The sequence below is a fragment of the Dendrobium catenatum genome, unplaced genomic scaffold (assembly GCF_001605985.2).
Source record: "Dendrobium catenatum unplaced genomic scaffold, ASM160598v2 fragScaff_scaffold_246, whole genome shotgun sequence".
NCBI classification, from domain to species: Eukaryota; Viridiplantae; Streptophyta; class Magnoliopsida; order Asparagales; family Orchidaceae; genus Dendrobium; species Dendrobium catenatum.
The window spans coordinates 79106-149485 of NW_021318708.1; the positions used below are offsets into that span (position 1 = coordinate 79106).

A 70380-nucleotide genomic window follows, 5' to 3' on the forward strand; every position below is an offset into this window, starting at 1 on the left:
TTTTCTTGACTATTTTTGCTTACTGAAGAAAATTAGTTCTTATTTGAAATTGACCATACAACTATCTGAAAAATGTTTGATCCATGGGTGCAGGACAAGTCTTTGATAGAGCACAGAATTGTTTTGGGAGAAAAAGGAATGTTGATCTTGCTATTGTAATTATAAGGTTACTAATATTTGACATCATAATCAATAAAATCATGCTCTATTTGATGGATATATCACCAAGAATGAGAAGATCATAATGATAACATAATTTGTATTGTATATTTTTAAATAAATTTATATATTAAACTGTATATTTAATATATAAATTAATTTAAATATATATAAGATATATTATGTCATCGTTGTGGTCTTCTCATTCTTAATGATATGTACACCCAATAGAACACATTTTTTAGTGATTTGACTTGATTTTTGCAATTCTATAAGAATTCGAGGGTGTCCATCTAAGCTTTCATTTGGGACGACGTTTTAACAGTTTTATAAAACAGCTTTTTAGTACCAAAAAATTTTATATTAAAAAGCTGTTTTAGAAAGCAATAAAAAAACGGTTCCAAACGATGACTAAATTTGATGGTGTCTGCTTCTATTTTTTTCCTTTTTATTTAACTTTTACCATTCATGGTCGTATGTTGTGTAAGTATCCAAGCAATGCTTTAAAGTGGTTTATGCGAGTTAATCATAGCGATTTATGCACCAACCAAAATAAGATATATCGTTTCTTTTATTAATTATAAGATGCGCATTATAGAACCGGATTGTCATAGCCTTTGGTGTTCTTTACAATCCTTAAGGATATGGCTGATAACTTTATCATTTATTCAACAAGAAATTGGTTTTTGATATCTGAGTTTAAGTCCAAACTAGTTAGCTCTAATTTAAAATGGGACACTTTAAAATTTGATTTTGGCTTCGTTTGGGACGGCTTCCTTACTACTTCTTAAAGAAAATTTTTAATACAAAAATTTTACTTTTTAATTAGATAGTTGTTTCAAAAAGCAGTAAGAAAGCCGTTACAAATTAACGAAGCTTTGGTTAAAATTCAAAATTTTCAATCACAAAAAAGCAATCGTTAACACTTGCGCAAGAGTTTTAATACCGAAAGAATGCTTGCAAACCTAGTCTAATAAACGAGTGGGACTCCAAAGTTGTAGGATGTTAGATGTGATCATTTGATAGCTTCTTTTGTGTAAAAATAATTAAATTCTGCCCTTCATGCATTTAGAAAAATTATGTCGATGAAGGAAGGATTTACAAGGATAAGTTGTAGCACCTAATTGGGGGTTCATCCAAAATCCTATGAGCAATCACTGTAGGAGAAAGTGTAGAAACCGAATCCTTGTTCGGTGCAGAGAAGAACAGGAAATAGAACACAGAGAGACAAACTATGTAATTTGTTTATTGAATACATTAACTAAGGTACAGCAGATATGTATATATAGATACAGGTGTAGAGCTAATACAAAGGTCTAGAAACGTCTGTAGGTGTGCTGACGTGGATAATAAACTGTTTATTCTAATACACCCTCGCAAACTGACGGATCTGAAAGAACAGTCAGTTTGTTTCTTAGAGAGCGAAATCTCTTTGTGGATAGAGATTTGGTAAAGATGTCAGCAATCTGATCGATAGAGCTAATAGGAAGCAGTCTTATGTTGTTCTTCTGAATGTGGTCTCTAACCAATCTTTGGTCGATTTCAATATGCTTTGTGCGAGCATGAAAGATGGGATTGGTAGCGATTGCAATTGCTGACATGTTGTCGCAATGTAGTTCAGCTGGTTGGTCTTGAGAGATGCCGAAGTCTGATAGAATTTGTCTGAGCCATATGACATCCGCGGTGAGAGCTGCAAGAGCCCTGTACTCTGCTTCGGTGGAGGATCGTGCTACTGTGTGTTGTTGTTGAACCGTTCAGGAGATAATTGTATTGCCGAGGAACGAACAGTAACCAGAGGTCGATTTTCTGGATACGGGATCCCCTGCCCAGTCGGCATCGGAGAAGGAGCGAATAGACAGATTCGTTCTGGTAATAGGGATCCCAAAATGTAACGTGCTGTTGATATACCTGAGAAGTATCTTTAGGAGGTATGTATGAGATGGTGAGGGATCATGCATGCGATGTACGAGAGAATTAACCGAATATGCAATATCAGGTCTCGTGAGGGTAAGATATTGGAGAGAACCTAGTATCTTCCGAAACAGATAAGGATCTGAGAGGTTTGGAACGGGTTCAGTGTGCTGAGGAAGTTTTGTACAGCTGGGATTGGCAATGGGTTTGCACTGATCAAGATTTGCAAGGTTGACGATGGATTTGGCATAGTGAGATTGAGATAGGAAGTAATGTGTAGGTGCGGACTGAATTTTTATGCCAAGAAACGAGTGAACCCGTCCCAGGTGCTTGAGGGCATATGATTGATTCAGTTTTTGAATGAGATCAGAAATGGCTTGAGGGTTATTACCGGTGATGAGGATGTCGTCGACGTAGATGAGAATGTAGACTTTGAGGCCTTTTTGATTGAAACAGAGGAGGGAAGGATCGGATTTGCTATGAACAAATCCGAGGGACGTAAGCGAGGCAGTAAACATGTTGTACCACTGGCGATGGGCTTGCTTAAGACCATAGATAGACTTGTGAAGGTGGCAGGCGTGATTGGATTTGATCGATCTTCGAATCCTTTGGGTTGAGCCATATAGATTGTCTCGTGTAATTGTCCATGCAAGAATGCATTCTCAACATCTAATTGTTCAACAAACCACTTATGATAAAGAGCAATAGTGAGGAGGATCCGGATAGTGGGATGTTTTGCAACGGGACTAAAAGTTTCAGTGTAGTTGATACCGTATTCTTGGTGATTCCCCTGAGCGACTAGTTTGGCTTTGAGACGAGCTATGGAACCGTCGGCATGATACTTAGTCCTATATGTCCACTTACAACCGAGAATCGAGGCATTGGGAGGAGGTGGGACAAGGCTCCACGTGCCTTGTTTTTGTAGTGCAAGAAATTCATGAGACATGGCATTTCTCCATTCAGGTTTCTGAAAAGCTTTAAGGAAAGAGGATGGATCAGATAATTCTTGCACTGTTTCTTGATTGTGAATAAGATTTAGCCTGTGAATGGGCTTTAGCGACCCGGTCATAGTTCTAGTGGTCATATGATGACGGGGTGGATGACTTTGGCTGGTGTGATTTAAGTTGTCATGAGGAGTGGAAGTAGGAGAGAAATCGTTGAGAGAGTTGCTGGAATTGTCCACAACATTGGAGTTGTAAGGACTATGAGACGTGTTGTTGGAAACCTGGGATGAATTTTGAGGAGGATTAGTTATAGGCATAGATGTAGGCAACAGAAGTGATGCAGGAACGTTTGCAGGTGTATTAGATTGGTTAAAGGGAATGTTAAGAAAGGGGAAAGAATTTTCATCAAACGTTACGTGCCTAGATATCTGAATCTTATTTGTCGTGGGGTCAAGACATTTGAAGCCTTTGTAGGAGTCAGAATAACCAAGGAAGATGCAAAGATTGGTGGTGGGTTGAAGCTTGTGTCTAAGATGAGACGGGATTAGCAGAAAGCAGGCACACCCGAAAGTCCTAAGGTGATTGTAAGTGGGAGGTTTGTGAAAGAGAAGTTGATACGGGGAAAGATTCTGTGTATTTGTGGACGGCATGCGATTAATGAGATAGACTGCAGTAAGCATAGCTTCCGGCCAGTGATTGTGAGGTACAGATGCAGTGTGAAGAAGGGTGCGGGTATTGGTGATTATATGACGGTGTTTGCGTTCTGCTAACCCGTTCTGTTCAGGTGTGTACGGGCATGAGAGCTGATGATGTATACCGTTGTTTTTAAGAAAGGTAGACATAGTGTTGTTTAAAAATTCATTCCCACCGTCGGTACGCAGGCAAAGGATTGGACGAGAGAGTTGTTTTTCTATAAACATTTTAAAAGAGATAAAGATAGTGGCCACTTCAGATTTTTGTTGCATGGGAAAAATCCAAGTGAAACGAGAATGGTCGTCAACAAAAATGACATAATAGTGAAATCCTTGAACGGACGTAACCGAGGATGGACCCCAAACATCGGCATGAATAAGATCGAGATGATTTCTTTTATTATGATAATGTTTTTCAAACATGAGTTTGGTGCCTTTAGAGGCTTTACACGTGTTGCAAACAGAATTAAAAGAAGAAATGTGAAGATCTGGATTAGCTTTAGAGATCATGGAAAGAACTTTATTCTGAGGGTGTCCGAGCCTCTTGTGCCAAGTATTAGACGTAAGATGAGCAGCAGCCAGTAGATGATGTGTTAGGATTAGCAGGTGTTGCGGTGTGAGCTGAGAGAGCGATGGTAGGCTTGGGAGAGTGAGGAATTGAGTACAACCCGTCACGGCAGGGTCCAGCAAGAAGAGTTTGATGAGTCTTGAGGTCCTTGAATATGTAGCCGGAAGGATGAAAGACAACATAGATATTATTATCTTTAGTCAATTGTGAAATAGAGATAAGATTATAACGAATGTTAGGAAGAAGTAAAAGTTTGGAGACGTGCAGCTTACGATCCGGTGTCGGAAGAATACCGTCGCCGGTGTGAGAAATTGGAATTCCTCTGCCATCACCGATCGTAATGGAATCGGATCCTTGATAAGCTGTGGAGGTAGACATTTTATCAGCAGAATTTGTAATGTGGGAAGAAGCGCCGGAGTCAAGATACCAATCTTGAAGATGATTGGGGGCCGTGGTAGCAAGAGCCGTGTTGGTGTTGATCGCTGGTATGGTCGGAGTGTACTGAAGGTTTGGACGGTGCCAGCAGGCCGAGGCAGAATGGCCTTTCTTATTACAAATTTAATAGATTATGGCCGGTTGCGAGCGAGGAGGATTTGTATTGTTGGGTTTGTAAGAGGAGCGTCCGCGACCCCTTCGTCCGCGACCCCTGGATGAATAGAGTGCCAAGTTGGGATCGGTGACAGGAGAAATGCGAGCAGCGTCCATGGCGATGTTGATTTCTTCACTGGAGCAGCGCATACAGGTTGTCAAGACTGATCGGGTTGAGCATGGTTAGTATTGAGGTCTTGAAGGATTGGTATGGGGAAGGAAGACCATTCAAGATGTATAGTATAACATCTTCAGTATCCAGAGGGGCGCCGGCGGCGGATATTTGATCAACGAGGGATTTGATTTGGGTGAGATACTGAGACATTGTAGAAGATTTCATGGAAATGTGGTGTAATTCATTTTTTTAACTGGATAACTTTGGAGCGGTTCGTGGATTGGAACCGGAGCTCGAGCGAACTCCAGTTTGCCGCCGTGGAATCAAGAAGTAAGACATAAGGTAGAACAGTAGCTGTGATGGTAGAGCATAACGCAGCAGAAAAGTTTTGATCTTGAAGGAGCCAAGATGGAAGCGCAGGATTAGGGATGAGGTCTCCGGTGGAAGATTTGACAAGATCCGGAGGAGAGGAGATATTCGGATCAAGAAAATGAGAGAAGCCATTTGCACGGACGAGTTTGAGGATTTGAGAGCGCCAAAGTGGGTAGTTATCGGTGGAGAGTTGTGTGGGAACGAGATTTTTTATGTTGAATATAAGAAATTTGAGAGAGGAGGGGATACTTGGAGTGTCGGATCCGGCGGAGGAGTCTTGCTTGACGGCCGGAGAGAGATCGGAGGAAGCCATGAAAGCAAGATAACGGAATCTTGAGGCCTGATACCATGTAGAAACCGAATCCTTGTTCGGCGCAGAGAAGAACAAGAAATAGAACACAGAGAGACAAACTATGTAATTTTTTTATTGAATACATTAACTAAGGTACAACAGATATGTATATATAGATACAGGTGTAGAGCTAATACAAAGGTCTAGAAACGTCTGTAGGTGTGCTGACGTGGATAATAAATTGTTTATTCTAATAGAAAGCCATGAGATTTGTTGAAGGATCCAAATTAAAAGCTAAAATGGCAGTTGTGGCACCATCATGAGATAAAGGAGGTGAATGTGCACAATATCGAAAGCCTGAGGGAGAGTAAAAATCCACAATATGTGAGAAATAATTTGAAGGATGTGACATGATGGCCCTATGTGTGAGAGGAGTTAAGAGTAAAAGCCCCAAATGGGCTACAAAAAGCCTTGAAAGACTAGCAATGGCATTATTCATTTGTAAAAGTCTATCAATAACAACAACAACAACAACAACATCAAGCCTTTATCCCACTACGTGGGGTCGGCTACATGAATCCTTTTTCTCCATTGTGTCCTATTAAAAGTCAAATTCTCGTTTAAATCTAATAAAGAAAGGTCATTCCTAATATTTTCTAACCAAGTCTTTTTAGGTCTACCCCTACCTTTCTTAACATAAGTCAAATCTAATACCTCTACTCTCCTAACCGGGTCATCGCAAGGCCGCCGTTTTATGTGACCAAACCATCTAAGGCGACTTTCTCTAATCTTATCTTTTACTGGAGCTACTCCAACCTTTTCACGTATATGCTCATTTCGTATCCTATCTCTAAGGGTAAAGCCACTCATCCACCTGAGCATCCTCATCTCTGCCACACTTAACTTAGTATTATGCTTCTCTTTTAAAGGCCAACATTCGGCACCATAAAGCATTGCAGGTCTCACTACCATCTTATAGAATTTTCCCTTAAGTTTGAGGGGTACATTTCTATCACATAACAAGCCCGATGCATTCCTCCACTTCAACCATCCAACTTGAATTCTGCTGATAATATCCCCATCTATTTCACCATCACTCTGAGCAATAGATCCAAGATATCTAAAACGTGTACTCTTATTAATGACTTGATCACCCAAAGTCACAATCCCCTCACTAGGTCTATTACTACTAAAATTACACTCCATATATTCTGTTTTAGATCTACTCAAGCGAAAACCTTTAGACTCTCTATATTTCTCCATCAAACCTCTTAATAAATGTATGGCTTCCATAGTCGACCTACCCGGCATGAATCCAAATTGATTTTGAGAAACATTAGTATCACGCCGCAACCTATGCTCCATAACTCGCTCCCATAGTTTTAAAGTATGACACATTAACTTAATACCTCTATAATTCGCACAATCTTGTGCATCACCTTTATTCTTAAAAATAGGAATTAATACACTCATTCTCCACTCATCTGGCATCTTTTTAGTCTTCAAAATAGTATTAAAAAGTTTAGTAAGCCATGAAATTCCTTCATCTCCTAAGCATTTCCACACCTCTATTGGAATATCATCAGGTCCAACAGCTTTTCCACCCTTCATTTTCTTTAAAGCCTCTCTAATTTCAGTTTTACTAATACGCCGATAAAAACATAAATCTTTATTTTCATCTAGGGTGCTAAGGTCACTATAGTCAATCTTATTTTCACACTCTTCATTAAAAAGTTTAGCAAAATATCTCATCCATCTTTGTTGAATATCATCTTCTAAGAAAAGTATTTTTTGATCTTCATCTTTAATACACTTCACTTGAACTAAATCCTTACTACTCCTATCTCTTTGTTTGGCTAACTTATACATATATCTTTCTCCCTCTTTAGTATCTAATCTATTATATAAATCACTAAAAGCTAATGCCTTTGCATCGCATATTGCTTTCTTAGCATCCTTACGAGCCACTTTATATATTTCCCAATTATCAGAATTTTTAAAATTAAACCAGTTTTTATAACAAAGCTTCTTATTTTTAATTTTTTCTTGCACATTAGGATTCCACCACCAACTATTTTTACTATTGGGAGCTTTTCCCTTTGATACTCCAAGGACATCTTTTGCAATATTCTTAATATCACTAGCCACTTTTTCCCACATAATATTAGCATCCTCATGCACAGACAAAATCTTAAGATCTAAAATCTTATTTCCAAAAATATTTTTGTTAATATTCTTTAAATGCCCCCATTTAATTCTAGAAAATTGTTTTACTTTATTTTTTATTTTATGCCCTTTTATCTTAAAGTCCAAAACTAATAATCGATGTTGGGTACATAAATTTTCACTCGGAATAACTTTACAATCTTTGCAATCTAAACGATTTGATTTTCTAATAAGAAAATAGTCAATCTGGGTTGTATTATATCCATTTTTATAAGTGATGAGATGCTCATTCCTTTTCTTAAATAAGGTATTAGCAATTAAAAAATTATAAGCTAAACAAAAATCCAATATGGTCTTGCCACCTTCATTCGTCGTTCCAAATCCATGGCCACCATGAATGCTTTTAAAATCATCTACCTCTCTACCAACATGTCCATTTAAATCTCCTCCAATAAAAACTCTTTCTCTAAGAGGTATATTTTGTATTAATTCTTCTAAGTCATTCCAAAAATTTAATTTAGAACTCATATCCAAACCTACTTGAGGAGCATAAGCACTTATAATATTAACAATCTTATCATCAACAACAATCTTTAAAGCTATAATTCTATCTCCAATCCTATTAATTTTTATAACATTATCCTTTAAACTCTTATCTATAATAACACCTACACCATTTCTAGTACGACTCCTACCCGAATACCAAAGTTTAAATCCTAAACTATCAATTTCCTTAGCCTTATCTCCAACCCATTTAGTTTTCTGAATGCACAAAATATTTAACTTCCTATGAATCATAATATCTATTAATTCCATTAATTTTCCTGTAAGGGAACCTATATTCCAAGTTCCTATCCTAATTTTAGTTTCATGGACTAGCTTCTTTGCCCACATACGTCCTTGATGTGGGAACCCTTGCCTATTTAACACTGCACCCGGGCGCCGGTGCAGCGGCCCTTGCACACTTGTCACTGTATTCAGGCCATACAGCGCGTCGCTTCCAGGGGACGCCCTAGCATTAACACAATTTCTTAAAGGATTCATGTCATTATTGTTCGACAAGTTTTACGCTGGCTGTCGACTACCTAACGCAACCCTCCACTTTTCCCATCTAGGACTTGGGACCTGGCAACGGCAGTGTTAAAGTCTATCAATACAAAGTAAATTTATTGAAATAATGTAAGTGAAGTCTAAGAGAATGATTTCCACAGTGGAATGATCGGCGATCCTTAAAATAGTTCAAATGGAGTAAAAAATTTAGCACACGCATTGGGAAACCATTAATATAGTAAGACAATTGAAAGAAAAGCATATTTAGCATGACTACTTTTGAAGATGATCTAATAATAACATGGCAAGAGTTTAAGCGGAACAAAATGATCTCCAACTAACTGTAAACCATACATAATTTTATGAATAATCTCTAGGTTTGACTGGATTTGAGATCTTCTTTTCAGTGAAGATGAGAGTAAATTGCACCTAATATGTGGGTGGATGTTAATATGGTACTGAATCTTAATAAAAATTAGTGGGAAATTATTATTTTTATTAGTGGAAATTGTTAAACGGGTCAAAATCAGAACAAAGATTTTTTGGGCTGGATTTGGTTGGTTTCCTGTCGGGTCAATAATTGACACCCCTACTTACTACCTTCTCTCTCTTCCCAAAGTAGATTATGCATGCATTATAGATTATAAATGCTTAATACAAGTTAATTTATGCTTGCTTATTCATGCCAATTCATTCAGGTGATGTTTAGAAATAAGGAAATCAAAATATAGAGCTTAACATTTTTGTTTGGATGAACTTCTTAGCATGTGTTTGCCAATGTAGAAATTAAAGATATATTGTGTGATATTCTTTTGTGTTCGTTTGTAGGTTATCACTCTAGCCATCATCATCTTATTTTAGCGTATGCAATAATGTTACTAAACCTAAAAATGTTAAAATAAAATTTGTAATGATATAATCGATGTGGCAAGAGGCTTGCAAGCATGCCATTTCAGACATGTCTAGTAGAGTTTCGTTGTCGACATTCACAACATTGTGAATGGATCCCGCTTGCTACGCATTTAACGCTGCAAGTTGACTCCCATGCCCCCACACTTTCGGGCGTGGTGGGGAGATGCTCATAAGTGATGTTTGCAATGCAATGGATAAACTCATAAGTGACATACTTGTCACTGTGAGGGGAGACGCATGCCTACCTTTACGAGCATGGTGTGTTAAACTTTGTTAGTGGCAAATGTGATGCGAGTGAATATTTTTACCTAACACAATTTCCCTTGCTTACCCTATCATACCCTTCCGAGCATGGTACTATTTGAAATCTCGATGTGGTGTCACCTGGCATCATCTTATCACACCCTCTTAGGCATGTTTATCATCCCCTACGATTCCAAGCTCAAATTTGGGATGATGTAAACAAAATAACTTTGTCCCCTTATATAAGTTCACAAGCGTTTCATTCAACAATATTTAAGCTCCGTTTAGAAAATTTTTGTAATAAAAATTTGTTTTAAAAAGAAGAAAACGATCTCTAACGAAGCCTTAGTGTCTAGAGCTATCATTTATCATAAAAATATTTATAAAAGCATTGACATCACCTACAATGTTTTAAATCTTTAATAAAATTTAAAAATGATGTCATTAAAAATTTTGCTTGATCAAATACAGATATCACTGCATATTAAAATTAAATTTAGGATCATTCGAATTCCAATTTTAATAAAATAATAATCAAATTAAATAGAGAAATCAAATTATACAAAAAAAAAAAATATCAATTTTTAATGAGCCTATATCATGCAGTTGAATTATTGTTGAAAACCTCATTAATTATATTAATCAAAGGATCAAATGATCTTCAAACTTCATAAATTTATAGTCAAATTGAGTATCAAGATGAAATGAATCTAATAAGCTCATTATCCAGATATCATTAGGACCCTCAAATATTTAAATTCTCATTGAATCAATTATGGCACACAGAAATACATAGAGATTTTTTTTTAATGTTAGATATATAAGTAAAAAAAAGGATTATATGCCCATTGTTTTCATTTAATCATGCACAATAAATATCTAGATACTTCGAAAAAGTCTTTCTTTCATTGCGCAAGAGAGAAATAGAATAAGATAAAGAAGCATGAAATAGGATAATCAAAGCTCAAAGCAAATGCAAATCATTTAATCAAAATAAAATGGAGATATTTAAACAAATGCAAGGCTTAAACTAGTCAAATGAGGCAACCAAAAGGCAACTTACTATTCTTTGATGGGATTAAGGCTTCATTTGGGACGGCTTTTTTATTATTTTTTAGAACAATATTATAGTTTAAAAATTAAAAATTTTATACTAAAAAACTACTTTAAGAAGCAGTAAAAAATGTATGTTTAGAAAGGTCCCAAATGAATTCTAAATCATAATGCCATTAGCTTAGCAAAATATCATAAAAAATTATCATTTTTTAATAAGGTTTGTCTAGAAGAATTGCAGCTTCTTTTAAATTAGTTTTGAAGTTGTTATGGAAAAAATAACTTAGCTCTGATTGTAAAAAACAGTTTTCTACCATAAAATTTTCTAAAAAAATAATGAAAAAATATGAAGAAAGCAGTAGTCAAATAAAATTGTGGTTGTTATCTGAAAATTTCTAAAAAGCAATGAATTTCATAAAGAAAGCAATAGTCAAACAAAATTGTGGCTGATGTCTTGAAAATAAAATTACAATAAAGTTACTCCAAATAGGCCCTTAATTATAATATTAATCTCAACATTTATAAATATGATCACAAAACTATTCAGACATGTAGATGCAGTCTTAACTAGCTAATGCTTAAAAAAATTATAAATTGATAGATAATTCCAATCATAGCTTTCTACAACACGATTTTAAAAGCTGTTCAAAACAATCCTCCTTCCAGTAGAGGAAGAGGAAGCAACAGCAGTGTTTCATCTGTGCAAGTTATGCACATCATAGAGGGAAAGAATAAAAGATTTAAATTTCATAAATGAAATCTCTCTCAGATTTAAATTTCACTTGATGAAGTACCTGCATATTCACAAATTATAGGCACCATTGTCATCCTTGTCTTTGGGCAATATAATAAACTGAAGGGAAGCTGTATTGGTGTTTCATCAACTGGTTTCATTGAAGACCATCACCTGTAAGTAGAATGGCCATCATTAATAAGATTGAGGGATATATTTAAAAGATTTGCATGTAATTTTCAGAAAGCAATAAAGAAGTTGCTTTAGAAAGCAACAAAGAAACTGTTTTAGAAAGCAATAAAGAAGCATGTAATTTTAACTAAAAAGTCGTTTTAGAAAGCAACAAAAAAGCTGTCCCAAATAAAATCATAGTCATGGCGAGACAAAATTGCTTATAGAAACACAAAACATAAAAATTGTATCGCACCAGCATTCTTCCTTTTAAGGCCTTAATGGAAGGATCTAAACATGCTTAGGTTTTTGAAAGACATATAGTGCCCATAATCTTTCTACATGTAACACATATTTAACACCAATATTCAAATTACTCTGTACCTCTAAAATCATCAATAACTGATGGATTCACAACAAGTAGAATGTTGCAAAGATCAAGCCAATAATCATGTAGTATGATAAAAGAATAAGAAACATCTTCTTTTTTTGGCTTGCCAAATAGGCAAAGCCAAATAACATGGTAAAATTAAGACCGTTGGGATCATAAACAATCCTTGCGATTCAAAATTTAGCATCTCATCTTAGCCTGTTGGTTGAGAGCTAATGCTTCCAACTAAGAAGATTTGAGTTCGAGTCTTTGTGTATGCGTTGTGTATGAGTTTGCCTTAAATGGCCTAAATGTCCCCAAAAAAAAAAAATTTAGCATCTCATTAGGCTCGTTATTTTGGCAAGTTGAATTTGGCTTGTATAATCAATCTCTAAAGGAATACAAATTAAAAACAACTAAAAAATGTGTCAGAGAAATTGGCAGTGAAGCCACCTTGAGAAGGCAGTCATTGAGGGTACAATTTAATAAAATGTTTTTTATAAATAATTCAATGATTGTCAACCAAAGCCATCTTTATGGAAGAAATAAAATATTTGGGATTTATATAGGAAGATATGATACTACGGGTATTAAATATGAAATTTAATGAAATTTTCATGTCAATACATCAAAAAAATGCATATGCGCAACCAAGATGAAACCAATTACCTTGCTACAGACAGGGCATAGTTCGCTTCTCTCCATCCATTCATATATGCAACCAAGATGAAAATGATGGGAACATTGCAATATGATCCTGGGATTATCAAAAGTATACTCTGCAAACAATAGAAGTAAGCACTTTAATCAGGAACAATGGATAAAAACATATCTTCAAGCTACATGAAGTTCAGAATAGTTCATGTTGATGAAATTTATATTTTACTCTGGTGGAAAGAAACTTGAAACTAACGATTCTTGCATTTCACCTTCAAGACATGTTGGGCACACATCCTCCTCTTCAGATGAAGGAAACATGTATGTTGCCCCACCTGTTATTTCAATCGAGGGATGCTTCAGTGAGGACTCTGAGCAGCACTTTGTGAATTCTCCAGAGTTATAACCACATAACTTGGCTGGTAAGCTTGTCGATTCTATCTTGTCATCCTTCTTAACTCTTCTGAGTTGCTCTGATTCCTCGTCAGAATGAGTTAAAGGCTTGTAATGCCTTCTCTGGGTGAATCTAGGATCATCAAAAGCTAGAGGTCTTGGAAGAGATCGGAATGTGTCAGAAAAAGATTCATCTGTTCTTGGTGCAACAGAAACCAAGGATGATGAAGATGAAGGAGCCGTGTGCCCTTCACGTTGCGATAATAAAGCGTACTGCAGCCATGAGAATAAAACAGCTAAAATCATACTGTTCTACTTTACTAGGGAACAAAAAATCTGTCAGATTTGATATCACCAAAGCATAATATTCATGTTAAACCACTGCGCAGTGTTCATGATTCTTATTATAAGGGAGTCTCAGGATTCACATATGAGTGGTGAAGAAAATGAAAAATCACTCCATTTCTTTTTCTTCCTTCTTTTTATTTTGAAAAGAAAAAAGAAAATTTAAAGTTCTAGTTTGTGTTTTCAGGTTTCGTTGAATAATATTACAACAATTAAATCAACACGTGTTTACCCAAGCAGCAGCAGTACCTACAAATATGACATTGCTTTTCTATGCCAGTAGATTCAATGTAGTGCATACCACATACATGGGACGAAACATACCTAGACCCAACATTTTCTTTTCGTAGAAATAACAAAAACTATCAAAGAAGAATATAGCCCAAAGAATGTCTTACTAATGAATATAATGCAACTTGAGTAACATTGTACTGTGTTGTAAATGCAAGAACATAAACAGGGTACATGTTTTGAGCTTATATAGAAGCAAAAACCCCACTCATTTTTATATCTTTCTTCCGTTGTACCTCAATGAGGCAGGAGTGCGAAGGAAATTTTAAAATCAATTTTCTTTTGATGAAGGTTGCAAATGAATCGCTTATTTTGCTTTCTTTCGCACATAAAGATGATCAAATTTCTCAATGCAGATTTGCATACTTGTGTAGAAATAAGAATGCCCAAACTGAATTTCTTTAACTATGGCCTGCACTTTTTTGTGAATATATTAGTCCACATCCAAGTTTGGTGAAAGCATGCAATGAATATCTCCTACTATGCTAAGCATTATATATTTCTTTGATGAAATGGTACATTTTTTATTGTATTCGCATTGACTAAAGTATGTTTGAGCAGGAAAGCGGTCAGCGCAGAAATAAATTGGCATGCACGTAAAGAAGCAATGCAAATATAAATCAAACACCATCACCATAAGCATATTAAGCTATACATGCATATCAAAGAGAAAGAGGGAGCCAAGAGTATAGGGGGAACGAAAAATGCAGGATCACATATCCAAGAAAGCAATTCTTGGTTAAGTCCGGCCACCTTGCTAGTTTCTAAGATAAAACTACAAAAAGGTTTCTGGACTCCATATAAGTAAGAGAGAGCAGTCTCAAGAATAAAGAAGAAAGAATGGCACCGAAAAGACTGGGGGAATGCAGGTGAAGGAATACATAAAAGCCAATGCTCAGTAAATACATCCCTTGGTTAGGCCTGCAACCTTGCTGGTTACTAGCATAAGAACTATTAGCACTATTAATGCTACTTTGATTAAGTTATAATTTAGATGAGTAGCCTCAAATATAAATATAGTAGTGATTAGTAGCTGTGAGACCTCAAATTTGAAGCAGTTAGAAAATAAACTAATTGCAGAAGAAGTTCATACAATTCTTTTAGAACAAAGAAATTATTCAAGACTTTTGTAGTCATCAAATAATTAAACTAGTAATTCATACAACGAATGAATTTATAGGAGAGCTGAGAAAAATCACATTAATATTACTGAGTCAATTTGGATTTATGTTACAAATATTTACTATCAAGGTCTTTTTTTTAAGTCAATTAGAAAAAAGAAAATAGAGCAACAAAATGATATTTACATATTTTGTAATAATCTTGAAAATGAACAAAGTTGATTATAACAACATTTAATTTGATGGGGCCCTGCTGAGAAAATATGGTTCAAAGGCATGGTACTAAAAAATATGTACATCTGAATAATGCTTCGCATTAGAGATTTTTTTAGAACTATAGAAATAGAATTACGTCAAGGATTAGAATTAAGTTTGCATCTTTTCATACTGGTTAAGATGCCAACAAAAGATATTCAAAGTGACAAATTGAAACACTCTATTTGCATGTGATATTATTTCAGTAGGTGAGACATCTTCTAGATTCAAAGGTGGAACAATGGAGTAAAATTTTAGAAGATAATAGGCAAATATGAAAAATTTTAAAATAAACTCCAAATTCAAAAATTAATGAACATATAAGCAGATTATAAGCCCAAAATCTAATTGACACAAAAAAAACACCAAAGTCTAGTGAAATAAGTGAAGAGTTGGAAACAGCAGTAATGCAAGGGAGATGGAAAATAAGTTAGATGAGGAATTATATGATAGGACTTACATGATTAAAGCATAATGATAATTTCTTTCATATTTTTAGTTAAACAGATAGAAAAGTTGTTTATAATAAGTTTAAATTTAGCAATTAATTAACAAATTAATTTAATGTAAATTATATCATAGGCAAATCACCTACTTAACACCTTCAGTTCAACCATTTGGCATAAGATATTTATTTAAATTGTAGCTATCTTTAGTATTGAATAACTACAACTTATTACTGTACTCTCACTGACAATTTGTAACAATTTCAAAGAACATGTAACAAACATTCATCATTTACTTGTAAAAATTTCACAAAGATTCTACTTGAAAAACACTTTAGACCTTCAGAAAAGATTTTTATTTTGCAACATCATCAACATAAATAAAGTCAATTCCTTTTGCAACTTACCATAAGCATGAACCTCTGAGACAAGAATCGTAGACAGACGCAACGGCCATAGACTGATTCATAGGGGTTCCGATATTCTTCAAAATCCTCAACGCGGAAGCATGAACAAATGGAACCCATACTATACCTTCCAAAAGCAGGCTTCCAGCAATACCGAAAGCCTATGTAATACAGAGAATATAGCACCAACTCCTTCGCTAAATAGCCTGAAACTCCCTCTCCTTAAGAATTCAATCAGTCCAAAAGAAGATTTGTTATGTGAAAGCATCGACCTGTTAAAAAAAGAAGGGATTTTGAAGAAAGAAATCTTCAACGAAAACAATTAAAGGAAAGAAGCGTGACTTAATACTAAAAAAAAGAACCCCCTTTAACACGCAATTAAAAGTTTGCCATTTATCGAACGATGGAAGATAAGAATAGTTGAAGGAAGACATTCGAATCAAAAGAGAAGCAAGAAGACAATCCCGACGGGCGAAAAAAATCATTTTTTTATCCACTGAAGTACTCTTTAAAGAGCAGAATCTTAGCTGCCAAAACCCTACCTGAAAACAGAAACCCTGATTCAAAGTAAGAAGAAGAACAAGAATCAACAAAAAGGCCAAAGGGTGAGACCGAACAATTTATTCTATTTGGAAATTATCAGATTGAAACAGACAGCGGATTCTGCGCTCAACTTAGCTGATTTTTATTTCCATTATAAAAAGTACTTACTAATATGAAACGCGGAAATTTAGTATTTTAAATTATATTTTCAATTTTTTTTTTTTTAAGATCATATTTAATTAAAGGTTTTTATAGAAAAAGTAGTTAAAGATGTTAAAAAAATCTCTTTTTTGTGATACTAATAATTTTTAAAATTTTATTATCAAATATATCATTAATTAAGGTTAACAAACTTAGAATAATCTGAGGTTTGATGAGACGAATTTTTATAAGGCAAAGCAATTAAATGATATAGATTCAAACAAATAAATAAATAAAAGTAGTTAAAGATGTTAAAAAAATCTCTTTTTTGTGATACTAATAATTTTTAAAATTTTATTATCAAATATATCATTAATTAAGGTTAACAAACTTAGAATAATCTGAGGTTTGATGGAACGAATTTTTATAAGGCAAAGCAATTAAATGATATAGATTTAAACAAATGAATAAATAAAAGAATTGGTAGAGATTTATAAATTAGTAAAATTTGAAAGGCAAATATGTAACTACCGTTTTTTTTTTTCCTTTTTCTGCTTTTCTTTCTTTAAAAATTTTTACGTAGCTTTCTGTTTACTTGGTAATCCAACTCTCTTTTCATTGAAATTTTCAAACACTACCTCCTATGCTATTATTAACACGTTGTTAATTAACACTAGCTCTTCTATATAAAGATCAAATAATCAAAAAGGAATCTCTCTCTCTCTCTCTCTCGCTTAATTTCAATGACATTGAGGCATTAAAAACTATAAACAATATTATATATTTAAGAAGATCGAGCAACAAGAAAATTTGGTATAGTGTTTTGATTTATGGTCAAAATAACCTGATTTCTCTCACTAAACAACTGGGCATGAGCATTACTTCTACACAGTTGGGAAGGAGAATGGAATGGTACAAGAAGACAGAATTCAAAACTTTGCTCACCATCAAACACCTGCCATCCGAGCAATGTTGATATCTATCATTATCATCGATACATCCCAAAAAATTGTATTGATTATGCACAAATTTGATGCATATTCAAGCTAATAACTTCTGAAATTAAATTTAGGACCATCTGAACTCCAATTTAAGCATACTTATAGCCTAATTGAATGTCTCGAAGAGACGAACCCAACGACACAAAAATTGGTCCAATATGAGCCCAAATGGGTCCAACTCAGGGGGCCTGAGCATATTGAAAGCTTCAAATCATAAATTGGATGATCAAATTATATCCAAATATAGCATGATTATATTATATCCAAATATAATATGAATATAGTCGAATCGAGCAGCTTGACGAGACGAAGCAAACGAGTCCAAAAAATCTTGATTCTGACATCATTCTGTCACTCAAATGTTTGATGAACGCTCTATAATCGAGGTAATCGATATGAGTCATCTGATTGACCACTTTGAATTTGTCCTAAATCTTCTTCATATTTATGAAGTATGGCACTCTCAAAAATTTATAAACAGACCCTCACTTTCCACATGAAAGGGGATTAGGGCTTGGACCTTTTGCTGGAGGTTAGAGGGAGCTATAAGACTTCATGGATCTAGAGCACTACCCAAGCACCACCACCGACAAAACTTTTGTCGATCGTCATCGAACCACCGTCGACCATCGCCAAACCACCGTCCAACCACCGACCGCCACAGTACTTCTGTCTGACCATCGTTAGATCACCGCCTGGCTGCTGAACTTCATTGGACCACTATTATCTGCCGACCATTACCCCTGCGACCACTATTGCTCGCCGATTATAATCCCTCGACCATCATAGCATGGCGACTATGGTCCCTTCGACCACCATTGTCTGCCGACTATGGTCCCTTTGACATCGTCGGCCTGATGACTACAATCCCTCCAACCAATGCCGCTCATCGACTACAATCCCTCCAACCATCGTCCCCCATCGAGCACTGTCTCTCCAATAATCATCACCCGCCAACTACGATCCCTCTGACTACCGTCTCCCGCAAACTACGATCCCTCTAACCATCGTCCCCAGCTGACTATGGTCCCTCTAAAAATCATTGTCCACCGACTATGATCCATCCGACAACCGTCGCCCATCGACTATGGTCTCTCAGACCACCATCGCTCGCCGACTACAGTCCTCCCGACCACCGTGGCTCAGTGACTACAATCCCTCCAATCATCGTCGCTCATTAACTACAATCCCTCCAACCACCGTCACCCATCGAGAATGGTCTCTCCGACAATCGTCACCCGCAAACTATAGTCCCTCCGAATACCGTTGCCCGCCGACTACAGTCCCTCAGACTACCATTGTCCACCGACTACGATCCGTCCGAACAACATCCCCAGCCAACTATGGTCCCTCTGAAAATCATCACCCATCGACTACTATCCCTCCGACCACCGTCGTCCATCAACTATAGTCCCTCTGACCACGGTTGCCTGCTGACTACAGTCCCTCCAACCATCGTCGCTCATCGACTACGGTCCCTCCAACCACTATAACCTACCGACTATGATCCCTATGACCATCATGTCCTATCCACTATGGTCCCTACAAGCACCGTTGCCCAGTGACTTTGATCCCTTCGACCCCCTTCGCCTTCTGATTACGATTCCTCTGACTATCGTCGTCAGCCGACAATGGTCCCTCTAACCTTCATTGCTCGTTGACCATGATCCCTTCGATCTTCTTCGCCTGCCAACTAAATAAACTGGCCAACATTCTCTTGATTATTGATCTTATCATTGAATTTTTCCAACTCCAACTATGTAGTGTGCTCTATATGATATATTGAGCCAATACCTTTCTTTCGAGGAAGGGCTCCATTTGTAATAAACTACAAATACTAGTGGAATCATTTTAACCAAATCAGACCCCATGTTTTTTCCTTTTGCAGGATTTTCCATATAAAAAACCTTTTGTCTCTTATGAACATTGCACCCCTCTCTTTTATTTTTTTATGGGCTGGATATTCGTACAAAACTAAAACGTAACTTCATCTCTCTCTACCGATGTGAATTTTATAGTCTGCAACAACCATGAAGACCAACACTTATCATTGCCACCAAAGTCGACATCGTTGATGCCAATACCATATTTGTTGTCTCAACTAGTGCTAACGCCCATCGTCAACACTATCAAGAATTCCCATTATCACTGCCAAGGCTAATACTCGCATTCACAATCTTAGGTATCCCCCCTGCATATAAAGAACAATTAACCAATGACATCTTGTCAACAATTCCAAAGCCTCAAAATTCCTCCTACTTCTATTGTTCAAGCCTTTTTCTATCGTTCATATCTATCAAATTATATTAATGGCTTCTTCAATTATAAGTCAATAGTAACCACCAACTATTAGCAAGAACTAAGAGGAAGCTACTTCAGGCATATATGCGTTTCTCATAATGCCAATTTGGGAGAGTTTGGAACCCCCAAAAATTTGTAAAATATTTTTTTAACCATATTTTTATTATTGGAAAGCTCAGGCTTGATTTTTACTTAAGTCAAAATGTTTATTTGTGATTAAGCTAAGCGTCATAAAATTAGTGCATAAAGATTCCTATACGAGCGTTTGAGTAAAAATAAAATTTAATCAGGATGAATTTTAAAGTTATTAAATCTTTAATGAAAATTCATCAAAATTTCTATTAATATTTTAAAATAAATCTAATAATTTTAAGTTGTTTTAATAAAAAAATTAATCCGTAATCCCCATTTATTCTTTTATATTTTTCATTCCTTTTCGGCTTTTGTTGCTTTTGATATGAGAATGGGCCTTAATGGATCCACTAAAAGCCCATCACTAATAAGATTAGACCCAAATGTCTTTCTAAAAAAACGAGCTTAAATGGATTGAGTAATCAGGCTTACACCATTGGCTTCTAGTTCCCAACCTGGACATTAAGGCTTCGTTTGGGACGGCTTTTTCATTGCTTTTCAAAACGGAGTTTTAATACAAAAATAAAAAAAATTGTACTAAAACTCCGTTTTAGAAAGCAATAAAAAAACAGTCCCAAACGAAGCCTAAGGCTTCATTTGGGATGACTTTCTTACTATTTTTTAAAGTAGCTTTTTAGTACAAAAATTAAAATTTTATACTAAAAAATTGTTTTAAGAAGCAGTAAGAAAGCCGTCCCAAACGAAGCCTAAGTGCAAGAAAGCTTTTTAGTATAAAAATTTTCTAATTCAAAAAATTTTGTATTAAAAAACTACTTCATAAATGAGTAAAAAAGCTGTCCCAAATGAAGCCTAAATGCAATTTTAAAATACCCAAAGCTCATTCCTTTGGATTAGTAAATTACTCATCATCAAGCAATTTAATTATACTGATCAAAGGATAGTCACAATAGATTAGAATGATCATTATACAATTAAAATTTATATTGTATTTATTTTAAAATAAATTTGATAGATATTAAATTTTTCATAATAAAAAATTGATCAGTATAAGTACTTGATCTACTGAAGACTCAAACCTGTCATCAAATCTAATCCACAGACTGAAACATTCATGGAAGGAGATAAAGTGAAGAAACTAAATTCTTAGAACAGGTAGAAAGAAAGTGAGGGCTCGTGAGAGTGAGAGCTCATGAGAGTGAGAGAGAAAGAGAGATCTTCCACAATATAACCCATGTGATACCAATCAAACAACTAGATATTTTTCAAGACTTTCGGCCAATCTATAAAGAGTCAATACACAATGTCATGGTTGTCATGTACTAAAGAAGATACTACAAGGAAAAATGAACTGAAAAGACTGTTTAGGGAGATTTTTTTTTTGGTGGGTAAGTTATACACGTTATCTAAAAGAGAGATTATTCTTTGCGGGCACCGGACGGGAAGAACAGTCTGATTTTATCTCTGTGAACAGTAAAAGCACAGCATGAGCAATAAAAGCACTGTTCAATACGCTTTTACTATTCACAGAGACAAATCGGACGGGCAGAACGTCTGTTGTCCATACAGAATAATTCGTCTATCTAAAGTGTACTTTTTTTTTCTTTTGTATTATAAGTCTTAGCTTTAATGTCGTATAAATTTATATGATTAACATGATAAATTTGGTTAATATTTTACAACTTTTCTTAATTAATCTTAGCGTAACACTAATAATTGAGCAACCAAAAAGTTGCAAAGAGAGTGAGATTTAGAGACAAAGTTCTGCCACAATATAACTCAAATGAGATACAAATCAAACAACTAGATCTATCCCCAAAGACTTATGGCCAATCTACAAGGAATCAACCTGATACTTGCTCTTGTTAGCCTAATTCTCCTCACATATCTTCTTTTCAATATCCTTCGATTTCTCAAGAGAGCATGTTGGGATCCAATCAGAATAACAAAGTTAATGGATTCGCAAGGAATCAGAGGCCCCCCTTACAAGTTCTTTCATGGGAGCACATCAGAAGCCAAGAAGTTAATCAAGAAATCCATGAACAAGTCTATGGATTTGTCACATAACATACTCCCTAGAGTCCAGCCTCACCTGCACTCATGGATCAAACTTTATGGTAATTTATTTCATTCGAGAATTATTATCTGCTGATCAAGTTCATGTATTTTCTATTTTACAAGATCAAAGTTTTTAAATTCTGAATCAGGGAGGAATGTTCTTACTTGGTATGGGCCGACGCCGCAGCTGGTAGTGGGAGACATAGAGCTGGTGAAGGAGATTTTGAGAGACAGGGAAGGTGAATTTACAAAGAACGAGCCACCAGAGTTCATGAAGAAGATGTTAGGTAATGGGTTGGTGACTTCCAACGGTCAAAAATGGGTTAAACAGAGAAAGTTGGCTTCTCATGCATTCCGTTCTGAGTACCTCAAGGTTTCTTCTTTTTCCTATTTTCTACTACCACTCTTGTTTAAAGAAAGAAATCTTAATAATATTATTAATTTCAGGAGATGGTTCCAGCTATTGTAGATGCGGTTGAAGCCATGCTACAAAAATGGGTTGAATATGAAGGAAAGGAGATTGATTTCTTCAAAGAATTCTGCATCCTTACATCAGAAATCATTTCAAGGACTGCATTTGGGAGCAGCTATGTTGAAGGGAAGGACGTATTTATCAAAGTGGATGAACTGATCGAAATTGCTGCGAGAAATTTTCAAGTAGTTCGGTTGCCTTTCTTCAGGTTTTTTCAAGTCTCATTTGACTATTCATTTTCTGTTTGATTTTCAGACAAAAACTAATATGTTATGTTATAGAAAGCTTGCGCCGAATGAAGATGATATGGAATCAGACAAGATTGAGCAGTTCATAAGGGAATCTATTCAGAATCTCATGTTGAGAAGGGAGATGAGAAAGTTTAATGGGGAAGATGATGGATACGGTGATGACCTTCTCGGATCTTTGATGAGGGCATATCGTGAGAATGAAAGTATCAGTCTTGATGATATTATTGATGAATGCAAGACTTTCTATTTTGTTGGTCAAGAAACCACTTCAATGATGTTATCATGGACCTCTTTCCTTCTAGCCCTTAACCCAGACTGGCAAGAAAAGATAAGATTGGAGGTTTTACAGGTTTTCGGAGATAGAAGCCTAACTTCTGAGGATTTTTCCGCCATTAATAAGCTTAGACAGGTGATAAAGTGAACTTATTATCTTTGGCTTTTCTTTTGGAATACTTTTATCGACATTGAACTATATCAATTTGCTTGCTTGTAAGGGGAGGGATTTAAGTCTAAGGCTGATAATATAAAATTGATGAAGTAGTGCAAGATTTGTATATATCAAACGAAGGCTTATTATCTATGTTGCACCAATACGGATACGGCGACACGGATATGATACGATACGGATATGGGGCATGTCAGATCTTAAAAATATAGGATACGTGTACGGCGCGGACACGACATTATAATTTATAAATCATACATAAAAATTAAGAAAGCAATCAAAGCATAATATTTGAAATTAAAAAAAAAATGAAAATAACATCATTTGTAGCCATGTAGCTTATAATATCAAAAGAAAAATAAGCATTAAATGTCTAGTACAACGACAAAAGCATAAACATAAATTGTCTAGCACATGAAGTTTCAGCTATTCAATAGAATGAATGATATGATTAGCTTTTTCAGTGATTTGTCTTTGAACTTCTATATCATCTTCAATAAATATCATAGCTTCTAATTCAGGCTCATCAAGTGAAAGATTAGCAATTTCTAATATTCTCATATTATCAAGAGACTCAAATCCATCTCGGAAATGAAAAGAACCACGACCACAGTCGCGTAAGTAAATATAACGGTTCTTTTTTCGGATTTTTTTTGTTTTTCAACGGACACGCGTATCCTTTTGAAATTAAATAGTATTTTAATTGGATATGGCAAAGCCGTATCCGACACGTATTGGGGGCGTATACGTGTATCAGTGTATCAGATACAGCACGCCTTCATAAATAGGTGTAACGATGCAACATAGCTTATTATTGATCACAGCATTTTGAATATATAACATTACCTGCAGATGACAATGGTGATCAACGAATCAATGAGGCTTTACCCACCAGTACTCGGCATATTTAGAACAGTGGCACAAGATTGCAAAGTGGGCAATGTTCTTCTACCCAAAGGCATGCAAATACAGATCTCAACGCTTGTACTGCACCATGATCGGAATATATGGGGTGAGGATGCACAACTCTTCCTGCCGGAGAGGTTCGCCGGCAATATCAGTGGCGGCGACGCCTTCTTTCCATTCGGCATTGGTCCCCGATTATGTGTTGGACAGGGATTGGCAATGCTGGAGGCCAAGCTGGCTTTGGCCATGATTCTGCAGAGATATTCCTTCACTCTCTCACCAACTTATGTTCACTCACCAGTGTCCCGACTCACTTGCAAGCCTCAACATGGACTTCAAGTGGTGCTACAGAGGCTGTAGAAGATGAGTGACATTGCCACAGAGGAATAAAGGGAGAAAAAAATTTAGGACTGGTAAACTTGCATGCTTGTATGTTATGCTGATAATTTAAGGAATTGTATATTCCTTTCCAATTATCACAAAGTTTTAATTAATTTTAGTTCCTTGATGAATAAAATAAAATGGCAAAGACTTATAAGTGATAAAAAAATAGCAAAGGACTCCTGCCTTATAATTTGATGAAAATGACTTATTTCATGAAATCATGCTTTTTTACTGTTGTTTTTTTACTATAAACACATGAGATTAGGAAAATATTTGACTCTCTAAATGCTGTTAAGAAGCTTATGACAATAATTATGAGTTTTTGTGGAAAGACATGGCAAAGACCAAAACTGAGAGAAAACAGGAAAGAAGAATCGTTCCTCAGGAGAGAGGAAGGAATGTGAAAACAGAGAAAACTATATACTTCATTACGTTAAAGCAGATTACATAGCAATATATATAGACCAATGCAAATGGGAGAGACAAGAAGGTACAAAAGAAAGTACAAGCGTGAGGATGAGGCCACGTGGACGGTCTGTCTAACAGTCCCCTTCAAACTGATGACAGTAGAACAGTAATGAGTTTGCTTGTTAATTCTTTAAACCGCACGGTTGTAAGAGGCTTGGTGAACGCGTCCGTGAGCTGAACGTTGGTGCATATGTGATGAACATAGAGATGCTTGTTGTGAATGCAGTGGCAGATGAAGTAAAAATCGACCTCAATGTGCTTTGTGCGGGCATGGAACACATGGTTGTTGGCTAAAGCGATGCCGGAGGTGTTGTCGTAGTACACGGTGGTAGGAGTGATATGGGGTATATTGAAGTCTTCAAGAAGGCGTTGTAGCCATATTACTTCTGCTGCTTCCATGTCTAGAGCTCTATACTCGGTCTCGGTTGATGATCTGGCGACGGTGTTTTGTTTCTTGACTTGTCATGATATGAGTGAGGTGCCCAAGAAGTTGTAGTAGCTGGTTATGAACTTCCGGTTTTGATTGTTGCTAGCCCAATCTGCATCGACATAGCCACGTAGCAAGAGTTTGTCTTTGCGGAAGAGAATCCTTAAAGAAAGAATCGTGCTTGCCGTTAGAAATCAGGAAGAGAATCCTCAAAGAAAGCTATATGCAAGTGTCTTCAGAAATCGAGAAGAGAAACTTAGGCTTCGTTTGGGATGATTTTTTTTATTATTTTTTAAAATATTTTTTTAGTTTAAAAATTAAAAAGTTATTTTAAGAAGCAGTAAGAAAGTCGTCCAAAACAAAGCCTTGGCCACTTAGCTCTATTCATAACCTAATCCAAAATTTTTCATTTATGCAATAAGTACAATCTATTCATTAGAGTATGAGAAGTTGCACATAACAACACTTTATTAGTTAGGATATGTTTGAAATGACTATAGTGTTTTATAAAATTAGTTATATTATTGTTGTGAGGAAAGCAAATTAACTATTCTTGTTCTAAAAAATATTTTTTTATCACAAAGATTTCTAAAATACAGGAAAATTTACATACATACCAAATGAAATTATGATTGATATGTAAAAAATAAAGCTGCAAGAAAGTCACCCTAAACGTACCCCTAGTCCTATTCAAAACCCAACCAATGCCCGTATCTGCTGCCAAAATTTAATCGGCAGAATAAAATTTTCATGAAAGGAGATAGAGGAGGAAAAAAGGTAGAAGGAGATGGTCTATTGTCACATTCTAATATAATATAAGCTAACTAGTCTCTTGTCCCATTCTACTATTAAAAAAAAAAGGTGAGGACACATCTATGCTTAGCATGGTTGGTGGGCGAGTACAGTTGGGAACCCCCAAAGCTGTGCTCAATTTCCCTCAAGCGGCAGCGTCTTTTAAGTGGGACCCCATCATGTGCGGGCCAGGAGGTTTCTAAGGTGGGTGCCTCTTCTAGGTTAGCCGAAGATTAGTCATGCCGCCAAGCCCCTTTTCAGGGGTGGCAGCGGGTAAAAAAAAAAAAAAGGTGAGGTGTCAAAATTTTTGTTGTCGTGTGCCAAGAAGATGGATGGCCGGTGTCAAATAACCGGATACTCTAATTTGGCTGTTTAGGAAGTATACTTTGAGAGGGCAAATTTCTCACATTATTTAAAACAAATATTTCTTTTGTATTATATGTATGTATCATAGCCTTATGGAATATAATTAATATGATAAACTTGGTTGGCATTTTGCTAATGCTCTTAATTAATATTAACATAACACTAATAATTGAGAAATCAAACAACTATAAACAGAGTGAAAGGGAGAGAAAAACAGCTAAGATTTTTCTCCACGGAGTTATGGCCAATCTCCAAGGAATTAATCTGATGCTCGCTCTTGTTAGCCTAATTCTTCTCCCATATGTACTGCGATTTCTCAAGAGAGCATTTTGGGATCCGATCAGAATAACAAAGTCAATGGAAGCACAGGGAATCAGAGGCCCTCCTTACAAGTTCTTACATGGGAGCACATCAGAAGCCAACAAGCTAATGGAGAAATCCATGAATACTCCCATGGAGCTATCACATAACATACTTCCGAAAGTTCAGCCTCACTTTCATTCTTGGATCAAACTCTATGGTATTTGAACTTATTATTAGAAAATCTGTCTTTTTTTTTTTTTTGTTTCTTAAGGATATCAAGTCTATACATGTTAAATAAGGGAGGAATGTTCTTACTTGGCATGGGTCAACGCCGAGGCTTGTGGTTGGAGAAACAGAGCTGGTGAAGGAGATATTGAGTGATAGAGAAGGAGGATTCCCAAAATACGAGCCGCCGGAGTTTATGAAGAAGCTGCTTGGTGATGGGCTCGTGACTTCCAGCGGCCAAAAATGGGTGAGGCAGAGAAAGTTGGCCACTCATGCCTTCCGTTCTGAGAGCCTCAAGGTAGCCTTTTTATTTTAGTAATCTCTATTATTTAGTAAATTTTAATTCAAGATAGTCTCCTTCAATTATTGATTTCAGGAAATGATTCCAGCAATTGTATCTTCAGTTGAATCCATGCTACAAAAATGGGTTAAATTTGAAGGAAAGGAGATTGATTTGTTCAGAGAATTTTGCACCCTTACACCAGAAATCATTTCAAGGACTGCATTTGGGAGCAGCTATATTGAAGGGAAGAGGATATTTATCAAAATAGATGAGCTGACTGCAATTTGTGCAAGAAATTTTCAGGCAATTCGACTGCCTTTCTTCAGGTCTGTGCAAGTTTCATTTTATTATTCCTTTTGATCTATTTAAAAACTGATATGTTCTGTTTTAGAAAGCTTGTGCCAAATCAAGATGATATAGAAGCAGACAAGATCGAACGGGACATAAGGGAATCGATTCTGAAGCTCATAAAGAGAAGGGAAGAAAGAAAGGAAAATGGAGATGACCTTCTTGGATCACTGATAAAGGCACATCGTGAGAATGAAAGCATTACTCTTGATGATATTATTGATGAATGCAAGACATTCTATTTTACAGGTCAAGAAACCACTTCTATTATGTTATCATGGACTGCTCTTATTCTGGCCATCAACACAGATTGGCAGGATAAGGTAAGATCGGAGGTTTTGCAGCTTTTTGGAGATCGAAGCCTGACTTCTGAGGATTTTGCCTCCATTGCTAAGCTTAAAAAGGTGATAAATTGAACTTCCCGATGTCTTTTAGTTGAAAAATTAAAATTTTGCTTTTAGAAGCAGAAAGAAAGCCGTCCCAAACAAAGCCCGAGTCTTTTATATGAACTAATTACTGCAGTTGACAATGGTGATCAACGAATCGATGAGACTTTACCCGCCAGTACTGAACATATTGAGAACAGTGGCAAAAGACTGCAGAGTAGGCAATGTTCTTCTCCCCAAAGGCATGCAGATACAGATCTCACCGCTTGTAATTCACCATGATCTCAGTATATGGGGCGATGATGCGCAGCTCTTCTTGCCGGAGAGGTTCGCCGCCACTGCCAACGGCGGCGCCGCCTTCTTTCCATTCGGCGTCGGTACCCGAATATGTGTTGGACAGGGGTTGGCAATGCTGGAGGCCAAGCTGGCTTTGTCCATGATTCTGCAGAGATATTCCTTCGGTCTATCACCAGCTTATGTTCATTCTCCGGTGTCTCGACTCACTTGCAGACCGCAACATGGAATTCAAGCTGTGCTGCGGAAGCTGTAGTTGATGAGTAATAATAAAGCAGGGAGAAAGGGAGAAGAAAGATAAGACTGATAAAATTGGCTGCTTTTGTTAATTTAGAGAATAATTTTTGTATTTCAAGCAAGCACAGCAAAATTTCTAATAAATTAAAGTAACTCTCCTAGATCTTCAAAATCCATAACAAGGTTTAATTCATATATTTGCAATAAATAGTGGCGTGGTAGCTCATAGAAGAACAGCCAAAAAAAAAAAGAGCAAGTAAATGCACTGTGAAAACTGTGAATACCACTTTGATAGCAGAATTTCTATATTCAATATGTTTCTTTTTTCTTTTCCTCTACATATATATGTATAACATGGTATATTTTTGTTATTATATCAGACCACACAATGTAAAAGTCACAGCTGCCACCTCCGAAAAGGTGTTTGGCGAGTTGGCGGTGTGAGAAATCATTGGCTAACCTAGAAGAGGTACCCATCTCAGAAAACTTTAGGCCCACACTTGATTGGGCCCCTCTTAAGAGGCACTGCCACTCGAGGGGAATCAAAAACGGGTTGGAGGTTCTCAACAGTACTCGCCCACCAACCAAGCTAAACATATGTGGGTACATAATACTAAATAATTGAAAAAGATCAAAAGCTGTGAATTAAAGGTAATGGAAATAACATAAAAGCAATAGATGCAACTCAGGCTTCATTTGGGATGGCTTTTTAATTGCTTTCTAAAACGGAGTTTTAGTACAAAAATAAAAAAATTTGTACTAAAACTCCATTTCAGAAAGCAGTAAAAAAGCCGTCCCAAACGAAGCCTCACTCGATCTATTGGTTGTGAGTTTTGACTATTAATTAAGAGATTTTGAATTCAAAGTTTACGTATATAATGTGTGTGTGAGTTTATCTTAATTGGCTAAAAAATCCTCTCATGATAAATTATCCTTTCTTCCTTATGATGCACGACGCAAATAAGAGACATTGTCTTATATTGTAAAAAGCTATATAAAATATATATTGGCTACAAAATCAAAATTAGTTTATTTAAATTCAAAGAATCAAAGTATATTATATATTATTGAATTGACTTTAACTAGATATTATAAAATTATGCTCTTAGTATTTTGACTATTTTCATATTTACTCATCCACATATATCATTTGAATTATTAATACATTCTGCAAAGTCCTATGCTAGTAGAGTATTGAGAATAAGATTTTCATTATATCAATAGATAATGAATGCTTCTTATAATGATAGGGCAATTAAGCTTAATAGGATAGCTTCAAGATGAAGCATAAGTTATTTTTTAAGACAAGTTTTTCTATGTGCTTTTTTGTGAACAGGTGATAAACTTGATGGTAAAAGATGATATTATAAGCCCTTCAAAGCCGAGCCACATGGACTCTTATGCCTCCACCAAGCAACCAGATCATCCTTGGATGTTGATGGACCTACAAAGCCAAGTTTCATGTCGACAATAGTGTGACCAAATATAAAGCTCACTCTGTTACACAATATAATAATAAATAATATTGCTCTATATGGATCATATTGAGACCTCCAGTCCTATGGTAAAAATGCTAACTATATGGATCATCTTCATCATTGCTCTTCATCTTGATTGGGAGGTACTTTAGCTTGAAGTGTCCAATACCTTTCTTCATGACAAGCTCAATGATATAGTTTACGTGCATCAACCACCCAGCTTAATTGATTAATCATATCCCAATTATGCTTGCCTACTAAAGAAAACTTTCAATGAGCTTAAACAAGCACCCTTCCAATGATTCAGTACATTATCAAATCATCTCCCTCACAATGATTTTTAGTTCATCCAAGTTGATATATCTCTTCTACTATATAAATAACATGGTATACTCAAATATTTATTGATGTAAGTTGATGATATTTTAGTAACAAGGAACAAACCCTCGACTATCCAAAAACTCCTTCACAACTTACACCAAACTTTTGGCATAAAGAATTTGGGGACGATTTCTTATTTTATTGGCATCTAGATTATCCATTGCCTGCGAAAGGTAATCTAAGCATAATTTTTATTATATTTAAAAATTATAATATTATGTTATTTTAATTTGTAGATAAATTTAAAATTAATAAAGACATTTTGTACTAAAATAATTAAAATTCAAAAAAATTATATATGATTAATAGAATAAATATTATATTTTTTTAATGAGTCCAATTTTTATGATTACTTTGATGAAAATTAAATCATAATGTCCTCTCATTAGTCAATCAAAACCAAGCAAGTTGCATGTTTTGGTTTGTGATCTTAGCTTAAACCTGAATTTGATGCAACCTTTAATATCGAGCTTCCCAGATCGACCACTCAGATCAAGATTTTTCGGTCTTCTTCTTCCCAGAATCGGGCCAGCGAGAACATCGAGTGATTCTTACTTCACACTTCACAGCATGGAGCTCTGGTAAGTGATATGTGGCGACTCAGAGAGAAAGCGAAGAGCCGCGTCTACTCTCTGCTTTATGTTCCAATGCTTTCTCCTATATTTCCTTCTTGATTACTGCCAATTCCTCCGTCAATTTAATCCATTTCATAGAATCCTCGGCTCTTCTCTTCTATCCTCTCGAGCTGTGCGTCTATTCGCTGCAAGCTTTTATTTTTTTGCGATCTGATCTCTGCCGAGAAAGAGGGCGAAGAGCTCATTGAAGATTTGGTCTCTCGATTTCGTTATTGGTTCTAAGGAATATTGGAGAAAGAAGAGAGTTTGGCGATCTGGAGGAGGAATGATAGATATTTTGCGGTGTGGAAGAAACCCTGATTTGGATTTGCAGCTGCGAACATCTTCCAGAGCGAAGGCGGCAGTTTGGGATCGTGCGATATGCGGAGGAGCCGGCGCCCGGCAAGAAGGAGGCTTTCGGATTGGATCTGGTGGATTCTTGCTCTATTCATGGCTGGGGGTTTGCTTCTATTTATTCTTCATCACCACCACCAGGACAGGTCTGGGCTTCAGATCAAGGTAAACTCCTTTCCTTCTTGCGTGCTTCATGGGATTCTTTAGCGGAGAATGCAAATTACGGCAAGCTGGATTTTAGAATTTATTTCTAATCTTTGTAATTGGTTTTGATCTTGTTTCTTGAGAGGTTTTGTGGATTCCTTTTTTGGTTGTTCCCATTTTGGAGATTTATGCATCAATCAGAGATTATATTGTCTTCAAAAAGTATCTGCAAATCCCTTGAAAGGCTTGGGTAGGTTCTTTGGTGAGTGGCTTAATGTTTTAGGTTTTTATGTGGAGGTAACTACTTAAATTTCATTAAAATATCTTATGGCTTGCAAACATACACAAACAAAAGTCTAAGTTTAAAAATTTGGAAGCTTTGCAAACAATGCAAAGTAATTGTGCACATATATTTTTGGCAGATTTTCACCATTGTAATAAGCACTTTTCTAAGAATCAATGTTGCTAGAAGCTTTGCATTGAATATTCTTTTCAATATCTCCATAATCAATAAAAAAGAGGTGCATGCTTTATGTTGATCGTTGATGAAATCTTTTGATGATTCGGAACTCTTTGGTCACTTTGTAATTACATCAAAAACTAGTTAATGCTTCATCTTATATATCTTTAAAAACATCAAAACGCCATTTAGATGCACTTTTTTTCTCGTTGTGCAATAAATAAAAAAGAAAATATTTTTCTCATGCCCTCCAATGAGTGCGGGCATGGGCTTAAGCGTGAAGCCTCAAAATACAAATCAACTTAACATTGTTTGAACCTTTCTCATCCAAAATGGATCGAAATGGGCCAAATCTTGATTGTTTTAGTCGGTTCGATGCTTCAATCAAAATTAACTGTAAGCCGTTTTAATCAGGTTTTTACCAAATCATAAAACTATGATTAAAATAATTGGAGAAAGCATAATATTGAATACAAAAAAAGATGTTTTTTTCTGAAAATATGTTGTTCTTTCATTGTATTTTGGTTAATGAATTTTGTGTTCAATATCAATCAATGATTCCAAGACCGAGTTGTGTTTTTGTACTATAACAAGGCAGGATTCATAGTCGCCTTGTTATAAGTACATTTGCCATCATATCCCAAAACTGATGCACAGCATGAAAACTAAGTAGGAAAACAAAGGGATAAAATACATACAAATATATGAATGAAAACTCTTAAGGCATGTAATTTAGTGTTAGTTTAGACTATGTTTTATTAGCCTTCATTTATGCTTTCATACATGTTACAACACTAGTAACATTCATTTTTGTGAAATATTGTAAACATGGAATTGGTCTACTGTGTTGAATTGATTTCATGGTAGCTCTTTTCTTCTTCCTCAGTGTACCTATATTCTTATTTCATGTTAAAATTTGTCAAAGGATTCTCAAATTATGCTTTGCCTAACAAGACAGTTTTTCAAGCATAATGTTTTGTTAGTGTCTTCATTTAACAGTATTATTTTCTTGAAAGAAATTTTATCAACCGGCAATAATTTTTCTTATTAAATCTTAAGATGTCATAGATCATTTCATAATTTTGATTTATATGATTGTTGTTAAATTCTCTATACTTTTTTATGATATGCATGCTTTCAATTAACTAAGTGTGCTCTTTATTTTTACTTTACACATCAAAATGAAAATAAATCCTTTTATGCAGGGCTATGTGTTTGTAAGTTGGCAACTTTGGTCACTATATTTAAAATCTAACAAGAATTATGATAGGAAACACTCGTAGAAATCAAAATTAGCTTGGCTGAATTTGAATTTCACCAAGGTTCAAAATCAGAAATAAGAAGAATTTTGGTGGAAATTCTAGCGGAAGATTGATATAATATGGAAGAAAAATAAGAAGATATAATGGATCCTCAATTGGAGAGGATGATCCGGCTCTCCCAATCTTGAAAACACTCCATCTCCCTAACCCTAGGAAAAATTTCCTACTTAAATCAAACAATAAACGGTGAATCCCAAAACAGCCCTTCCAATTTGATTTTCCCTCTTAATGACCACCTAAAATCTTCTCTAATGACTGATGCACCCCACCTGGATAGAAAGCACGGGAGCCTCTGAGCGGAAATCCCGCTTCCGCTCCGCACCTGTGCGGAAATCCCGCTTTCGCTTAGTCGTTTTGGCACGGGACGGTCCCGTGTGTTAGATTGGCTAGATTGGTCCCTCATGGACCGGTCTATCAAATTTATACCATCTTGTCTCATTCGAATGCTTTCTCACGCATATACAATTAGAGATATCAACATAGCTTTAATATTTTTAATTGGCTCAAGTTTGATGAGTAAGTTTTGTAAACAAGTCCAGATAGAAAAAAAAATGCAACAGCTCATTTAATAAATGAGTTAAAGTGCATACAAGGGTTTAAGGTTAGTAATCATGTTAATTCAACACAAGAGAGAGAAAGAGATACCAAAATGATCATGCCATAGTTTAGTCCCATTTAAGAGTTGACAGCTTTTGAGAAGGTATCGGAGTGTAGCTTCCTCAGATCTTGCATTAATACATTTACCATGTTGCACGGTTTACATCTCATTCAATTGGCACAATCTTCCGGAAAAATCATTGAAAACTTTTTTGATGATTTACATAATCATCATCATCTTGATTTGCAATACTTTGCTTCTTGTTTATTTTATGTGCATGTTTCGTTGGTTTGCTTGCTTTAATCCTGTTGGACTACTTCATTCTGTTCTAGTTTAGTTCTTTCAACTTTTACAAATTTATTCTATCCAATTTTATTTTCAATATTTCTTCAATCCTCAGTTATGAAACTAAACTAAAATTTTGCCTGTGTTTGTAACAGTTCTAATGGGTGTCAGTGGTCCATCACATCGTGTATTTTTAATCATGCATATGTTTTGTTTGTGAGTCCTTTTAACAGGTATTATTAAAAAAGTTACCTTATACTTTTGGTAGATGCTTCTGGGTGAATAATTAAATTATTAATATTTTAATTAATGATTTTGGATGAAAGGAATAGATATAGCAAAAGCTTATCAAACTTAACTCACATTAGCATAGAAATGGACATAGATCTATATATCCAGCCTTGACACATGACTTCTATCATTTTGAACTTGCTTTATTCGAGAAACGAGTATTTTATAAATTTAAAATGGTCATCTGTATTTCCTATTGCCAAGCTTGCTTGATGTAGCTAATATAACGATGACTGGTAATTCATTAAGCTGATTCGAATGTAGCAGGTCTGGAGCATTTGTTAAGTAATGTTTAGTATATTTTTTAGGACCCTTTTTTGAGTCAAAACAAGCTTCAAATGCAGTGTGGGTTGCTGCATCAACCCCTCTCTAGAGTCTGCATTAGTGGGCAGTCCATGCACCGTTGCGCCCATTTTATTCATATTATTTAAGGAAAACAGGATTGCCCATAAGAAAGGAGAATATAATTGTATAAAGGTTTGTGGATAGTGGGGTTTTGTGTTTGTTCGAATGTTTGTCATGGGTGGATGCCGTGTGTGGAAATGGACTCCATTTGCAGTGAGAACCAACTTACGTTATCATAATTTTGTGGCATTGATTGTTATGTGTTGAATCTGATTGTGTTACTCAATATAGTTGTTATGTTGTCTCGGACCTCAAAGCTTGTCATGTTCGCTAGATGGTGCAGGGGGTTTACCCCTTGCTTGGGTTCGGGTTCTTTGCAACCGTAAAATTTTTTTTCCTCGTACAGCCCCCCAAACGGGCACCGCATCGCTGTAAGACGAATTGGATGGTTTTCTTTCTCATTTTTTTAAAGGGTTGCATTCATTGGGTTTATTTTACTTGGCTTTCTCTTGTATTTTGAGTAAGTAGACATTGAGAACGGTATATGTGAGAAGAGAAGCAAGAAAAGAATGAGAGAGAAGAGAGATCTATACTTATTTCTCCCAATTTTCATAGTGGATTTTTTGGTGTGATGTAGCTCCGTAGTTTTTTCCCTATTTTGAGTTTTTCCACGTTAAATCCTAGTGTCCTCTACTTTTTCACTGTTTTTACTTTCTTGATTGTTTTGTCATTGTGGTGTTTACTTCTCATCTCCTCAACAATGATCTCTAATTTATTGTTTTCACATGGGCAGAATTTTCCTAGGAAGTTTGAAATATATATTGGGAAAATTTTTACACGTCTGATATCACTTTTTTTGATTGGTAGGAAAATCCTATCGTTTCAGATGCCATCCGTCATTTCATGTGAATTTCCCTGCAAATTAAGATCTTAACTATTAGCGGCCTTGCAAGCTTTTGGGCATGTTAATCTTCAGATGTCTCCAGTTGCATTTTGTAAAAATGAAGCACTTGAATTAGTTTCTTCTTTAGTATAACCAGATGTAAAATATATTGCTTTTCATTACTGCCTTCTTTGCATGTTATCTACCCAGGATCAGAAAATATTAATAATCAGAAAACTTGAAATGCAAATACCTTAAAATTTAGTTGATAGTTTTTATCAAAATCTTCCAGGAGAAGGGCCCAAAACCCATAGAGATTGCACATCGGAGCTTCAATCTAACACAAGAACTATTGAGCAGTACATCCTTTGCTAGGCAATTGGCTGATCAAATGACCCTATCCAAAGCTTATGTTGTCATTGCAAAAGAGCTTGGAAACCTCCAACTTGCTTGGGAACTCAGCTCACAGATTAGGAACTGCCAACGATTGTTTTCTCAAGCAGCTTTTCGAGGAAAGCCTATAAGCCTTGAAGAAGCTCATCCCATCATTACTCAACTGGCTCAGCTAATCTACAAAGCCCAGGATTTACACTATGACATCAGCACCACCATTACAACTCTGAAGAACCATGCAAAAGCCCTTGAAGAGCGTGCAAATGCAGCTACAGTGCAGAGTGCACAGTTTGGTCAATTAGCTGCTGAGGCTCTTCCCAAAAGCCTCCATTGCTTACACATTAAGCTGCTAGATGAGTGGTTTAGCAATCAAGAACTGAGAAAACTTGCAGAAACGCATAGGAAGTCACCTATGCTCGTAGACACAAATTTGTACCATTTCTGTATATTTTCAGATAATGTTATAGCCACTTCAGTTGTTGTGAACTCGACCATCTCCAACGCAGACCATCCTCAGCTGCTTGTATTTCACATAGTCACGGATGGCATCAATTATCAAGCGATGGCAAGTTGGTTTTTGAATAACGATTATAAAGGTTGTTTCTTTGAAGTTCAGAGTCTTGAAGAGTTCGATTGGCTGAACGCTTCTTACTCTCCTTTGTTGAAGCAGCTATCGTATTCAGAATCAAAAGCATATTACTTTAGTGGTGTTTCAGCCTACCCTGAGGAGGAGACCAAGTTCAGGAACCCAAAGTTTGTTCTTTTGCTCAACCACCTGCGCTTCTATATTCCAGAGATATACCCATCACTGGAAAGAATAGTGTTTCTTGATGATGATGTTGTGGTGCAGAAGGATTTAACACCGCTATTTTCGCTCGATCTTCATGGAAATGTCAATGCAGCTGTCGAAACCTGCCTCGAGTCGTATCATCGGTTCTACAAATTTCTGAATTTTTCGAATCCATTGATCAGCTCGAAGTTCGACCCGCAGGCCTGTGGGTGGGCATTTGGTGTCAATGTGTTCGATCTGATTGCCTGGAAGAAAGCAAATGTAACTGCAAGATATCACTACTGGCAGGAACAGAATGCACATAGAACGCTGTGGAAGACAGGAACGCTTCCTGCTGGGCTACTGACATTCTACGGGTTGATGGAGCCGCTCGATCGAAGATGGCATGTTTTGGGGCTCGGCTATGACCTCGACATTGATGATAGGATTATACAGAGCGCAGCAGTTTTGCACTTTAGTGGCAACATGAAGCCATGGCTGAAGTTGGCTGTCAGTAAGTATAAGCATTTATGGACTCAGTTTGTCGACTTTGAACGACCCTATCTGAGAGACTGTATCATGCATTGAATTGCAGTTGTCCTGTTATTTGATTCTCTTATATTTTTGAAGTCTGAAACTACATGTTTCAGCTTGGCTGGAAATTGTTAAAGCTTCTTGGAATCGAGAGACCTTTTTATACATGGCGAAGCACAAGCTTTTGTATTTCTGTATTTGAAACATCAGTTCTGTAACTAAGATTGTTTGGGATAGACTTTTTTATTGTTTCTTAAAGTAGCTTTCTAGTACATAAATTTTAATTTTTGTATTAAAAAGCTGCTTCAAGAAACAGTAAGAAAGCCGTCCCAAATGAAGCCTAAATCCTCTGATCTAGCTGGTTGTAAATTGGAGGCATGTATTGAGAGTCCTCATTGCCAATTAGATCATTTATGTGAATTGAAAGATTGTTCGATTTTTACAGTGTTATTATTATTTTTAAATAAATGGTCTTTGAACAGTATTATAGCATTCAGGATTCAGAAAGTAGCTCTATTGTTTTGTGGAGTGGATTTTTCTTAGATTCTTTGTTGTTGGCCGGTTTTATTTTTTATTTTTGGTTTGGGTGGTGGCTTTGGGGAGAGATGTCCCTCTTCTCTATTTTGCTTTGTAGGTTTTGCAAGTTATTCTTATCTTTACTAGATTGGTTCCAGGTTGTTGAATGCTCCTGGTAGCTCCTTTCGGGATACTATCTTGGTTGCTTATTGATGTTGGTGACTCTCTTTTTTGGATTTCTTTTTCATTTGCTTGATTTTCTATTGCTGTAACAGATAGGATCCCAAGCTTTCGGATTTTAATTCAAATATTATTCTTTTTAACGAGCTTCATATCCTTTAAAAACATGTAATTTTGTACCAATATTAACTCGTAGTTCCCGCCGTGAATTTTCTCAAAAAAAAAAAAATTTGTCAAGCTCTATTTACCGTCAGCATCGTAGTCCTTACTAATAATAAAGGGACGGTGAAGAAATCACATACAATCAGCTATGGAATGCCAGATTTGTGGCAAGCTTAGACATTTCGTTGTCAGATGTTGGCATAGGATCAACCACCATTACAACTCCTCACCTCGCAGCTCTCAAGCAATGTACGTCGGTGCTTCTCAATCAACACTAGAGTCACTTCACACCTAACTTCCTATCCCAACCAAAAATTCAATTTGACTTGCATCGCTAGTACTCTAGGCACTGGTTTGTCCTTTCACTTTTTATTGGCATATTAGTAAAATTGAAATTAGTGAGACTTTAAAGAAAATGAAGTATGAAAAAGTTATTGGACTTGTTGATATTTCAATAGAGGCGTGAAAATGCTCAAAAGATGAAGGAATTTAATGGCTTACTGAACTTTTTAATATTATTTTGAAAATTAAAAAGATGTTATATGAGAGGAAAATGAGTGTGTTGATTACTATTTTTTAAGAATAAAGGTGATGCATAAGATTGTGCGAATTATAGAAAAATCAAATTAATGTGTCATACTTTAAAATTATAGGAGAGAGATATGAAGCATAGGTTCTAATGTGATACTGATGTCTCTCAAAATCAAATTTGATTCATGGCACTGTTGGATCTTTGAGGAGATCTTGAGAGATATTCTTGCAAGATCCAGAGAGGGAGAGGGAGGGGGAGAGAGAGACACCAAATTGGAGGAAATACAAATAAGCTTTTCAAAATTTTCCCCAACTCTTACATCAACCCAAGTCCTCTATTTATAGAGCATTACCAAGGTGTGATAACATGCATGAGCAAAAAAAGCCTAAAACTAAAACAACTCATAACATCTACCATGGAAGTTATATATTTTTTGAGAGGTTTGATAGAGAAGTATAAAGAGAATAAGGAGGATCTTCATATGATATTTATTGATTTAAAGAAAGCATGTGATAAAGTTTTTAGAGAAGTGCTATAGAGAGATTTAGAAAAGAAAGGAATTAATAATGTTTATATTCAAGTCATTAAGGATATGTATATAGGAGCTATTACGTGTGTTCATACACAAGGTGGTTTGACCAAGTAATTTATTATTTCAGTTGGATTACATCAAGTATCAACCTAAAGACCATATATTTTTGCTTTAGTTGTGGATGCTCTCACTATGTATTTGCAAGAGGTTGTACCATGGTTTATGCTTTTTGCTGATGATATTCTTCTTGTTGATAAAACTAGAGAGGGTGTTAAAGGTAAACTTGAATTATGGAGGTCAACTTACAATTTAAAAGCTTTCGTTTGAGTAGATGTAAAATTGAATATATGTAGTATAATTTTAGTAATAATATATCTAGTGGGGGATTGTGACTTTAGGGGATCAAGTCATTAATAAGAGTACTTGTTTAAAATATCTTGGATCTATTGTTTAGAGTGATGGTGAAATAGATGAGAATATTATTAGTAGAATTCAAGTAGGATGATTGAAGTGAAGGAATACGTTGGGTTTGTTTTGTGATAGAAAAGTCCCTCTCAAAATTAAGGGAAATTTTTATAAAATGGTGGTAGACCTACAATGCTTTAGGGTGTAGAATCTTAGCCATTAAAACATAAGCATGTAATATTTACAGAACTGAGATCTCGTCATGTGAAGAAATCAAACGAGGTGCGGAAGATTGAAAGGAAAAGTGATGTAGTGGATCGTCGGAAGATCAAACCTGCAAGAAGGATTTCAAGGAGTTTCCCAATCCAGGGAAGAAGAAGAGAGCTTTCTCAAAGCTTCAAAAGAGTTTTTATCATTCAATGCCTCAAAAACCATACATTATACCTATTTAAGGGAGCAAATAGAAGACTCTAGACTAAAGAAGATAAACTAGTCCCTAGGCATAAGATAGGCTAAAATGTTCCCACATCATTCTCCCATTGCGTAAAAAGGCTCGACTCCGTTCGAGGCTCGATAATTAGAAGGGAGGTAGGGTGGCAACAAATTCCGGGATCGAAGACTTTGAATGCAGACTTTGAAATTACCACATGAAGAGGCTTCCACCAATCCAAGTGATGATTGTTCTCTACACCATTACTGTCATCAACTTCGTTGGATTTGCTACCCATTATCTCACAGAGATTACTGCCCTCATTGAGATCAAGCTCATCTAACTGAACAAAGTCGGTACTCGCAGTAGTGCAATAATCAAAATGCATTGAAATTTTACTCTTACACATTTCTTCAACCATTCCACCTGTAAACATCTTTGCAAATGGAGTGCTCCCCATGCTATTAACAACTTCGGATATCTGCAAACATCTAACATATCTTTTGGAAAAGCCTAGATCATTTAGTGATTGCAGTTCAAGATTTCTTGCAAGTTGCCAGCCTACCGCCACAAACATGTTGCAACTGGCCTGCATATCTTGAACAGAAAGCCCTGAAGTACCACTTTCATTTACAGCAGCTTGATATTTCTGTGCAACATGCAGTAACTGGTTCACTTGATGTGCCATCATTCTACGAGGGAAAAGTTCTTCATGGCGTCGAGCACAGAACTCCCAACACAAGATCTTCAAATCAGGAATGAAAATTATTCGAAGTTGGCCTTCACGCACAACCCGTATTTGCTCATAGACACTCTCTTGAACAGCTTTTTCATACTCCAAAACCATCATTCCGGATGGAAGTCGACCTTCACGAGGCATCTCAAGATATAAAAGCTCATCGATAACCTCGTGATCAAATTTGATTTGATTGAGCCTAGGAAGAACTTCATAAGTGGCCTCAAAGCCTTTTCCAGATTTAGAACCACATATGCCACATTGCCATGCATCCATAGAAGCTTGAGGAAAAGTGCCTAAAGGATGACTGCCAACACCATTATACAATGATAAACACCATCTTTTCTTTGCTTTGGGTGCAAAGTATTCCACAACAAATTTTCTCCAGTAAGTTGTAGAATTGTCAGGAGGTCGATGACTTTGGTGGTACATATATTGCATCAGCCTCCAAGCACACAAACCACTATAAGTGGGACGTCTTGCAGGAGATACTAGCTGCACAGGGTTCGGCCTAGGCTGTTGGGTTTGTTGGTGCACCTGGATTCGCTGCAATTGCGACTGCAAAATTTGTTGTTGCTGCTGCTGTTGTGCAGCCTGAGCTAACCTCTGCTGATGTATTATGGCCTGAATTTGAGGGCTCTGCTGCCTCATGTCCATCCTCGGCCTCTTCTCAGCAGGCATCATTCCAGATTCATGCATTATTGACTGTGATATATTGCTGGAATTACCTTGCTTTACCATATGTTCTTGCTGAGGAATTTGTTGAACAATGGATGAACCATCCATGACCGAGGAGCAGGAGATGTTGTTGGAAGAGAAGGACAGTGGTGATGCTGGAAGATGTGTATACGACTCATTGTTTATGCTGGAGCTCTTCTGCAACTGTGGCCCACCAGAGAGGGAGGAATTGGCATCTGTGACAAGAGAGCTTGCCCCCATACTGGCCCCAGATGAGTTTGCAGCACTATTGAGGACTCTATGATTCAGGTCAGCGGAAGTGATGTAGTTGTCGGTGCTGTCTTTTTTTACTTTCATTGACGCAGTTGGCTTCACGTTTACCACTCCAGCTTGTCCGGCCATGCTAATCTGCTCGCAAACGAGCTGGAAGCCAGGTGCGGAAACGAGCTGGAAGCCCTGCGTGGGATTGCGGTCTCGATCTCCATCGTGGTCACTATTTGATCGGTGCTTGGAATAAGCGGTTGTGGCCACAGTTGAGGAAGATGAAGGTTCGGACGAGCCTTCGGAAGGTGATGCTCTAGCTGAAAGAAAATCTTCTCCGTCTCCTGCCATGATCGCGGATCCAGCTGACACGATAGGCGCGGGTTCGTTTTCTCCATCGACATCCACAGAGCCCATGGACGATGTTGAAACGGAATGAAGGACGGCGTCGGTCACCAGCGCCTGGAGTGGATGCTCTGTATGATCGGACAGCACCAGAGGAGCGGTTACGGCGGGATTGTGAATGTCCTCAGCAACAACAGATTTTATGTGTGTGGGCAGCAACGGCGGCGTGGTAGAAGTGGGCTCATGTTGAATGTTGGGTATGGGAATGACGACGGAGTTGAAATCGGCGATGGAGTGATTGTTTGCAGGCGAATCTACAGGCGGAAGTAGGTTTGGTAGCACCTGTGTTTTGGTGGAGCAGATGAGCGACGGGGACGGTATGGTTGCCGGCCTGCTCATGATTTTCTCCACAGATTGCAAGACATTAACACATAAAGCGTCTATTCTATCGATTGACGCTTCCACTTGAGCCAACCGAAGGGTTTCCCGGCATTGCGCACGATCGGCATCCCTTCTTCTTCGATGGCTGTTGAAATCTGGAATGAGGGGGCCGGGATTGCGAACTAAATGGTCCGGGAATGGATTCCGCCATTTGAGCGGAAGTTCTAGGGGAGGGTATTCCGGCGGCGGATCACGCCATTGGAGTGGAAGCTCGAGAGGCGGTTAGTCATCGATCTCCCGTCTTCTTCGGCGTCGATCGTTGTCGATCGCCCATCTCCTTCGGTGGCGATCTTCGTTGACCGCCCATCTTATTTGGCGTCGATCTTCGTCGACCGCCCTTGTTCTACGGCTTCGAACGTCGTCGACAGCCGACCTTCTGCAATCCATCGATCTTCGCAAGCTCCAGGCTCTGATACCAACTGATGTAGTGGATCGTCGGAAGATCAAACCTGCAAGAAGGATTTCAAGGAGTTACCCAATCCAGGGAAGAAGAAGAGAGCTTTCTCAAAGCTTCAAAAGAGTTTTTATCATTCAATGCCTCAAAAATCATACATTATACCTATTTAAGGGAGCAAATAGAAGACTCTAGACTAAAGGAGCTAAACTAGTCCCTAGGCATAAGATAGGCTAAAATGTTCCCACATCAAAAAGGAGACGGAAGAGACCGATCCGTAACCTAGAGTCACGAGAATACGAAGAAGGTGAAGTAGGAGCACATGCATGGCTTTGCGTCACCTGGAAATCGATAAAGTTAAGGAAATCGCAGGAAATGAGGAAAATGAAGAAGACGTTCGGGGTTGCAGAAGCCGAACGATCCAAATCGCGTGAAGACGAAGAGCCAACCCCCGTCTTGTGGTGTCGTGGAAGCCGACTGGTTAGGGTCGATTCCATTGTTTGGCAACGCCATTGGCTTCGTTTCTATAAATTGGAGAAGAGAGGGAGGAGTGAGACCGAGTGAGCTTGAGAGAGAGGAAACGAACTCAATGGGTAGGGCTAGCGGAGAATTGATCCAGCCGTTCATCTATAACTAACCAAATCAAAGCATACACGTGTACAACCAATTCTCTATATATACAATCTGTAATGTGCTACAGTAGACTATGGAAAATGAGAATGAAGCTTTTCTCTGCATACTCTGTTATTTTCCTCTTCCATGCTAATCTTCTTTTCAGGTCATCCATGGCAGTTCTTCATGGTATCAGAGCAGGAGCTCTTCTCAGCTGCATCTGATCCTAATGGCACAATCTTCTTCCTCCTCGTCGGTAGCGGAGGCAAGTACAGGAAAGATTCCTGAACCCTTACCCATCACCGTTGCTCTCAAACTAGTTCTAGCAAACATCAAAACCATCGTTCCTCTGCCTCTATCAAACGACAACTACCCACTGTGGAAATCTCAGATCCTTAAGCTTTTAAAGGCCAATGGATTCGGAGATCACCTAGATCCCAACTTCATCACCCCGCAGCGTTTTCTCCTTCAGTCAAACAACTCCACCATTATAAATCTAGCCTACACCCAATGGCAAGTAGCCGATCAAAATTTAGCCGCTGCCATATGCTCCACCATCACAGCCTCTATCCTTCCCTATGTTCTTCATCTGGAAAGCTGCGCAGAGATCTGGTCGACTCTAGCCCTTCGTCTTCAGGCATCCAACAGATCTCGTGTGATTCAATTGAAAAATGAATTACACAATATATCTATGAAGGATCTTACAATGCAACAGTACCTAACTAACATCAAGACCCTGGTGGACAATATCGCCGCCGCCGGATCCAAGATAGAAAGTGAAGATATCATAATGTATACATTGAATGGCCTCCCGCCCTCCTACCAAGCATTCAAAACCTCCATCCGTACGAAGCTCTCCCCTCTCAGTCTTGAAAATCTATATTCGCTTCTTCTAAGCGAAGAGATCAATCTGGCAGCTGAGCTACTACGCGAACAGAACTTCGTGAATTCACACGCAGCTCTATACACATACCGCGGGCGTGGCCGGAGAGGAAGAGGACGCACCCCGCTGAATAGTGGAAATAGACCATCTACCACCACCCCAACCGTATGTCAGATCTGTTCCAAACGAGGACACACAGCTTCGCAATGTTGGCATCGCTTCAATGCCAACTACGTCCCAACTCCACCGGCGTCTACCACCACCAAGGCTCTTGTCGCTGATACTTCAACAGCTTCCAACGACTGGTACATCGACTCAGGTGCCACCTCGCACCTCACACCACATCTGGACAATCTACAACATCCAACGAACTATCTCGGATCGGACAACGTCACCGTCGTCACCACATCTGGACAATCGGACAACATCCAACGAACTATCTCATTCAGGTGCAGGTATCCTACCCACGCCAAATCGTAAGTTATCCCTCTCATCTATACATCACGTTCCTAATCTCAAACATAATCTTCTATCTGTTTCTACTCTTACTTCCGACAATAACATCTCTATCTCTTTCTCCTCTTATGGCTTCATCATCCACGATCTCAAGACTCGCCAAATACTTCTTCAGGGACCACGCCGAAATGGGCTCTACAGAATTAAACTACCCTCTGCCTCATCCAGAGCTTCATCTAGTGCTCTCTCTGCCATTTCAACCAACACACTATTATGGCATAATCGTCTGGGCCACACTCATCATCAAGTGCTTCGCACAATCTCCACTCAACAACAGCATCTCAGCATTCCTACATCTGATTTCACTTGCTCTACTTGTAAGGTCTCCAAAGGCCATAAGTTAGTTTTTACTAGATCTACAACACATGTATCTTCTCCCCTTCAACTTCTGCACTCAGATGTTTGGGGACCTTCCCCGGTTGTATCTCAACAGGGATTTAAATACTACTTGCTCTTTGTCGATGAGTTTTCTAAGTTCACTTGGCTGTTTCCTATGAATTACAAAAATGAAGTTACCTCAATATTCATTAAATTCAAAGCTCTTATTGAAAACCAATTATCTCATAAAATCAAGTGCCTACGCACTGATGGGGGCTCCGAATTTCTTAACAGGGAACTTAAACATTTTCTCCAAACTCACGGTATACAACATCAAATTTCATGTCCCTATACCCCCGAGCAAAACGGCACCGCCGAGCGGAAACACGGACACATCGTCGAAACAACGCGCGCATTGCTTCACACCGCTAGTCTTCCACCCACATTCTGGCCTGATGCGGCACTTACAGCCACCTACATCATCAACCGCTTACCCACAGTCACTACAAACAACGTCTCACCTCTCCAAATCCTTACCGATCAACCACCAAACTACTCACTCTTGCATACCTTCGGTTGTGCCTGCTACCCATGGAAACATCCCTCCCAACGCCACAAATTGGAACCCAAAGCCATCGCTTGTATCTTCCTCGGATACTTGGACTCCTACAAAGGCTACAAATGTTTGAATCCTCTCACAGGCAAAATCATCATCTCCCGCCATGTGACCTTTGACGAGTCATATTTTCCCTACTCCCAAACAATCCACCAATCCCCCACATCCAACCAACCTACTATCCAACACCTCAATCCCCATTTATTAACTCCCATCTCCTATCTGCCTACCACCAACCCATCTATCCAACCTACACCAAATCATTCACCTATACCACCCTCCACACCTCCAACTACAGCCACGATACCAGCCACCTCATCCAACCCCACAATTGCCTCAGCCGCCTACAGTTCACCTGATCCCATCATACAACCACCCGTTACCTCTACCCACCCCATGCGAACTCGCTTCCAAACAGGCTCTCTAAAACCAACGAAACTCCTCGATCTCTCCCACATTACCACACCGCCCACCTCACCCAGCTCACCTGAACCCACAAACTTCGCTGAAGCTCAGCAACTTCCGCATTGGCAAGCAGCTATGGCTCTGGAACTTGCCGCCCTCCAAAACCAGGGGACATGGACACTAGTTCCATCTCCTCCTCACAATACTCCGCTCGGCTGCCGCTGGACTTATCGAACCAAATATCACTCGGACGGCACACTTGCTCGTCACAAAGCGCTTCTTGTAGCTCAAGGATACCGCCAAGAATTTGGCATTGACTACAATGAGACGTTCAGTCCCGTCGCCAAAATCACCACTATTCGCATCTTCCTCACCATTGCCGTCCAACATCATTGGCAAATTCATCAGTTGGACGTCGCGAATGCCTTTCTTCATGGTAACCTCACCGAGACTGTATACATGAAACAGCCGCCTGGGTTCGAAAGTTCCTCTCAACCGAACCATGTCTGTCTCCTACATAAAGCCATCTACGGCCTCAAGCAGGCCCCAAGGCAATGGTTCAACACTTTCTCCTCCTACCTTCTAGATCTCGGTTTCAAACACAGCAACTCCGACCACTCTCTTCTTACCTTCACTAAAAATGACACTCAAATGTTTCTCATCATCTATGTCGATGACATTCTTCTCACCGGCAACAACCCCACCGCCATATCCCAGCTCACTCAAAGCCTTGATCAAGAATTCACCATGAAACATCTTGGCTCAGCTCACACATTTCTAGGCATTCAAATTCACAAACTTCCTCACGGTCTCTTTCTTAATCAATCCTCCTACGCAAACTCTCTTCTTCTTAGAGCTGGGCTTTCCCACTGCAAACCACTATCCAACCCGCTCTCTACCAAACCCATTCTCACCGAGTTCACGGACTCAGCACTATTTGATCCACACATCTACCGACAGTTAACCGGAGCTCTACAATATCTTACAATAACCAGACCCGATCTTGCTTATCCAGTCAATGTCCTATGTCAACATATGCATGATCCTCAAACTCCACACTATCATCTTCTTAAACGCACTCTTCGCTACATTCGCGGCACTTCAACACACGGCATTCCCAAAATACTGGGACCTCTGCACCTGATCTCCTTCTCCGATGCCGACTGGGCTAGTGATACCCTGTCTCGCCGATCCACCACGGGATACTGTTCGTTTCTGGGACACACTATGGTCTCCTGGTGCGTCAAAAAGCAACACACTATTGCTAGATCCTCAACTGAAGCAGAATACAGAGCCTTAGCTGCTGCCACGGCCGATGTTCTATGGCTCCAGCGACTACTTCAAGACTTCGGCATCACTCTTCCAGGTCCTACAACTATCTTCTGCGATAATGCTTCTGCTATCGCCCTCGCCAACAACCCCGTGTTTCACTCTCGCACGAAACACATAGAGATCGACCAACATTTTATACGAGATCACATTCAGAATCAAGCCATCACAGTCGCCCCCATTGCCACGCAAAATCAACTCGCTGACGTGCTCACAAAGCCTCTATCTACGCCTAGATTTCATCTACTACGAGCCAAATTGACAGTTCAGCCAGAACCGTCCATTTGCGAGGGGGTAAAGACAGCTTCCACTACCACAACAGCTTTATGAGAAACGACTCAGCTACCTTTATCAGAAATGGCTCAGAATTGATCCAGCCGTTCATCTATAACTAACCAAATCAAAGCATACATGTGTACAACCAATTCTCTATATATACAATCTGAAATGTGCTACAGTTGACCATGGAAAATGAGAATGAAGCTTTTCTCTGCGTACTCTGTTATTTTCCTCTTCTATGCTAATCTTCTTTTCAGGTCATCCATGGCAGTTCTTCAGTTTGCATGAATCAAAATATGGATTTGATCTGGCGCAATGGATTATAAAATGCAGATGATGAGAAATGGCTTTAGTACAATGAGTGTGGAGTGGAGGAGCACTTATCAACAAGAGGATTTCTCAACCAGAGCGCCAATTATTATGAACTAGGAGTATCATGAACTAGGAGTATCGTCTTGATAAATGATAATTTTCAAGCTCATAGACAACTCTAAAAAAAGGTAGATTGAGATAGGAGAAGATAATAATTGTAAGCTTGAGAGGTTGAGAGGGAAATTTTTAATTTCATTATACAACATAATCCCTATTTATTGATCTATACAAGGAGTCTTATTAAAGAAAAAAATAACTACATAATTAGTACCGCAGCTTGATACTGCTTGGTACCGGTGACATGACTGCAATTGATTCGCTTCTAGAAGTAGAGCTGCATCGGTCGCCCACACAGAATCTCTGCATACTTGGACACAAAACTTCTCTAAATGTGAATGAACAAATATACGTACTATATTTTCAATTGCAACGCATAAGATAGTCATTTCAAACAAAAGAAATGGTAAAAAATTAAAAAAAAAAAAATTAACAAAATTCTAGTGGGAAGTGCAGTGTCCACCATGTTAAACTTCCACTTGGCAATACCTCAGCTGAGAAATTAAAGGATATAACCCAAATTCTGCACTAATTAATCCCTCAAAACCTCATCATTTCCCACTTCTGCAACCATATTCCGTCAAAAGAAGCCAAAAGTTCTCCAATTTCATTAAAAATGGCCGCCTGATTGTTCTAATGATTCTACTGGTTGAGAGTCATTGGAAAAGGCGTAAATTTGAAGTCATATCTGTCATAAATTTGCGAACTTTTAGCTCAACACTCATAGAAACAAATTTTGTCAACGAAGTTCTGAACTGAATCATAACAGGCAATTAATTAATTACATCTTTTTCACTTCCTATAGTTCTGGAGAACTAGCACTGCAAAAAAAAACTCCAATCTCCCCATTTCAAAACCTTGGTTTGGTAAACAGAAGAAGAACTCTGTACAGATTGAAGAAGATGACATAGATGACACATGATTAAATAACACTCGTCACTCCCAATCTGAAATTCAGATTTAGCTAACAGGTTTATTAAGTTTATAAACAATCCTACACTGTCGGGCTCCTTCCTCCTCCAATCCAGTGTATCAAGATACATATTTCAATTCATCAAGATGAAAGCAAATACAATCACAAACTGAGAAACAAGTAAACTACAGCAAAGCAAAAACATCAAATTGTGCAATAACAACAACGTTACATCGATCATACCCTTCCCTGCCTTCCAATTCCTGCCGAAGAAGAAGAATTCCCACCGCCACTTGCCATGCCTCCCTTCCCAACCATATTATGATGTTGAGGATGGTATGACCCATACATATGTTGCCCCATCATCATCATCCCACCGGCGGAAAACTCCTCCTTTTGCTGCGATTGAGTGGAGGAAGCACCCTTATCACCTTCCAACTCCCTAAACTTTTGCAAATAAAGCTTTAGGGGTTCAGCATAGTCTTCGAAGCCAAGGGTGGTCATGGCCCAGAGAAGGTCATCGCCATTGATGGTCTTGCGCTTCTCGCGCTGACACTTGTCGGAAGCCTCGCCGGTGATGAAGCTTATGAACTCTGAAACGCATTCCTGTACTGTCTCTTTGGCTTCCTTGGAGATCTTGGCGTTTGCAGGAAGGGCTTTCTTCATGATCCGGCTGACGTTTGCGATTGGGAGTAAGCGGTCCTGTTCCCTCGGGGATGAGAATTCGCTGTTGATAGCTCCGCCGCTGTTGTTATGGCCACCAGATTCGTTATCTGAATCCGCCATTTTCGAGCAAGGTCACGCCTTTTAATCAAAAGTTTGAAGTTTGAAAGGGTTCCTCGATTGGGGTTCCCAAATCAGTTCCAAAACAGCTGACTTTCCTTTATTTCCGGAATCGATCGTAGATCGGGTAGAAACAAGTGTGTCTATTTCGGAAAGTTATAGAAAATCGGTGATTCAAATCCGGAATACACGAAAGAGGGAGAAGAATATAATCTCTTTTGAAGTAGACAAAAATAGAAGAAAAGAACGGAAAAGACAAAACTTCCTCAAGAGATTCAACGGGACGGATTTCACTAATAAAGAGTTCCGCAAACCCTGCTTGACTCCATGGATGCGGCTTTCTAGCTCAGAGAGACGGAGAGAGAGAGACGGAGAGAGAGAGCCGTCGGCGACTTTGCGATGGAGAGAAAAAAGTTACCGGAGTCCGTTGGATCTTGCTCCATGACATGCGGAGATATATAGGCCGTTCGTTTTCCGATTCGTAGTGCGGAGGTGGGTGCGATCTCAGCCGTCCATGTTGGGAAGGCATGTGAAGCAGTCATTGGTGGGAGCGGGTCCCACGTATTTGACGAGAGAGCGAGAGGCACCCGTCCGAATGAGGAGAGGTGGCACTGGCCGGTGGGAGTACATAGGATTGGCATAATGCTGTCATGTATTTTGTATTATTATCAATAAATATTAATATAATAAATCGATGAGTGCCTTCCAAGAAAATGTATGGTAGGGGTGTCAATTCGGGCCAGCGGGTTGGGTTCGGGTCGAATCCGAAACTGATCCGGTACTGTTTGAGTCAACCCGAAAAATGAGTCAGGTTTTTGGACCCGAACCCAACCCGATTCGGATCCGGGTCAACCGACCCGACACGAATGACCCGAAGTTGACCTAAAATTGTTAATTTTTGGGTCAAAAATTGGGTCAATCTCGGGTTTTCGGGTCAAATATGAGTTTTCGTGTCACTTTCGGATCAATTTCGGGTTGCTGTGTCAACCCGAACCCGACCCGATTTTTAAAACGGGTTGATTTGTTCAACCCGAACCCGACCCGTTTCGGATTCGGTCAAGACCCGTTTTGGGTTCGGGTTGACCCGAACCCGGATTTTGAAATTATCAAGACCCGTTTTGGGTTCGGGTTGACCCGAACCCGGATTTTGAAATTATAAATTGAATAAAATTTTTCTTATAGCTTTTGAAATTATAAATTGAATACAATTTTATATTAATTATTTTTTGAATAACACAATTTAAAAATTAAATAATAAAGTTCTAAAGGGCTCATTCTTTTTCTATGTCAATATAATATAGTGAATTAAAAAGATATATTGGATGCACCTTAAAGAATTTTGATTGATTTATTTATTTATTTAATGTTGTTGGTTGAAAGGCTAAAATTTTTTCTCTTATTGATTGCTTATAATTGTTGAAATTTATTAATTTATAATTTATTGATCTTGTTGTCTCAACATTCATATGATTTTGTATTAAATTTATTAATTATTATTATGAAAGATTTTCATAACAAGATAATAATGATTTTAAGAAAATTCACTTGGCCTCTTTGGATTTTATCCATACTCCAAAATCTCCTTTGGGTTTAGAGCTCCCTATTATTTATATTAAATTTTTGAAACTCATTTTTTTTTAAAATTGATCTCTTTTCTCTTCAAAGCTGTCATCTCACTAATGCTTAGGCTTTGTTTGGGACGGCTTTCTTGCTTTTTCTTAAAGCAGTTTTTTAGTATAAATTTTTTTATTTTTTAACTAGAAAGCAGCATTAAGAAGCAATAAAAAAGCCGTCCCAAATGAAACTTTCATTTGGGACAACTTTCTTATTATTTCATAAAGTAAATTTTTAAAGCAAAATTTTATAGTCAAAACAAATGCGGCCTAATAGTAGCTCTTTTAGTAGAACAAAGATAAATAGCAAGTATTTGATTGGTTGTCGTATCCATTGAAGGTGTTCTTTATGAAAGTAGTGAAAATTATATGCATGGACAAATGGTGGGTTAATAATCACAGTATATTTATCTTTTGTCTCAAACTAAGGACTGTATATATAATGAAATAAATTGTGTGTGGGCTTATCTTGTGTCATACCCTTCATGGTTGGCCTAATGTTGGAAAGAAGTTTACTTAATGGGGACTCCTAAAATTAATTTTATTATTTATTGGGTGATCAAATTGAATTTTTATTAATGAAATATCAAAATTATGGGAGTTGATTAATAGATATCTATTATAAATTAATAGATATCAAATCAACCCTTGTGGTGGTCGGGCAATTAATCTTTAGTGGCAACGCCATAATCCCCATTCTTAATAATTGATATATCATCAAAAAAATTATGTTGATCGGGCAAGAATCTCGAAGCAAAATCAAGTTGAAAATTTCAAAAATTAACTTCGGGATCATCCGAACTCGGATTTCAATAAACTTATAGTCAAACCGAACGTCTCGGAAATACGAACCCAACGACAATAAATTTGACTCAATCCGAGCCCCAATGAGTTCAAATCAAAGACCTGCAGCGCATTTGGAAGGTTCAAACTATAATTTGGATTACTAAACGGTTTCCAAACGTGATATGCTTAAAGTCGAATCAAGAGGCTCGACGAGACGAATCCAACGAGCTCAAGCTCGCCGAATTCTGACATAATTGAGGCATTCAAATGTCCAATAAACAATCCGCGATCAAGGGATTGATCAACATCAGCAATCCATTCAAACCACTACTAATTTATCCTTGATCTTCCTCCTATTTACTGGTCATCCCGAGGGGGGGGGTGGGGTTGACCCAACAGCCTACTGACATTGGAGTTCTGCCCAGCCGGCCGTCGATTGACGTCGGACTTCTACCCGACGCCGGACCTCCGCTCTCCAAACTTCTACCCGACACTGAACCTTCGCTCATCTCCATATTTAATTTCTACCTGACACTAGACTTCTGCATGCTCGTCGTCGGACTTTCGCTGTGGCTTCTATCCAACACCGGACTTCTGTCCATCGACAGACTTCTATCCAATGCCGGACTTCTGCCCATCATTGGATTCCTACCTGACACCGAACTTCTACCCGTCGCCAGATGCATGCCCGACATCGGACTTATGCCCATCACCATACTTCCGCTAAGAAGCTAAATTTTATATTTATCTACCCCCACGAATATTCCCAGATGCAACAATCATAATATTGATCATATTTTGAATTTGTATAGAGATTATGGTGCCAAGAACTAAACAATCTTAATTAGTCGATCTAAATGCTTATTTTTAAGGAAGCATTATAAGATCATGTTATAAGCTTCCTTAACCCTCAATAGAGCTTAAATTTAACCATTTGTATATTTCCTCATGTTTATTTGCATTAGATTAAGGCTTTGTTTGAGACTTTTTTTTTGTTGCTTTTTAAAACAGCTTTTTAGTACAAAAATTTTTTGAATTAAAAAAATTTATATTAAAAAATGGTTTTAGGAAGCAGTACAAAATGCTGTCCCAAACAAAACCTAAGGCTTTATTTGCGATAGCTTTATTACATCTTTTTAGTATAAATTTTTTTAACAAAAAATTTTATACTAAAAAGTTATTTTAGAAAGTAGTAAAAAAATTGTCTCAAACAAAATCTAAGTAGATGATCGCACTATAATGACATATTGAGTTACTACAAGAGATTGATGTCTCCATTATAATATAATTATCAAACCTATTTTCTAATAAACTGAGAAATTATAATATAACCTTAAGACTTAAGTAGAATGTAACTAAAATTTAATAGCCCAATATAGATTTGGGCTTTTTTGCGCATAATAACTAATTTCTCGATTATATATCTTAAGTTGGTGCTTCTTTTGGGATAATGTGCCCATCTTTTCATATTTTGAAAGGTTTTTTTTTTTTTTAGATATTTCAAAAATCCATCATTCCCCTTAATAGATTAAAAAAAAATTATCAAACTTTATTTTGTACCAAATATAAAAAAATATCTAGAATATTTTTTTATTGTTATGTATATACTACTTAATTTGTCTTATAGTTTTATAATCAACCAAATAACCTCTGCTGGGGCTCTTGTGGTATATAGCATCATAACATTAGACACTAAATGATGTTTATATATATATATTAATTTATATATTACTTCTGATAAAAAATATAATGCTTTATAATTTTATCTTAAGGCAAAATTATAATGCTATAATCATGCAATTAATAATTATACACATATTTTATATTTCTAATCAAATTCTTTTATTTTACAATACCAACAAAGATACATTAGAAGGGCTCCTGAGCTTTAGGCTTTATTTGGGATGGCTTTTTTACTATTTTAAAAGTTATTTTTTGGTATAAAAGTTTTATGAATCAGATATTTTTATACTAAAAATTTATTTTAGAAAACAGTAAAAAAGTCAACTCAAACAAAACATTAATTGCAAAAACAACCTATGCAGCCATGTAAAGCCAAAAGCCAAGACCAACATTCAACTGCGATAAATTATTACTTAATTCTAATGGGATTTCACCTAATGATCCTACCTCGTTAATAAAATAATAAATTAATTATCAACTGAACAAAAGTCACAGTAGATCCTATACCATCCATGTTGCTAACTGCTAAGGTAGGATGGAAGTTAAGGAATATAAAAGTCTTCAACTATTGCATGGCAGCCACCACTTGACCCAATGAAAATTACATCAGAAGGGTTCTTTCATCACAAGCAAAGATAAAACAAAGCAGCAAACTCTATGAAAAATATTTGGTAAGTATTGGGAGTTGTCCTAACATATATTAGTCTGCAAGAAGAGCATCAGAAAGAAGATATGGTTGGGGGCAGATTTGAAAAAATGAACGTTGAGTAATTAATTAGTTCTCTAATACTTAATTAATAAAATAAGACACTTGGCAGCTTTTATAGTTGGGCAGTATATGCTTCTTATTGAGTCTGGCAGATATGTTTATCTCAGATGTTAGGCTACCAACCAATGGCTGTTTTCATCATCTTACCTTCTCATTTGTTAGGAGTTCTTGAAAGTTGAAAGACTCCTCAACTCTTTCAAAAGTACATAGATGCCCTCCTCTCATCTCTCTCTCTCTCTCTCTCTCTCTCTCTCTCTCTCTCTCTCTCTCTCTAGTTTTGATAAAATGACATTTATGGAAGAGTTATTCTTCATTAAGCTAGCTAGCCATGCATAAACTTCTTGCTTATTTAATAGATATCTAATTGCATGGTTAATAATTAGTTATAGAAATATATAGTTGGGCTGTATCACTCCCAGCTTCCTACAAGTTCTATTCAATTTTTGACACGACCCGAAACACGACTCGAATCCGACCTGGAAAAATCCGGCTTCGGGTCAACCCGAAACGGGTCGGGTTTGGGTTCAACAAATCAACCCGTTTTAAAAATGGGGTCCGGTTCGGGTTGACCCAGAACCCAAAAGTGACACGAAAACTCATACTTGACCCGAAAACCCGAGATTGACCCGTTTTTTACCCGAAATTCAAAAATTGACCCAAAAATTAGCAATTTTGGGTCAATCCCGGGTCATTCGTGTCTGGTCGGGTTGACCTTGACCCGAATCGGGATGGGTTTGGGTCCGGAAACCTGACCCGTTTTTAAAAACGGGTCGGGTTTGGGTTGACCCGAATAGTGCCAAGTCCGTTCCGGATTCGACCCAAGCCCGACCCGTTGACCCGAATTGACTCCCCTATCTAAGTCCAATATCACTGGTTCAAAATGGTGAAAATTATAGATGGTTAAATTTTGGGAGGAATGATGGTTAATCAAAAGAAGTTGTTTATAAATTTTGATAAAATGACATAGATTGAAGAGTTATTTATAGCTAAGCTGTTGATGTGTGTATATAACTAAATTTTGAGAACCAGTGATGTTGGCCTTAGAACCTCTTCATCACCCAGTTGTTGGGAACAGGCTAGTTTTGTTTGTATGAATAGAACTTGTGGGAAGCTGGGAGTGATACAGCCCAATTATATATTTCTATAACTAATTATTAACCATGCAATTAGAATATATATTAAATAAGCAAGAAGTTTATGGCTAGCTTAATGAAGTATAAGATAGTGTACTGGTCATTATTTAAATTGGAATTATATCATTTGAAAATATGATAATTAATTGCTAACTACAAATTAATCTTTTTTTTGCATTTGATAAAATTTATCCATTTATATATTATTTAATATTTTATAATTTGGCTAAAGTATTACTAATTTAATTTTACTGTAATTAGACATTTATAATATAATAGTTATTATTATATGTCAAAGAGTTGATGAAATCTTTTATCATATAATTAATAATATAATCTCAATTGGCGAACTATAAAATATCTCATACATCACTCGTGAGAACACAAATTGAAAATACCAAATAATTATGATTAATTTAGCAAAAAAAAACACTAGAAATAAAGAAGCATGGTCAAACGTGTAATAAAATTGAAAACCGAGGGTATTCTGTTACTGCCGATATGGTCTTATATATATTCCCTCGTCAGCTTCCTTCGTCTCCCACTTCAACCTTCTTCTTGTTCTTTCTGCCTCTTTCTTGCCTTCGTAATTTCACAGCCCCTAGCTGATCAATTAAACCCAAAGAATCCAAAAAACCATGTCAGTTTACCTAACTCTCCTCCTTCTTCTTCTCCTTCCTTTGTTCTTTCTCAAGCCATCTTCTTCTTCCTTGATGATGGCTGAGGAGGAGAACCCCATGCAACAGCTCTCGGAGGCCGAACTGGTTAATCTAGCCGGCTATGGCGAGGAGAGGCTCTCATCTGTGCTAGTCACTGGATCACTTGTATGCGAAGCTTGCCTGTTGGCTGGATCAGAGCTGGACATCTCCCATGTCCAAGGTGAGAATTCTTATTAGGTGATTCTTTTTAATATATTAGAATATCAAGATGGGCTTAACGATGAAACATGGATTCATAGATTTAATTTTAAAATTATTTTTTCCTGAAAAAGATATATAGTTAATTAATTAAACAATATTACTGACTGTTTTTCTTGATCAATTGGTGAATTAATACACACTTTTTTTTTTTTTTTTGTCTTTTTAATTACTTATTTGTTAACGTAAAAGCTTTCAGACCGATTTCATTGAAAGGTTAGAGGTATCAACTGATAGGTTTCTTTGAAGGAACGGAATGCCTGTAGCTGTATTAGATGTCAACTTTTAAAACCAAGCGAAAGAGAAATTTTCTAATTATGACATATTCAATCAAAATTATGGTGATTAAATTACTATAAGTTATCTTCAACGGTCAATTTATATATAATTAAAAAAGAGAGCCATAGTAATCCATTAAGAAGGATACGTAGAAGCTCTATTTTTCTATTCATTGTTAATCATCCATCATAAATTTTAATAGTACGACTTAATTAAAATAGCTGTTCGAACCTCTCTCTCTCTCTCTCTCTCTCTCTCTCTCTCTCTCTCTCTCTCTTAATCGTGTTGCATAACCTCATCCCATAGCTTCAGAAAAATCATAATATGTCAGCAACTGAATTTCATAACAAGATTGTATGTAATACACAGTCATGTATTCGATACCTTCTTCTTCTTCTTCTTCTTCTTCTTCTTCTTCTTCTCTCTCTCTCTCTCTCTCTCTCTCTCTCTCTCTCTCTCTCTCTCTCTCTCTCTCTTACAGCACGGTCAAGAAACCTTTCCAAGCTAACTATTTTGGTTGCATGGAACACAGGTGCAGTGGTAGCAGTTGCATGCAAGACAGATAGAAGAAGAAGAAGGATAAAATATGCAAATGGAACAACAGATGAATTCGGAGAATTTATAATAGACCTTCCCTCTAGGCTCCACGCCATGCCCAAGCTAGAAGAAGCTTGTGTGGTTAGGATTCTTCGCATGCCAAGAAACTCTCTCTGTCGGCATTTCTCCCGTGGAATAAACCCAGCTGCTAAACGCATAAGACTCTCATCTGTGGGCAATAGCATTCGCGTATATACAACTGGATTGGTGAGAACAAGAAGCCTTAAATCAGGAAAGCCTGCTCTTCATGAGTGTTTGAGGAAGAAGGATATTGCTACTGAACTGATGCAGAGCAATTGGTGATCGATATGTGCAGTTTATGCTTTAATTGCATGCATGCATGCTACTTGTGAATATGCGTGAACAAGTCTTGCTTGAAATATACGTACATTAATTACCTCGCATATACTATATTTAGATGTCGACTATGGACTATTTTGTGAAAAGGGAAAATCGTATCAGGATAAGGAAAAATTATTAGGTGCGAAGTGTGGACCGTCTGCACACTGTCCGCACAAGCACAGGGTACCAAGTGGTATCCAATGGTACTTAGTGGTATCTAGCTGGGTACCCTATACTTGTGTGCGGAAGGTTCTTCTCGTCCGCACTCTGCACCTAATATTCTCTCAAGGATAAGGGGAGTATCTGTGTCAACCCGAATTATGAGGTTGCTCAAACGGACCTCATTAATGAGCTAGATAGCAAAGATTGAGCGTTTAAAAATTATTAATATATCCTGCAGGTAAAATATACTAGAATTCATAAGCTAAAGAAGAGATTTGTCAAAAATATTTTAAAAGTATAACTCTCTTCTTTATAATGAAGTGATTTATTATGTCATTTATATAAATACAAGAAAATCGTTTATTGTCGACGGATTTTTTTCAGCAACTTTCCGTCGGACTAGTTTTTCGCGGCTTTCCAACATATTTCCTGCGTAATATGTCCGACTAATTTTTCTACATATTTTCTGGTGGCTCCCTGGCGTCTTTGATTCCGACGGCTTTTCCACATATATATTCACCAATTTCCGCCGGAAAAATCTTAATTTCTGCCAGTAATAAGTAATTTTTCTGTAATGTATTATAACAACAGCCTGAATCAATCTACTCTCTTATATAATAAGCAAGTTGAGTTGAACTCGTAAATGTGAGCTCATATGCTCAACCATGATTTATTAGTAAAGCTCAAGCTGAGGGTAACTCGAGCGAGCTCCATTGATTGATTTGATTTCATGCATATTTTAACTATTCGGTTATGATTTAGTAAATGGTGTCTCAAAGTTCTATGAGTTAATGTCTAGCAATGTGTGTATATGAAAGTTTTACATCTATATATAACAAATCTATGGTAGTAGATAAGAAAAAATAAACCATGCATGGGGCTATGCTAGATCATATTGATAGAAATGTTTTAGTATCTTTGCAAAGAAATTAGGCTATTATCGATTGATATTTATATTAAAAATAGGACATTTTTTGTTGTTAAACCTATTATTGATGGCCTTTATGATGAAATCCAGCTGTTGATAAAACTTTCATCGAATAGTGAAATAAATTGATAATCTATTAGAACTTTTTACAAATAAATTAGTACTTGCATGATTTTCGATCATTAATTATACACAATTTTAATGTTGGAAAATTTGTAATTAGTTAACAATAGATTTACCAACAATAATTCTATCAGTAGGATTAATTGCCGAAATTAATTCTGTTAGCAAGTACCATATATTATCAAAAAATTATCAATGAAATTTTCATTGTAAGTTCACTTTATATGGAGTTTGTGAAAGAAATTATGCCGATAATCCTAAGACAACCCTTAGATAAACTAAAAAAAGATATGATATGAATTGGGTATTTCTAGGGATCCAAATGAGCCGAGCGTTCGACAAGGCGCTCGAGACTCGGCTCGATAAGAGTTCGTTTATGTTCGTTTGATAAGCTAAACAAACAAGTTTGAACACTTTGATAAGTACTCAATACCTTAATAAACAATCTTGAACAACGTGTCGTTATGCTCATTTATGTTCGTAAACAAGCTCGGTTAGAGCTCAATTACAGCTCATGTTAAGCTCCATTTGTCTTAAAATATATGAATAGCTTTAAAAATAAATATTATTAAATTAAAAGAAAACGTTAAAAAAAATTTCGATCTACGCTTTCCTGGAGAATGAAGAAAAAAATAAAAAAAAAATCCCACGCTATCCGCCTCTGCTCACGCTTTAGTCCAACGCCGTGAAAAAACTCTTTACATTACTCTATAAATGAAGAAAATATGATTGTCAATCGAACGAAAGTGGGAAGGCGGAAGCAAGGCGTGTTCACCTGCAGTTTGTGAGCACACCGACCGCTCGTTAAAGAGTGCCTCGCTAGGAGGCATGGCAAGCATTAATAAACAAGCTTGATCATGAACACGAACTGAGCTTGATCAGCGATATTTTTTTAAACGGTATTCCCAATTTGACAATGATAGTGGCTTCCATGTTAGAGATCGATTGTTCAGGGTGACACCTTATGAAGCTCAAACGATTAAGAATTAGATAACTCAACTATCTAAATCTTGTTCTAGAATTTGTGTCCAAAGATCGAAGGTGGTACTTATATGGTACACTATTTCTAAATATCTAATAAGAGCAAAGGGATCTGGCCAAGGGCCATATAAGGTAGAAAATTTAGTCAAGATTATTGGGTATTAAATGCATATAATCAATGATCACAACATAATGGAAATAAATAGCAAACAAAATAATTGTTAAAAATGGAAGGAAATAAGGGAAGGAAGTGCAACTAATTCAACAGTCCAATTGAGAAAATAATCTATAGGAATGGCCCCCTCCATTGCCAAATATAGCTTGGTTTGATTGTTCCAATCATAAGGTTGGCTTTAGAATTGATGGTTGATTAATTGAGAATATTTTTTGGTGATTAATTCATTCCAATTTATAACCATCTGACTATTCTTCTAAATTGGTAAGAGATCATGACAGAGAGCTCAAATTTCAACACTTTTTCATAAGTTTGAAATAAATATTGATTATTTTTAGCTTGAAAATGAGACTGCTTGTGTTCTGGATCTTCGTACAAAGCTAAGGCATTAATCTTTATATTTCTCTACCGTCGCGAATTTTCCAGGACGCAACACCTCACATATAATTTTTATGCATACTTCAAATATTAAGCTTAATTTAAACATTTAAAGAAGTCACCCTTAATTAAAAATATTTGTATTTATGAAAAACTTATAATACATACATAAAGCGCCTTTATTGAAAAATTTTGAAGCTCTAAACTCAATATGATAGTTTGCTTTGTGAAATGACAAAGGTAGGGCTCTTTTTTTATGTGAGCAAGATGATTTGAACTAATTAATTGCTCATAAATTAAATCAATTTTTCTTTGTTATTGTCGTATTTGATAAATCCAATTTGAAAATGAGGATGAAAATTTGAATTTGATTGAAGGCTTTGCTGAGGATATCTCCTATTTGAGATTTTGTTTAAGTGAAGATAACTTTGATAATGTTTTGTCTGATTTTCTCTTTATGAAGTGAACATCAATCAAGATTTGCTTAGTCTTATTATGATATATAGGATCTTTAGAAGTGTTAATTATAGCTTCTTATTATATATCATTACTTTTGCTTCTTTAATGTGAACCTTTAGATCTTTCAAAAATAATTTGAGCCATATTACTTGACAAATTTTATGAACCATGGCCATAAACTTAGCTTAAGCCCTAGTTCTATTAACAAATATTTGCTTTTTTACTCTGCTAGTGATAATATTTCTCCACACAACTAAGTTGTATCCATAAGTCAAAAACTTCCAATATGAACTTTGAGAGATTATTTAAACTCTATTTTCATCAAAGTTATAATCAAAATGTGTGTCTCATTAAGATGAATCTAAACTAAAATTACCCACATATGACATGATTAAAACACTTGCATAGTTGCAAAAATTGTGTACGATGATGAGGGTTAAACACGAACTGACAAATGGAATGTTGTGATTTTTTGAAGAAATTATCAAAATATCCCTTTACATAAATCTACAACAATCCTTGCTTCAACAAATTTGAGGAGGCAAGAATGAGGCCACAAGAAGGATTCTAGAGAAGATAATCCAAAGATCTATATGCTAAGCCTCAAAGCCTACAATAAACAAATGTGTTGATTTGTGTCAGCACCATCAAGGCTAACTCTTATTGTGACCATGAAAGCTGACATCTATCCTCACTACCAAGACCAATGCCTATCATCTCAAATAAGGCTGATGCCATCATATCTTGACACCAATGTCGACATCAATCATCGACCTCATGGTTGACTTCCATTGTCGTCAATAAGGCAAAGGTTCGTCTTCAACACCAATGCTTCGTCAATAGGGCAGACACCCATCATAAACTCCAACATTGATGACCCACAGCTTACATCAATGGCAATCCCGATCATAATCTCTACCAAGACTACTACTATCTTATTTCTTGGTTTTTAATCTCAGCTCATATAAGAAGAACAATTGAGCATACCATCAACAATCTCATAAAAATTCAAAATTTTCAAAGCTTCTCCTAATTTCGCTATAGAAGTCTTTTTTTTTTCAGAATTATCCTACAATATTACATCAATATAGTAATTATGAATTTAAATGTTCTCTGTCCCTTCTTCTTTAGAATAGAGAATTATATTATTTTGATATTTTCTTCTAAGTTTTATTTTAGGACCTTTAAATACCCTAATTACGGAATCAGTGCACCACATAAGAGTATGTTAAGTTAATTTTGCAGTGTAATTAACAACTGAATTAATTTTGCATTTGCATTGAAATTGTATATTTTATATTGTTTATTGATCTTATTCTCTTTATCATTAATAATTTTAACAAGGGTATGTTAAGTTCTTTTTATAAAAAACCACATCTTAATTACATAATTACTCTCTTGATTAATGCTCAAAATTCGAATTTAGAATTAATTGAATTGGTGCCGTTGAAAAATATAAAACAGAAGTTACATTATTATGAATGCTGCTATTCTGCTAAAACACATTTAAAATTTTACATTTAGAGATAATTAACAGTTCTTAGACTCCTAATCCATCTAATTATTTTAAGTTATCGCCATAATTAAAGTTATTGCATTTTAGTAATTAAAACAACAAATGGTGAGATTTAAAATAAGTAAATTAAATAATTTTAAGATTTATCAATATCAAAACTATGTAATATTTTTACAGATATTTAAAAAAGATACTAAGAAGATTTCAAAATAATTTTTTAATTTAATATTAAAATTTTTAAAATTTATTTTCATCAAAATTATATCAAGATATTTTATTTTTGTTTATATTTTTTTTTTTTTTCTCCAGAGACCAGCCGTTTAGCACGACAAGCCGTGTATGTTTGCGAAACCTATCTCCGTCTCTGGGCTGCGTATTATAGTCATCTCTAACACAGGGAGAGATATATAGGGATCGTCGTCATCTCTCTCTAATTCGTCGCTGCCGGTACGCTAGGGTTTCCATTCGTTACTCCTTTTGGATCGCCTTTACCTCTTTAATTTTCTTAGATCTAGCTTTTTGGCTGCCCTTTCTAATTGTAGCAGATAGTTAGAGGCGCCTGGATTTGATTGTTGTTTGTCTGAGAAAAAATGGCGGGAGGATTTAGGGTTCTGCATCTTGTGAGGCCGTTCCTGGCGATCTTGCCGGAGGTGGAGACCGCCGATCGGAGGATTCCGTTTAGGGAGAAGGTCATCTACACCGTGATATCGCTATTTATATTTCTGGTATGCAGTCAGCTTCCCCTCTATGGCATCCACTCTACCACCGGAGCGGATCCGTTCTACTGGATGCGTGTAATTCTCGCTTCGAATCGAGGAACTGTCATGGAGCTCGGAATCACTCCGATTGTGACCTCGGGGCTGGTCATGCAGCTCCTGGCTGGATCTAAGATTATCGAGGTTGACAATAGCGTGAGAGAGGATCGAGCTCTGCTGTAAGTGATTGTTATTTTAATGCATTGTTTGGGAGTTTATTTATGTATTGCGTCCATAATTTTGCAGATGATGATTGCTAGCATGACAGGAGGTGGTTTTTTGAAAGATTCATGGTTTCTTTTTATTTTGTTTTTTAGTATTTGTGCAAACTTGTCTAATTCATAGCTAGCGTATTCAGTATTATAATTTTAAGTTTTTTTTTTCTATCGATTGACTTGACTTCCTGAGAAGATGATTGCGATCTTCTATTTGTAGAATCTTTCAAATGGATTGGAATTAAAAACATGGGATGCTGATGATATTTAGAGCGCCTTTCCTGATCTTGATTGGTGAGATGCATGATAATTATAATTTTGGGAGATTTACATACATACCACTTTATACTACTCTATTTACAGCCATCTGAACAAAATTGATTTTTTAGATACTCGATGAATAGTTAATCCATGATTAAATTTGATGAAAGTTAGTAGGCATATTTAATAATGTGACTTGTTGAATTTGAAGATTTTATAAGATATTAGGCATAAAGAGACAATTAGAAGATGATTGGTCATTTCCTCTTCAGATTAGAATGATTGGCGTGCACAAGTATTGTTTCATGTCTATGCTTCATAGCAACTCTCTACAAAGTCTTTTGTGCCTCTTTGCTGTCAGGTTGATCTTTATCTACTTGTTATATTTTTGGTAGTTCCATTTTGAGGAAAGTATCCTGAATTGATCATTCCTTTTCAAACTTCATATTAGTATGCTGAAAATCTTTGGAGTTATTTCCTTGGTTCAGTTTGCAGCTCATGAACTTATAAGAATTAGCACTTTTTCAGAAATGGTGCACAGAAATTACTCGGCATTCTAATTGCAATTGGAGAAGCAGTGGCTTATGTCCTTTCAGGGATGTATGGCAGTGTCAGCCAACTTGGTGCTGGAAATGCTATTTTAATAATCCTTCAGCTTTGCTTTGCCGGCATCATTGTCATTTGCTTAGATGAACTTCTGCAGAAGGGATATGGTCTTGGATCTGGTATTTCTCTTTTCATTGCTACCAACATTTGGTAAGCTTATTATTTTTCTAGCTTTTTTATCTTATTCAAGCACATACATAAAAGTTGCTTGTATTTTATCTGAATTGCAAATGCTCTTGCAGTGAAAATATCATTTGGAAGGCTTTCAGCCCTACCACCATTAACACTGGGAGGGGTGCTGAATTTGAAGGTGCTGTTATTGCATTGTTCCATTTGCTTATTACCCGCACAGACAAGGTCCGAGCATTGCGAGAAGCTTTTTATCGACAGAATCTCCCAAATGTGACCAACTTGCTTGCTACTGTTCTAGTTTTCCTCATTGTTATATATTTCCAAGGATTTCGTGTGGTTCTGCCAGTGAGGTCAAAGAATGCCCGGGGACAGCAAGGCTCTTATCCTATCAAACTATTTTATACATCTAACATGCCTATTATATTACAGTCAGCACTTGTTTCAAACTTGTATTTTATTTCACAGGTATGTAGTTATCTCAACTTTTCGTTGTCAGCGGTTACCAATTCTGAAAAACTGTAATATCTTTTTCCTTGTTGTAGTTGCTTTATAGGAGATACAGTGGAAATTTCCTTGTAAAATTGCTCGGCATATGGAAGGAATCTGAATATACTGGTCAATCTGTCCCTGTTGGTGGCATTGCCTATTACATTACAGCGCCATCAAGGTGATTTCTAGATCTTACAGATTCAGTTCTCTTACATCTTAAATTAGAATATGCTTTAACTTGTTTTGTCTATAGTATTTCTCTTGCCATGCTAGCATGTATTTATTTCGCTGTTGATCGTACAACATGCAACACTTTATTGGCAGTTATGCTCTATTTTTCATGTTATTTATGTGGTCCTTTTGTTTGAACTGTGGCACAGTTTGGCAGATATGGCTGCAAATCCATTCCATGCTCTCTTTTACATAGTTTTTATGCTGTCGGCTTGTGCACTGTTCTCAAAGACTTGGATTGAAGTTTCTGGATCATCAGCAAGAGATGTGGCCAAGCAGCTTAAGGTATGATTGTAGCCTTCATTTATTTCTGATCATAATTTGTTTTTATATGTTGATAGAAAATGAATTCAACTGGTTATTTTCCAGGCATATAATTGTTTGATCAGCATGAAAATTAAATATGTATACTTTTCTACTGTCTCTTTTTTTACTCCTTGTGGGTGGGAGGTTTTATGTTTCTAGATCACTATTTTCTATGCTTATTAAGGACTATTTTGTTTAGGATATATCTTTAAGAGACTTTATGTAGAGAAATTTTTATATTATCTTAAATGAATGACTTGATATCATAGATTTAAAAATGGCACTGGCATCTATAGACAAATGTTCTATTCACTGATTGCCATGTTTATTTCTGAGCTAAAATGTCTGTACCTGGTCTTTAAAGGCCTCTTATGAATCAAGCTTGTGACAATTTATAATGCAGCTGTAAAGAAGTGCTTTACCTTTTATCTCTTGTTTTCTGAAGCTTTAATTGTACCCATATAATCTTTTAATCACAAGAAAACTGTTCTTTGTTTCACTATGTATTTTTTTTTTCATTGAAAAGGCTTACCAACTTTAGCTTGTTTATTAAAACAACTTTAATTTGTTTTAACAATATTGTGAGATTACATATTGTTTTTCTATCTTCTAGGAACAACAAATGGTGATGCCAGGTCATCGAGAATCCAATCTACAGAAGGAACTAAACCGTTACATTCCAACTGCTGCTGCATTTGGAGGTATGTGCATTGGAGCTTTGACAGTCCTTGCAGATTTCATGGGAGCAATAGGCTCTGGAACCGGTATTCTTCTTGCCGTAACTATCATATATCAATATTTTGAGACCTTTGAGAAAGAGAGAGCCACCGAACTTGGTTTCTTTGGTCTCTAAACTCTGCCAGCAGGTTTGATAGCCTTAAAACGCTGAGCCTTTTCTTTAATGTTTTTCCTTGCCGAACCAGTCAGGCAACATAGGTATAAAACCTTTTAAAATGAGGCTTAGAATTATTACAGTTTTATTTCATGATTGTAAGCAATTAATTGCCCTTATTAGCACTGTTGATTTGAGTAGCTTTACATTTCTGCAAGTCATTTCAAATTGTAGGCACAAACTCAAGGTATTTGATGTTCCAACTTTTTGGCATTTCCTGTAATTGTGGAATTACTGCTTCGTTTTGTAGACATCACCATCTTTTTACATTATGATAGTTGAATATGCTTTTTGATTGCATGGCTATGGAAAGTTATTGGCTCTAGCAAGTTTACTTTTGAACAATGTAATTATTTTATTCTATTAAGATGGTAATTTAACATGAATTGAAAACTATATGTCATGAGTAATTTACCTGTTTAAGTTTTGCATTCTTTTTGCTGCTTAGATTGATCTTTTGAAGGAAGGTCCATTTTATCTTTTGCGCTGTGTTGGAATGCTTGAAAATCCAGAGGGGGACAAAATTGAAAAAGTTGAAATCAATATTTGTGTCTTCAGTCGTAGAAATTATTATGTGAAGACGTCGAATACAGTTTACTGTCCGGAGACCAATCAGAATGCATTATGTCAGCAATATCGAGCCGTTGTACCAAACAAAGTGGGGATGTGGCGCATTATGGTTGATCTTCAGACGACGTTCGGCATCCTTACTGAATAATTAATCCTTCAGTGGACCCATATATTGTTGAACTGTTTGAATGATTTTCAATTCCTTCCGCACCCCTCAACTGTCCTTCAATCAAAATAAAGCTCGAACGTGATCTAAAATTTAAAGTATTGTTCAAACATATTTATCAGTTTAACTTAGGCCATAAATTTGAGTTTATTTGAGCATGATAAATTATATGTTTGATGTAAATTATTTAATATAATATAGTCCTATTATGACATATAACTGAATTTAAAAACTTTAATAGAAATAATTAGATAATACTGTTTGATGCTTCATCATATTTATGGGATAAATAATTATGACTTTTAAATTTCATATTATATAAAATATACGATAAGTCATTATTAATTATTAATTTTTTTGGTGGTGCCGCTTAGTCAGTCTATTCTATATGATGACGCTGTAAGTAAAACAAATCAAACGGCAGATGCCATGTTGCGGGGATTTCACGTATGTTGTTGTTGTTGCGTGCATATTCTTCCAAGCAAATTGTCTTAGCAGCTTTTTGAAGACTTCGGCCGGTTCTTGGTATATGTTGTAGTTGTATATTATGAATTATTGGGCAATGGTCCCTTCTTAAGCGAAAATTATTAGGTCCGGATATTTAATTAAAATTTGTCATGTGGATTGTATTTTGACTGCGTTTTATATATACTTTACCTGCGCTTTCACTACGATTTTTTACTGCGCTTTGACTGTGCTTTTTGACTTCGCTTTACCTGCATTTTACATGCCCTTTTGGCGTGCTTGATTTAAATTTTTGCGGACACGTGTGTATTCTACATGTCAGTATTTTATTGGACACCGGATATATCTAATAATTTTCCCTTCTGAAGGGCTTACGATGGATTGAGCATGGGAGAGGTAACAAGATTTTTTTTTTTTTTTAAGGAGCATAAGCCGAATATTTTTAAAAAAAAAAAATAAAAATAAAAGTTTTAATATAAAATATAAAATATAAAGATATGTTGATTAAAAACTTACAATTACAATTAAGAATGAAATGTATAATTTCTTCATCTGAGTTTCATTTTTTTGCAAGTATTGTATGATCATTTTGAAAAATTATGATAGCTGGTTGGGTCGTTGATGTACAATTACAGTTAAGAATTAGGTTGCAACTTGTGACTTGCCTTTGTTAATCTAAAGTAGACGGGTCGTTGATGTGCTCTCTCTATGAACTTGATGAACAACGAGATGTCAATGGTAGGCGATGGTATAGGTTCAATAATGGTCAGCATATGAGTGGGCGGTCCGACGATTGTCCGTAACCGGGCGATAGTTCTTGGGTAGAACTTTAAGATCCTTGAAACATCAAAACTCTCTCGAATCTCCAGCCATAGGGACCAAGCACCCTGAAAAGATGAAGAGTGGGTTTATTTATAAATTTTGAGAGTGACATGACTCATAAATATGAAGAAGATTCAAGATAAATCTGGAGTGCTCTATCGAATAGCCTATATAGATTCCCTTGATCATAGAGCTTTCATAAAGCATTAAAAATTCTTAATGATGTCAGAATTCAACGATCTTGAGCTCCTTGGATTCCTTTCGTTGAGCTGCTCGATTTGATTATAAGCATGTCATATTTAAAGATCACTTAATCATCCAATTAATGCTTTGAATCTTTCAAATATGCTTCGACCACTTGAATTGGATCCATTTGGGCTCAATTGGATTTATTTCGTTGCCGTTGGGTTCGTCTCCTTGAGGTGCTCAATTTGATTATAATTTTGTTGAAATTGAAGTTCTGATAGTACTGAATTTAAAAATGATATTTTATTTGCAATGTAAAATAAATAAAATAAAATTGTTAGTTTTAAATATATTTCTTCTGTATATGCAATCAGATGAGAGTGCCAAAAATGATTATCACATTTTGGATTTAGCCTAAAATAGGTTTAGGCTAGCAATTAAGTAGAGCTTAAAATCCTAAATGCAACTGATCTCAACTTGAATTGCTTAAAAAAAATGCTGTCTAATTTTTTGCGAAGGAACGAATTTTATATTATCATAATAATATTAAAAAAATTTATTTTTTTATACGAATGGATTTTGGATAAGCCACACCAAAGAGTATAGCTTCGTTTGGTTGTCCATAAATTTTTCTGTTTACGATTTCAATCGTTGAAAAGTTACTATTTTAATGATTGTTTATGCCACTTTTTCAAAACACCTTTTGGTATAACTCTAAATTTTCGTCGATTTGAGAAGAAAAAAAATTCTGCTTCTCGTTATAGTACCACCGTTTAAAAATGAAAAAAACGTCGGGGGAAACAAAATGAAGCCTATATTACCTAAGCAGTAAAAATATTAAAATAAATCCTTCGCATTTAATTTATTACAATTAATCAATTAATAAGTCATTAAATTATAATTACTTGGAATATTGTCTTAT

General features: G+C 36.6%; 8 protein-coding genes across 10 annotated transcripts; 5 read left to right on the forward strand and 3 right to left on the reverse strand.

Moving 5' to 3' along the window:
* Nucleotides 1-11542: 11542 nt before the first annotated feature.
* LOC110103288 (E3 ubiquitin-protein ligase At3g02290) lies at nt 11543-16933 on the reverse strand. 2 transcript variants are annotated; one of them, XM_020831939.2, is made up of 5 exons: nt 16797-16933; nt 16255-16526; nt 13269-13662; nt 13009-13118; nt 11543-11972 (listed from the first exon to the last, which is right to left on the reverse strand). In XM_020831939.2, the coding sequence occupies exons 2-5, from the start codon at nt 16372-16374 to the stop codon at nt 11946-11948; spliced, it is 651 nt and encodes a 216-aa protein (XP_020687598.1). In that variant the 5' UTR covers nt 16375-16526; nt 16797-16933; the 3' UTR covers nt 11543-11945. The 2 variants fall into 2 exon arrangements, with proteins under 2 accessions (XP_020687598.1, XP_020687599.1); XM_020831940.2 differs by having other exon boundaries at nt 16255-16796; nt 16872-16929.
* A 5098-nt stretch (nt 16934-22031) lies between these two features.
* On the forward strand, nt 22032-25015 carry LOC110103284 (cytochrome P450 CYP749A22). Its single transcript, XM_020831936.2, has 5 exons — nt 22032-22447; nt 22538-22761; nt 22836-23068; nt 23142-23520; nt 24409-25015. Exons 1-5 carry the CDS (start codon nt 22156-22158, stop codon nt 24820-24822), a joined length of 1542 nt encoding a protein of 513 aa, XP_020687595.1. The 5' UTR covers nt 22032-22155; the 3' UTR covers nt 24823-25015.
* Nucleotides 25016-27107: 2092 nt separating this feature from the next.
* LOC110103291 (cytochrome P450 CYP749A22) lies at nt 27108-29043 on the forward strand. The gene is made up of 5 exons (XM_020831944.2): nt 27108-27419; nt 27502-27725; nt 27804-28036; nt 28102-28462; nt 28581-29043. The coding sequence occupies exons 1-5, from the start codon at nt 27140-27142 to the stop codon at nt 28992-28994; spliced, it is 1512 nt and encodes a 503-aa protein (XP_020687603.1). The 5' UTR covers nt 27108-27139; the 3' UTR covers nt 28995-29043.
* Nucleotides 29044-31244: 2201 nt separating this feature from the next.
* Nucleotides 31245-38310, forward strand: LOC110103290 (probable galacturonosyltransferase 11). Its single transcript, XM_020831943.2, has 2 exons — nt 31245-31967; nt 36423-38310. The coding sequence occupies exons 1-2, from the start codon at nt 31830-31832 to the stop codon at nt 37878-37880; spliced, it is 1596 nt and encodes a 531-aa protein (XP_020687602.1). The 5' UTR covers nt 31245-31829; the 3' UTR covers nt 37881-38310.
* A 2355-nt stretch (nt 38311-40665) lies between these two features.
* On the reverse strand, nt 40666-43002 carry LOC110103285 (probable transcriptional regulator SLK2). Its single transcript, XM_020831937.2, has one exon. The coding sequence runs from the start codon at nt 43000-43002 to the stop codon at nt 40666-40668; it is 2337 nt and encodes a 778-aa protein (XP_020687596.2).
* Nucleotides 43003-49744: 6742 nt separating this feature from the next.
* On the reverse strand, nt 49745-50927 carry LOC110103297 (nuclear transcription factor Y subunit B-8). Its single transcript, XM_020831950.2, has one exon. It carries the CDS (start codon nt 50522-50524, stop codon nt 49976-49978), a length of 549 nt encoding a protein of 182 aa, XP_020687609.1. The 5' UTR covers nt 50525-50927; the 3' UTR covers nt 49745-49975.
* Nucleotides 50928-57051: 6124 nt separating this feature from the next.
* LOC110103293 lies at nt 57052-58709 on the forward strand. Its single transcript, XM_020831947.2, has 2 exons — nt 57052-57384; nt 58234-58709. Exons 1-2 carry the CDS (start codon nt 57144-57146, stop codon nt 58599-58601), a joined length of 609 nt encoding a protein of 202 aa, XP_020687606.1. The 5' UTR covers nt 57052-57143; the 3' UTR covers nt 58602-58709.
* A 4953-nt stretch (nt 58710-63662) lies between these two features.
* LOC110103292 (protein transport protein Sec61 subunit alpha) lies at nt 63663-67549 on the forward strand. 2 transcript variants are annotated; one of them, XM_020831946.2, is made up of 7 exons: nt 63663-63809; nt 63908-64296; nt 65122-65349; nt 65442-65796; nt 65874-65998; nt 66201-66336; nt 66971-67549. In XM_020831946.2, the coding sequence occupies exons 2-7, from the start codon at nt 63953-63955 to the stop codon at nt 67208-67210; spliced, it is 1428 nt and encodes a 475-aa protein (XP_020687605.1). In that variant the 5' UTR covers nt 63663-63809; nt 63908-63952; the 3' UTR covers nt 67211-67549. The 2 variants fall into 2 exon arrangements, with proteins under 2 accessions (XP_020687605.1, XP_028549086.1); XM_028693253.1 differs by lacking the exon at nt 63663-63809 and having other exon boundaries at nt 63816-64296.
* The last annotated feature ends 2831 nt before the right edge of the window (nt 67550-70380 follow it).

What these genes read in the sequence shown, in the direction of transcription:
- LOC110103288 (XM_020831939.2), bottom strand. Translation starts at nt 16,374, where the DNA reads ATGGGTTCCATTTGTTCATGCTTCCGCGTTGAGGATTTTGAAGAATAT. An exon ending in CTCAGAGGTTCATGCTTATG is followed by an intron (nt 13,663 to 16,254) that starts GTAAGTTGCAAA and finishes TCATGGCTGCAG; the next exon opens with TACGCTTTATTATCGCAACG. An exon ending in TATGCCCTGTCTGTAGCAAG is followed by an intron (nt 11,973 to 13,008) that starts GTAATTGGTTTC and finishes TTCTACTTACAG; the next exon opens with GTGATGGTCTTCAATGAAAC.
- LOC110103284 (XM_020831936.2), top strand. Translation starts at nt 22,156, where the DNA reads ATGGCCAATCTACAAGGAATCAACCTGATACTTGCTCTTGTTAGCCTA. An exon ending in CTCATGGATCAAACTTTATG is followed by an intron (nt 22,448 to 22,537) that starts GTAATTTATTTC and finishes ATTCTGAATCAG; the next exon opens with GGAGGAATGTTCTTACTTGG. An exon ending in GTTCGGTTGCCTTTCTTCAG is followed by an intron (nt 23,069 to 23,141) that starts GTTTTTTCAAGT and finishes GTTATGTTATAG; the next exon opens with AAAGCTTGCGCCGAATGAAG.
- LOC110103291 (XM_020831944.2), top strand. Translation starts at nt 27,140, where the DNA reads ATGGCCAATCTCCAAGGAATTAATCTGATGCTCGCTCTTGTTAGCCTA. An exon ending in TTCTTGGATCAAACTCTATG is followed by an intron (nt 27,420 to 27,501) that starts GTATTTGAACTT and finishes ATGTTAAATAAG; the next exon opens with GGAGGAATGTTCTTACTTGG. An exon ending in TCCGTTCTGAGAGCCTCAAG is followed by an intron (nt 27,726 to 27,803) that starts GTAGCCTTTTTA and finishes TATTGATTTCAG; the next exon opens with GAAATGATTCCAGCAATTGT.
- LOC110103290 (XM_020831943.2), top strand. Translation starts at nt 31,830, where the DNA reads ATGCGGAGGAGCCGGCGCCCGGCAAGAAGGAGGCTTTCGGATTGGATC. An exon ending in GGTCTGGGCTTCAGATCAAG is followed by an intron (nt 31,968 to 36,422) that starts GTAAACTCCTTT and finishes AAAATCTTCCAG; the next exon opens with GAGAAGGGCCCAAAACCCAT.
- LOC110103285 (XM_020831937.2), bottom strand. Translation starts at nt 43,002, where the DNA reads ATGAGCAGGCCGGCAACCATACCGTCCCCGTCGCTCATCTGCTCCACC.
- LOC110103297 (XM_020831950.2), bottom strand. Translation starts at nt 50,524, where the DNA reads ATGGCGGATTCAGATAACGAATCTGGTGGCCATAACAACAGCGGCGGA.
- LOC110103293 (XM_020831947.2), top strand. Translation starts at nt 57,144, where the DNA reads ATGTCAGTTTACCTAACTCTCCTCCTTCTTCTTCTCCTTCCTTTGTTC. An exon ending in GGACATCTCCCATGTCCAAG is followed by an intron (nt 57,385 to 58,233) that starts GTGAGAATTCTT and finishes CATGGAACACAG; the next exon opens with GTGCAGTGGTAGCAGTTGCA.
- LOC110103292 (XM_020831946.2), top strand. Translation starts at nt 63,953, where the DNA reads ATGGCGGGAGGATTTAGGGTTCTGCATCTTGTGAGGCCGTTCCTGGCG. An exon ending in TTCATTGCTACCAACATTTG is followed by an intron (nt 65,350 to 65,441) that starts GTAAGCTTATTA and finishes ATGCTCTTGCAG; the next exon opens with TGAAAATATCATTTGGAAGG. An exon ending in TACATTACAGCGCCATCAAG is followed by an intron (nt 65,999 to 66,200) that starts GTGATTTCTAGA and finishes ACTGTGGCACAG; the next exon opens with TTTGGCAGATATGGCTGCAA.